This window comes from Nicotiana tabacum, chromosome 20, assembly GCF_000715075.1.
Source record: "Nicotiana tabacum cultivar K326 chromosome 20, ASM71507v2, whole genome shotgun sequence".
In the NCBI taxonomy this organism is placed as follows: Eukaryota; Viridiplantae; Streptophyta; class Magnoliopsida; order Solanales; family Solanaceae; genus Nicotiana; species Nicotiana tabacum.
In genome coordinates, this window is record NC_134099.1 from 102016705 (window position 1) to 102088793 (window position 72089).

Genomic DNA, 72089 nt, shown 5'->3' on the forward strand with positions numbered 1-72089 from the left:
CGAAAATCATATTCATCTGCCTCTTCAAAAACCCAAGTGGGATTTTTGGGTTGGTATTTAGGAGCTTTAGAGTCTCGTCCAATTATTACAAAAAGTGTATCCTCTGCTGTTATTTATGCTGCTGCTGACCTAACTTCCCAGGTATTTTTCCCATTTCTTTGTCTAATTTTTCATTTAAGCGTGTTTAGTATACATAAATTGTTTCCCGTGGAGAATATTTTACAGCGGAAAATAATACCAACGAAAGCAAAAAAAAAAGCACTAAGTGGTTTTTTCCCTTTACCCGATACTTGTGCTGGTGGGAAGTAGTGCGCACAAGCTAGCCCGAACACCTCCGCCATAAAAAAAATAATTCAGTGGAAAATATTTTACATTATGAAGTTATTTTCTGGACCATATTTGTTTGATTGGATATCTAAGCAGGTAATACATGATAATGGTACAAATTGGATGTTATGATATTAAGATAGTCTATTTGGTGATATTTTGTGTTGTATGTTGAGGATCATGTCTAAGCAACGATTGAAGCAAGTGAGACAGAGTAAGAGAGAGGTATATTTGTAAAGAAGGACTTGCATTTTCCTGTCTTTTGAGAGAAAATATTTTAAATAATTCAAAATAACCAAACTGGATAATCGTTTCATCTCGTGGCGGGGCCACATGCAAGTTGAATCCCCTTCATCGGAAAGTTGTATTGCGTAAATAGGGGTAAAGAAAATATTTTTATACTTCTATAGAATTTTGAATCCTCTTAAAATAAGAGAAATACATGTTCAAATTCCAGGTGTGCCATTTTTGGATTTTTTTGAATTCCCTTATCAGAATTATTGGCTCAAGCCACTGTTTCATTATGGAAAGCAGTTTCCCAAAAAACAGTTTTCACCATGCCAAACACACTATATAATGTGATTTTTGCTTTAATTAGGTAAAAGAACCGGCAAGTTTTAATTTTTGGTGCAATAAAATTGGTTAAACATGACTCATGAGTTATGTGGTTTGCATTTTGTCAGATGATTACGATGTCGCCTTCAGATTCTTTAGATATAATTAGGACTCTGCGTATGGCTGGCTTTGGACTATTAATTTTAGGAACTGCTCAACATCATTGGTTTAACTTTATGGGGAGGGTATTGCCAAATCGGGATATCGTTAGTACGTTGAAGAAACTGTTGATGGGACAGCTTGCTTTTGGGCCTGTGATTAACTCTGTTTTCTTCTCTTTCAATGCTGCCCTACAAGGTACACACTAGGTGCTTTTCTGTTTCATTCGCTTTCTGCCTAATTCTTGCTTTCTGGTAGTGAAGTAGCTAATTTGTTTCTCGATTATGCGATTTTGATGAATGACACTGATAGACATATAATTATACATCTTGAGTATGAATATGCACCTCAAATTGGGGAAGTGGAAGACTGCCAAAGCAATTGTAGTAGAAATGCCACACGAGTATGCGGCAATATCTGGGGTCATCAATGAGGAATCGGATAAGAGAATGTTGGTTGAAAAGGCTAAAAGAGGGAAATTTAAGGTACTGATAGTCAGGAAAACATGTGGGGAATTGTTCAGAATAGCAGTTCAGAATCCAGAAAGCAGCATTATGACGATTAGACGATTGATAAACACTACACCTATATTTGGGTGCTTCAAACTTGCTTCTTCCGGCAGTATGGTAACTATCTCTGTGTTTCTAAATGGAGTTTATTCTAGTACTTTTACTCCATAATATGTGGATGATATAGTATAAAAAAGTATCATAATTTGATATAACCCCTTTAAATATAAGGTAAAAGTACCAATTTAATTCTTATTAAAAATTGTATACGGGCAGTCATATAGTTTAGTAGCTAGTCTATTAAAGTTGTGGATGTGCATTAGGTGAGAGGACCAAAGCAAACACTTAGATTAATTCAAGATTAAATGTGCTTAGTTTTGACATCACAAGAACAAACTCGGAATTTGAGGGATCAAAAGTGCAATTATATATATTATAATTCTTTTTAATTATTGAAAGAAAAACCGTAATATTCTTCATCTAAACATAGTAAAGGCAATCTTTTGCCATCTTAACTGAAGTCTTGTGATCGCTAAAAAGGATACTGGGTGAGGGTGGAGGTGAAATGGGTGGTGGGGTCTTGGAGAAGATTGAGGGGGCTTAGAGACAAGTGTCATGGGTAAACACAGGCAGGAGGTTTGAAGCATGACTGCAAGAGAGTTCTGTGACCAGACGGGAGTTGCTAATGATCGGGGCTAGGGGAGTGGGTTCGTGAGTGGTTGAGGAGGAAAACATTCATTCTGTATCTTGTGGTTCTCAAACTTGATTCATGGAGGGTTGGTTGAAGTGTGAACAGCCAATTAAGTAAATTGTAAATGGACAAAAGCTATATCCGAATCACTCTAAAAGTCATTCATTGGAGAATAATTTTGAAGAGGGAAAAGATTAAAAAAAAATTCCTCAGAAAACCTTTTTATAAGAGCAATGGTTTTTTTAAACGAGTGATTTTTCTTGGGTGAAAATGTTTTACAAAATACTTTTTTTCCTGCTAAACTTTTTACAGGTCTAAATCGATTCAACAATTGAATTATTGGAGTAATGGTTTATTAGTTTAGGATTTACTCTTTTAACCATAGGAATCCTTTCATGAGTGGTATTTGCTAATGTAGCAAGAGATCATATTGGAATTGGGACACAAAAGAGACTTGGGCATTTATTACTTGGATCGTATTTGCAATTTACTTGCATACTTGAACAAAGTGGTCAATGTATTAAGGAATTAGGTTACATAGTTATGGTTCTTTTCCATCACCGTTTAGCTGAATTCAAGACTAGTTATTACAACTACAATGTAGGGGCAATTTTAAGTCAAACGAAAACGTGTAGGCTCTGATAAGCTAGTAGGTTAACGGAGGTTATCTATAAGACAAATTAGATATGATGGGGGTAACTTTGGCCCATTTCCCAATTAAAAATGGAAGGACCTTTGACTGGAGTATATTATTTCTTGCCATTGAGTTACTAATACTAAAGGGTTGGCTGGACATTCAGCTGTTATCCATTCAATATAAGTAGATACCGATTATCAATCGTCAGATTTGATCTCTTGAGAAACTTAAGAAGATACATTGCTCTGGCCTAAAACTTGATTGGCACAATAGGGATGTTATATTCTAGTTGTGATTTCTTTTTTGCTATTCTTGGTGTGTCTTTCCACCTGAACTAAGGAAACATATATTTGCCCGTTGATGCATGTAGCATAGTTGCAACAATCTTCTTAACTACATGCATATTATTCTATCAAGATGTTTAAGTTGTGGGACTAGTTGAATGGTATCATCTAAATTTACCACGTGCACGGCTGAGCCTCTGAATATTACACTGATGATCTGATTGTTCTTAAGGTATCATCTCTGCCAATATATATATGTAAATATGATTAAAGAGGATAAAATGGTTAGCTTCTGCTTTCTACCATCAAACAGAGCTTTGACATCATTCTTAGCTGTTGGCAGTGCCAGAGATGTGAAGCTAAGGATCCATCACTAATGAAACTTAATGAGAGTTTCATGTCCATTGAAAAAGGGCAGCCCAGTGCAGTAAGCTCCCTCTATGCATTGGGTCTGGGGAAGGGACGGACACATGAGTTTATTGTACGCAGCCTTGCCCTGCATTTCTGCAAGAGGCTATTTCCACGGCTCGAACCAGGAGAGTTTCATGACTATGCTATCAATTGTATAGGAATCTATTTTTTTTTTTTGCCTCATAGAGTTAGAAGTTCTTTGTAGGAAATCCGCATATGTGATCTAGGATTATTTGTCCGCTTCACCGAGTCTGATGGTTGCATATGCCTTTTCGCTTACTGTCTCATTGGCTCAACATGATTTACTCGATTTTTATTTGATGATTTACAACTTTGACTATTCTCATTTGTCACATTCAGGTGAGAATGGGGAGGAAATCGCTGCAAGGTTGAAGCGTGACCTGCTCCCAACAATGATGAATGGCCTAATGTACTGGCCGTTTTGTGATTTCTTGACATATAAAGTAATCCCTGTCCATTTGCAGGTACTATATTGTACTCGTTTTTTCTAGTGACAGCTAGTGCATTATCTTTAATGAGATGATCCACAGTTTCTGGGGTCTGACTACCTGTCCTTATGGGTAGCATATATTACTCTGCGTTTTTCATCAATTTCACATTCATCTAAATTGCTCAATTCACAGCTTCAACTATTCTGAACCTGGTATTTTAAACATTTATGAGGTTTAATGTTTTTGGTAATGCTCTTTGGCAGCCATTGGCCAATAGTGCATTCGCATATGCATGGTCGATATATTTGACGTATGTGGCAAGTTTAAAGAAAGCTGTTGCTGTTTAGTTTGTAAGCCCTGCTCTGCTCTGGAAGCTCGAAGCGCGCAAGGATAGAATTTAAGAGAAAATGATTGCCGATAACCGCTGCATATTGAGGAGATCAACAATGATAGCAGAAGGAAAAAAACAGGGTCTAGAGTAGATTTTGATTCATTCTTACATTTATTTCCGTTATTTTAAATTAAATTTGCACTGTATTGATGAAGGAGAGTCGTTGAGAATATTCCACGTCTGTTACTTGTACAAAGTTGCATTTCATAGTGTTTGCATTACACAATGTATCATTTTACATAACTTTTTCAATTTTTTTAGAACTTCTTTTCATTATTAAACATTTGGAATTTGACGTGGAGTTGCAATCATGCATATTGCTTTTTATATTTGAAAACAATTTGACTTTAAGTTTTTCAATTTTACTCATTTTACTATTAATGAGAAGCTTTTATAGCTACACAAATATTATGATCCCACGGAGTTTTTACCTTTTAAACTTTTAAGATCAAAATTATTCTTTTTCTTAGATTAGGTACCAAATCAAATTACCTCAAATAAATTGACAAATTGGAGTAATGCTGTACAGAAGCGTTATGCTTCTACTGTTCAGGTTGGGGTGCATTTATGGACAGCAGTTTGTAGTACTGTTGATCTCTATTAAAGTATTCATTTTCCTGTGGTGTAGTAGCCATGCTAATTTCAAATGTCAGGAGAAGCCTGTGACCAAAATGACTAGCAATATACTATTTTATCATGAATTCAATTTAAGTTGTTCCTCACTTTGATCACTAATAATATGATAAACTCTACTCATGAGATACATTTTACCTTTCACCAGCACCGATAAAGTATGACACTTTACTTTATTGTAAACTACAACAAAAATATAAAAGTATCATCTCTAACGGTTAAATCTTTTACATGATGCCTTTTACATTTAATAGGTATTAGGGTAAATATAAATTTGGATTGAGTCATATTATTGTTGTGATATCCGTTTGTTGTCGATATCTATAACTTGACTTTTTTCTGTTAATTATGTGGGCACGCTATCACACCATACCTAAATCCCCGCAATTTGTAACCACTACTTCCGGCTTGAATCGTACGTGTATATCCAAAAAAATAAGTATAGGTGAAGTATATGCCATATATTTTAGAATTGACACTCTCAACTTCCAATTTAGAATTCGTGAAGTTTAAATTTTGAATCCGCTATGGATGTCAATACAAAGAAGTTAAACTAATTCTTTTTTATCTTTACATTCCACATGTTACAACTTATATAAGAAGCCAAAAGATCTCTATTTTTTGATTGCGATGATAGGAAAAAGGTGGTGGTGTCCTGTCCCAAAACCAATGTTCTAAGATGAAAGGCTGCAAAGGCTCGTTTTCCATCATGTTTAGCATTCAATTCGCTGCATTCCCCACTGTATTTTGCAACTCAAAAACAAAAACTAATCAAAGTACATTAATAACTCTCTCTTTCATTTACTGTCCCCTATACACATTGCATTGTTACTACAATGACACCCCACATTATCATCTCCATGACTCATCCTTACTATATTATTTCTTTATTATGTTTTAATAATAATTCTCTTTATTATATACTCCAACATGGGCTAGAATGAGTGCTTGTTCTTCTTCTTTTTCATCTACCAAAGGCGGGTTCTTTCAAATGGGTTGAATTATTCAAAAACTTCACTTTTCTTGAAAAGGGTGTGAAGGAAAAATCAAATATCAATCTTTATATATATTTTGTCAGTTTTGTGAATATTTGTACTTGCAGTATGAAGGCTTTTGGGTTCTTTATTCTGTTCTTGGTGATGGGGACAGCCTTTTTGTCCTTTATTTGCTTCAGCACTGGAGGTACCTCTTCATTTCCTAGTAAAATAAATTTATTTTGGCCTTGGACTATGCTATTTTTTCTGTGACATTTACTTTTTTAATATTTGAACTTAAGTTCTTATAATATGCTTTAGTTTGTTACTTAAGTTTGTTCAATTCCTTTTGTATTGTGTGATTGTAAAAGATGGAAACATGAAAGGGCTAGTTTTACTTAAAGAACACCTTAAAGAGAAATTATTGAGTATTTGAAAGAATGGTTCCTTATACAGCTGAACTTATATAGAGGTTTCATATAACCGACTCTTCTAGTTTGAGACCGAAGAATAGTTGATTGATTGACTTGTCGGAGATTTTTATTAATATAATGAAGGGTTTTTTCTCAAATGGGTGGATTTCAAAGTATTTCACTGGTAGTTTATATTTTGACTTCATTTTCCCTACCTTTGGGATATAAGAGAACTCTCCGTAAAAGACTATTTCACTCGCCAACAATTTATTCTACTTCTTTTCCTTAGTGGTTTTATATTCCTTATACTTCTAGTTCACTCTAAACTTTGACAAATGGACTGGACCACAAATGGTTCTCTCTTTGTCACAAGTTAGATTTCCACGAACAAAAGTGATTGGTACTTGTATGTTATTTGGTCCTCACATGACATTTGACGTCTCGGGATTTGCTAAATGATTAGGTTGGGAGATATAATGCTAGAAATGACTTCTATACTCTATATATTGATTCACTCATGACATTGGTATTTATTTAAGTTCTGTGTATATTGCATCTTCTGAGCAGCTGAGAATCTACCAGAAATAGTTTCTCTACTTTCTTACAGGTAGAGGTAATGTTCGCGTACAAACTATCCTCTCCAGACCATGCTTGTGAGATTACACTGATTTTTTTGTTGTTGTTGCTAACTTCTTGTTGTATATTGCATCTATTTTTTAGAGCCCGTTTGGATTGATTTGAAAAAAGTGGTTTTTTAGCAGGAATAACTTTACGGTATTGCTTTTGGCTTGTTTTAAGTAATTTTTAACTTATTTTAAGCACTTTTTAACTTTGACAAACATTGAAAAAAGCCAATCCAAACACACTCTTAGAATGTGTGCCTAAGTTTGATGTACGATGAGAAGGAAAAGAAGGTATATGAGTGGTTAATCTGAATAATGAATGCTGTAGAAACTTAAACTTTGTGATATATCTCTCTTTCAAAAAGTTTCAGTTCATTGAGGTCCAGATTTGTTATCAATGGAAGCAGTAAACTAACAGTTACAGTTAGAAGAGAAGCCCGCCTACTTAACTCTTTCTGTGTTCATGCTTGCGTGTGATGAGGCATCTTACTGTTATTCAGCTACTTAAGTTACTCATCGAAGTTGTTTCTTGAGGGTTCTCAAATGTTATCCGAGTATTATGGACGAAGTCAATGGCAGTCCCTTTTGCGCTCAGCTTCTTTTTTGTGGTAAATTCATTTCAGTTTGTTAATATGCACTAGTCTGCTGCTTTTAGAGGAATCATATGAGATATGTACCTATCTCTGTTTGCCAGATACTGAGGCTAAAACAACAGAATTAAGCCGGATAGCTATATCCGCACAAGGGTATTGACTTAGCCTTCTCATAAATGAACCACAGGAATGTCCTTCAAATGGCAAAATAATGACATGGAGATGACCATAAGAAGCAGAAAGCTGCAGGTACTTTCACTTTATCGACCATCTTTGGCTTGTTAATCGTTTCATCGCAACCTAGTATAAGGTAAATGAAACAGCTGCAGAAATGGTGTTTCCTCGTCACTAAAACGATTTAACTTATGATCCACTAACAATGTAATGAAAATTTTGCGCTGCTATAGAAGGTTACTTGCCATATTGTTTAGGTTACTAATTCCATTTTTATCGGTAGTCACATGTATAAAAGTTAAATTCTTACTAAAATTTCTTCACTATTTCCCTCTCTCAGGGCAATGGCTTCGGTCCAAGCACTACTGAGGGCGATTCGAGCAACTTAGATATGGAAGATTATCGCCCGATAGATCCAGTTCCTAGCACAAAAGCTTCTATAAGACCAGGACCTGTTGAGCATGGTACTCCTCTTATGCCTTACATTCCCAGGCCTTCACCTCCTCCTATTAGCGCCAATGGTGGGCTCCCATAAGCTCATCATTATTCCACTTCCACTAATCCGCTACAAGTTGGGCAATGTAGTTCCTCCCTTTTTTTCTAAAAGAAGTTGGAATGTAGAAACTTCAAAGAAGCGTCGTCTCTACTATTTTCTGTTTTCCTTGTAAAATTTTTGTTGAAAGCTTGTATATTACTATGGCATGTTATCTGTAATACGTATGCCTCTAGGCGATACTTGCACAAGTTATTAGATATTTCAGTTTTTGAATTACATAACTGGTGTAATTCTTAGCTAGATATTGCAAGAGCAGTAGTGAATGTTATGCCACTCCTTCCTCCTATTTAGTGTGCAGTTATATGTTGTCGTCAAAGGAGAGGTCATGATTGTTATTTTTTTTTTGGGGGGGGGGGGGGGGGTTGGCGGGCGGGGGGCTACACGAAGGAATTACATTGAGTTGATCACCCCATCCATGAGTTTTTGGCATTAGGTAAATCATTAGGTAATGATTTACGACACATCTCCTGCAGGAACAGAAATGAAAATAGGGCAGGATAACTCTGTTTGGATCCTAATTATTATGTAGGAGTAGCAGCCCAGTGGTTTAAAAGGAGCATTGAAATTGCTAAGTATGCTTTTGTTTCCGAGGGCTCGAATGTGATTCCAGTTTTCCAACAAGTCTAAAACGTATTCCAACTAGTAGATAAAAAAAGAAAAAGACATAAATTGGATGGAAAATTATTTTGGAAACGAATGATTAATTAATGATTTAGTTGTAAAGTAATTACCTTTTCAACAATAAATATCTTATTGGTAAGCTAGTTGTGAAGTATTAAACAGCATTTGAAATAGAAAATATCTTTAAGGGAATACTACTTGAAGTAGAAAACGTATTCAAGTAGAAACTTGTCCATCATCTCCTACTTGAATATGGACTATCGCTATAACTTTAGAGGGGATATTCTTTTTCATAGTTGAATTAGGAATCAAAAAAAATTTGGAAACTAGTCAAGCTATATAATCCCTTCCAGGAATGCCTAAACTATTATCAAGAAAATAAAAAAGAAAGAAAGGTAGGCTACAAAAGAGCAAATTAAAGGTTTTTTCTCGAGTAAAAACTTAGTGTTTAAACAGATGAATAATACTATTAATTCATCGACGCCAGTGGAGATCCGATTCTACAGCAAAACCATACATCGATGGGTTGGAACTGACATCAATGGAACACAAAAGGTCGTCCCCTACCAAGAAGAGGAAAAATTAGAAGAAGCTTTTAGTCTATGGCTAAGCTACGAAGAGTTAATGATGTGCATGAAGTCTCGGGAAAAATATAAAGAAATAATTGTGGCGGATGTCATTAACAACTGGCCTACGATTAGTTCTCTTGACTTTCAAGAAAACGTTGAATATCGTTTTATAGAATGCAACAAAGAGATAATTCGCGCATCAGCTAATCTCCTTTTGTACCGATATCATGTCTGTGACAGGACAAGGTTCCGACCGGCTAGTTTGTCATTGATTGACTCGCTGAAAAAGACGAGGATAAAGAGTGATACTCATGAGAATTGTTGTGATTTGTTTAGGAGATTTACCAGTGGGTACTCAAGTTGTTCGCATTATTTTCATCTTCGCTGCCTATGGACTTGGCTTGAGAGAAGGGGCAGCTGTCCTATGAGATGCCAGCTCAATAAATTTGTGTTGAGTTGTGAGTTTTGATGATTAACAAACATAATGCATATAAGAAAATATGTGACGTATGAATATTATTCTTGACTTTTCTGTTATCTGGGAGTCTTTTATAATTTTAAGAATATTTAGTTTTGCAATATTATCTCTTAGTTTTCCAAGAAGTCTTTATAGGTACTTGTGATGTATGTATCTTGTTAGTTGTGCAAGACTCTTGAATAGTATTTTAAGCATAAATAGAGATATATTTGGCTTGAGCATTCTCTAAGAAAAATATTCTCTTCCTAATCTTTCCTACAAATTGATATCAGAGTAGTTTTCGATCTTAATCTGGGGTTACGTGAAGAAAAATAATCATGACATCAAACACAAAAGAAGGTGTTGGCTCTTCAGTTGGTTTTACTCATTTTTCTTTATGGAAATCATTTTGAATACTAGAAGATTAGAATGGAACTTATCTAAAAACTGAATGCTTGTGGACAATTGTTGCAAATGGTTATGAACAGCTAGAAAACGATGATGACCTTAGGGGTGTTAATGGTTCGGTTCGGGCGGTTATTTTATAAAATTTATACCATATCAATTTTTCGGTTATTCTATTATGTATAATCAAAATTAGAATTTTCGAAACCGTCCCAATCATGTCGGTTTCTCTTCGGTATCGGTACAGTTCGGTTAATTTTCGGTATTTTTTTAATATCATATAAAATTCACCAGTAGAAGTAGAATTGCAAGAACATATGTTATTGCTCTTTTATAGGACTTAGCAAAACTTTCTAGACATTTTTACTATTTAAAGGGTGATGAATTAAAAAAAAGATGGCTAGAGTGTAGATCCATCAACTATTCTACAACAGCGTAAAAGAAATCAAACAAAGGCAAAGAAAATATTAATCACACGAGTTAAAAGATATACACCAAGCTGGGACTCAAGAATAAAGTCAATCGAAGATTAAATATTCAAAAAGATAAATCTAAATTATATGAAAGGAAACATATTCAATAACACTACTAGAAATCAGGTGATTTCTGTCCAAGAATTTCCGACCGAAATCGGTTGGAATTAAGAGTATTTGGTCGCAAAACACAACAAAAGTGACTGACAGCAAAAAAAAAAAAAACTTTCCGATCGATTTCGGTCGGAAAATTTGTCAAATATTTGGTCAAACTTGTATATAATGTAAAAAATAATTATTTATTAAAATATTTCCAAATTTTTGACCGAACTCGGTCGGGAACTAATCAAATATTTGGTCAACCTTGTATATAATGTAAAAAATAATTATTTATTAAAAAATTTCCAAATTGCTTTTTGAATTTTTTGTTTCCCGCGCAAGACAAAAAACCGAAATAATTGTAACTCAATATTTCCGACCGAATTCGGTCGGAAAGTGGTCAAATATTTGGTTTGATTCGACCGTAAATTAATAATTTTATTACGTAGAAGTGTATTAGTGACAATTAGCTTATATAAATTGATAATTACAATAAGCATAAGTGGATTTGCCGATGATTTATTCTAAATTCGTAATCACACTATCTAAATGTATAGTGTATGTGTATATATATATCTTAAATTGATAATTAGTGTAAGTAGAACTGCATTAATGGTATCCTTAAGTAACGTTAATAATTAATGAACTAGTGGTATCTTTATATAAGTAACGTTAGTAATTGATTAGCCGATACATTGATAATTATACACTAAATGGAAGTGTATTAATGATGTTTGTGAGAAATGTTTGTGATTGTTTATCTTTAGTTTGATAATTAAAGTAAGTGAAAGTTTATTAGTGGTATCGTTAAGTAATATAAGTGTTATTCTGAAGTAACGCTAGTGATTCATTAGCCTATACATTGATAATTATATGCTATATTCTCTCTCTCTCTCTCTCTCTCTCTCTCTCTCTCTCTATATATATATATATATATATATATATATATATATATATATATATATATATATATATATTATATATATGCTATACTATCTTATATATACTATACACTTTACTAAAAAACAGTTGTTTACCGATGCAGCAGTACCGACAGACTTTTTTTCTGTCGCTTATATTATAATAAGTGTATTAGTTGTAATTAGCTTATAGATTGACATTACACTAAGTATAAGTCCTTTAGTAGTATCCTTAAGTAATGTTAGGTTTGATTCGACCGTAAATTGATAATTTTATTACGTAGAAGTGTATTAGTGACAACTAGCTTATATAAATTGATAATTACAATAAGCATAAGTGGATTTGCCGATGATTTATTCTAAATTCGTAATCACACTACCTAAATGTATAGTATAGTATAATATATATTACTACTATTATAGAAGGGAATAAGGAGAGGAGCTTGGGGTAGTAAGGGTATTTTGGGAATAATATTTTTTGGCTTTCTGGACACGTGCTATCTCTGATTTTCCAGTCTGTGCCTCTATGCGAAACCCAAACCAGCACATAATTCCGAAGAAGGTCCCCGCTACTACTCTTTCTCCGGATTTTGATCTATTTTCCTCAAATCTCTTCCGATCTTCTCTCTTGCGGCACAGTTTCTGCGCTTCGTCGAAACAGTTATCAGGTTAGTTATGTTTTGCCCGGAATTTTGCTTCCTTTGGCCCAACTTTTGTGTACTTCCCTGAGACTGAGAATATGTGTTTGAGAAAAATTCTTCAATGCATCAGACTTTCTATTCGATTTATGCGAAGAATAATCTGATGATTTTGATTTTGGATAAACGGTGCGCCGAGCAGTCACTACAAGAAATTAGGTTTTTAGCGACGATCTTTAGTGGCGACGGTTCTTGTTGCCGCAAAAATACTAGTTTTAGTGGCGACTTGAATAGGTTGCCACTAAATATTATAAATTTAGCAGCGACTTTAATCATCGCCTCATAAAGTCAGGTTTTAGTGGTGACTTCACCAAGGTCGCCTCTAGTAGTTACTACATTTTTATTTTGAAATTTTGATGAAAAATAATTTGTAGCGACCTTAAAATTCTCGCCACAAAATTTTATTTGCAGCGACAAAGTCGCTACTAATTATATACTAACCTTTTTTATTTTTTTTAATTATATTGCTAAAACCTAAGAAATAGAAATATGCTGCTAGTGTTTTCTTTGTTTCCCTCGTTTTTCCAAATCCCTTCCCCTTTTCCCCAAACCCTAGCCGATGCAAAAAATTTATTTTCCCAAATTCCTTCTTCTGCTCCCCCAAAACCCTCACTACTACTGTTAGATCTAATCATCTTTCAGCTCTCACCCCCCTCTTTCTGTCAAGTCGTGGTTGTTAAAGGACTCAGAGATGAAAGGTGTAACCGTATCATGAAATTTTGGAATAAGTCGGGGACTATTCTCTATGCCGTTGTATTTGGATGATCTTTATGAATGATGTGATTTCTTTCTCTATAAAGAAGAGAATTTGATGATCCTTCTTAGGATCTTGAGACTCCTATTACACAGATTTTACCTAAAAGGAATTCCATTGTCAGGCATTTGGAGCTAAATTCAAAGTAAGAGTGGATCTTTCATTGAATCGAATTATTATGATGTTTCAGCTTATGCATTTTTCATTTTTTCCCCTTAATTTTTGATTCAATTAAATGTGATTTTAGTTTATTTTCCTTTCTGATAATTACACATTATATTTATATTGTTCTCTTCTGAATTGTAGATACTTTAAAAGTTAGCTTCTTAATTTCTCTCCTTAGATCACTCTAATTTTGTTTTTGATTTTTTGTTTCTCTTTTTGTTTTTAATTGGTAACAAGTGTGGTCCTTTTTTTTTGTGGCATTTGTTGAGTAGATAATTTCTTATGTGGTTACAAGGACATATATAACGGGTTGAAAAGTTTGGGTAATTGGCTTGAGTGTATGAGTTAGTATTAACTTGAGTAGAGAAAGAATAATCATTTGAGAGAAGGAGGAACTGTAATTTGACTTACTAGGATGATATGTGGGATACTACTAAAGAATATGCTGAATAGAAAAAGAACCTCCTTAGCACTCAAGATCCCAATTTTTTCATCAGTTAACTTTAGCGCGCCTTAAAAAATATATAATATAATTCATATATTAGAATCTGGTTGTAATTGACATTCTTGAACCATGTGAACCGGAGATAATTTTTTTTATTACTTTGTTCCTTATAGTGGACTGTGAAGTGTTAAAGATATGCTCTTGATATCTCTACCTTTAAAACAAAAATTGGATTATTTAAGTTGCTTCTCTTGTTAGTCTTAAAAGTGCTTGAGCTGATTGTATCTATATTTGTGTTCATATTTTAGTATTGATGCCTCTATATTCATGCATGTGTATCTATCAGCTCTAAGTGAATTGGATCGACAAATACTTTAGATAACCTATTGTAACAAGTGTGGTCCTTTTTTGTGGCTTTTGTTGCATATATAATTTCTTGTGTGGTTACGAGAACATATATTACGGGTTGAAAAGTTTGGGTAATTGGCTAATTGCAATAAAGTCTTGATTCTTGAACGTATGACTTAGTATTGACTTGAGTAGAGAAAGAATAAACATTTGAGAGAAAGAGGAACGGTAATTTGAAATAAAATTTTGATCCATTGTTTATGTATGTTCCGTCTCACTGATCCGGATCGCATCCATCTAGATTTCAGACGGCCGGATCGCAGCAGTGGTCTGGATCGGAGCAGGGGTCTAGATCTGTGCAGGGATGTGGATCGCGGACGTCTTCAGGGACCCCGTATCCCTCTCCACAGAGTTCGTCTCCTAGCATTTCTAGACTTTGTCTTCGAGATAGTAGCACTGAGCCAAATGCACCCTCTTCTGCACATGCTTCAGATTCATCGGAGGATGATGATCCGGATGATGTGCGTTATGATCATTACCATAGGATAATCATCAGTCCTGAAGGCAACGAGTAAGATTTATTTATTACTTCTTTTTTTTGCTGAATTATAATAGCTACTCTTATTTATTTAATGTAATTGCAGTGTTGCAGGTTTATTCCTAATAATCATGTTACAAAGATAATTACTGATATACTTGCCTCGTTGTATTTAACACCCTATCCGACTTGGAGTGACTTTACTGATAGTCTCGTGCAACAGATGTTCAACCAATTTAAGATTTTAATACAATTCTTATCTATTTAAGTGTTATATTAACAATATTTTCATCTAACGTTACTTACTTTATTTGCAGACTAAGTGTTCCTGGGAGGACCAGTATAACCGTGAAATTTGTAAAAATTTGGAGTACAAATGCCGTAGGAGACTCTGATTCCTTCAGCACCGCTCGAAGGGTTAAAAAGAGGCCTTCATGGGTTCTACCGCATATATGGGTGGATCTGGAGAAGTATTGGACCACCGACAAATTCAAGAAGCAGAGTGAACAGAGAAAGAAAGCCCGAGCATCTGAGAAGGGTGGCTCCTTGCACTGTCTGGGTTCAAGGAGCATGGGGGATACGAGGAGACATCTGGTAATTTCTTAAAATATTTCAGTCTATTTTTATGGAACTATATTTATATATCTCCCAAAACTTTGGAATATCACGGCAAGTTGACATTTCAAAAATACACACATAACATACAATATTTATACTAAATGAGGTTGTTTTTATTAACTACATAATTATATATTAACTGCATAATTATGTGACTACCATATTTATATTAAATAAGGTTGTTTTTGTTCTGCTTCCTTGCTTAGAGAAATATATATATTGCCAAACAAATATAGTACAATAACATATAATTTTTATCTTCTACCAGCAAAGAAACTTAGGTTATAATAATATTTGTTGTTTGGGCTGGCACTATATAACACACTCCTCATTTGAATTGTTGCTTAACACAAACTGGTAAGTGTTGGTTTCTTGACAGTACACTAAAAAGCATGAAATTTGTTTTAATTAGGTTTAAGATGTTGTTTTATCTATTATTAGATTTCTATTTAATGTATTTTTCATGTTTATAAGCGCTGATGTTCATGAAAAATCTCTCTATCAATTTGAGAACCCCTGGTTCCAAATTTGTTGAAGAATCATATTTTAATATGTTTATTTTAAATGAGCAAATTCATATTGATAGGAATTTGTATTTAACAGCACAAAAATCTAAAATCTTGAAGAAAATTATGAAGACCACAATTTTAGAAGTGGAAAGAACATAGTACTGGTTAACATACAACACAAACTAATTAGAGAATATTGGAACTAGAACACAACCTTGGAGTTGTATGGCCAAACATTATATAGACTAACCAGCTCTAGGCTATCAAAAACCAAAGTTTTTTTCAGTGAAGCTCAAGTGGACTCCATATAATCCCAGCTTCATGTTGTATTTTTTATCCTATGTTTCTCTCAAGAATCTAGTTACTTAAAATTCCTATCTCTTAAATTGCACTCTGCTTTTACAACAAAATACGTGTATTGCTATAGTTTTCGTTAACATGTTTATTATATTTGTAGGAAAAAAAATTGGGGAGGAAGATGAGTCATGATGAGTTCTTCATGGAGACTCACATCCGGAAGAAGAAGGCACCGACAGATCCAACTAGATGAGTCGAGGACCGGGCAGAGACTACACATGTAAGTTTCATAACTACTATAAATGTTTCTAATATTATATAGTTAGTAATTTTCTATCTTCTAAATAAAGGGTCGCTACAAGATCAATTTGGAGGAGTACACTCAGAGCTTGCCACTAAATGAGCAAGGCGAGCGACCGCCCATTTCAGACGAAGAAGAGAAGAGGATATGGTTGAGTACTGTCGGTGGTCCTAAAAAAGGGATAGCATACGGCCTTTCAGATAAATCGTTTCGGCGCTACAGGGCTGTATTGCAAGGTATAGGGACTTTCGCCCAAGGCGAGGCGATTGATAGTTCGGCTATATCGTCCATGGAAGAGAAGATCGCAAAGCTGACAGCAGAGCTTGAAGAGACCAAGGCTAGAGAAAAGAAGAATTTTGATACCCTTCAAGGTCAGCTAGAAAGGAGGGACAAACAATTTGATCTCCTTCAAGGTCAGCTGGCAAATCTTCTTGCTTGTGGTGCTTTCCCCATTCCCCGGTCTCATCCTCCTTCCCCACCCGCCGACGATGAAGGTCCTAGGACATTACATGAAGATGGTGCTACATAAAAAATTCATTGAATGTTGTGTATTGTTAAACAAAGTTGTGAACTTGTCAATATTTTGTTGTTGGTTATTTGAATGATGATTATATTGTTATTGAACACTTTAGTAGTTGTTGTTGTGGTTATTAGTTGTTGTGGTTGTGGTTATTAGTTGTTGGTTAATTGTTGTTGTTGGTGGCTATTAGTTATTTTATTGAGTTTTCATGGTTGAATGGCAGCAATGTAAGCTGCCATTATAGGATGTATGTTGGTTTAAATTGGCAGAGAGTGTAGCTTAAAAAGAGCCTTTTTCTGCCCAGTTTTTACCTAGTTTTCTGATCGAATTCGGTCGGAATTTATTTTTTTTTTGCCCAGAAATTCGTAATTTTCGACCGAATTCGGTCGGAAATTATAAATTTATATTTATTTTTTAAATAAATTAACAATTTACAAATAATTATTTAATGAAATAATATTATTATTTTTTAAAAATTTCGACCGAATTCGGTCGGAAAACTAAAATTAAAAATAACTAAATAATAATATTTTCCGACTGATTTCGGTCGGAAAATAGAGTTTGGCTGCCAGTCAGCGCATTGGATTTTATCGACCGATTTTGGTCGGAAATTTTCGACCAATATTTTCCGACCGATTTCGATCGGAAATTTGCGACCAATTGCGGCCGGTCTGCATTTGCGACCATTATTTTTCCGTCCAATTAAAAACGATCGAAATTTGGTCGGAAATTATCAATTTCCGACCGATTTCGGTCAGAAATTTCAGTCGGAAATCACCTGATTTTTGGTAGTGTACATTGTAGTTTGCTACTCATAATCGCTAGAATACTTTGTGTCTTGCTAATAAAAATACTTGAAATAACTTAGTTTAAGTAGAAGTAGAATAATAGGTTTTAGGAATTAGTATTTTGAGTTTAATTACTTGTTAGCTTGTAATAGTTTTCATAATTCCAAGGCTCAAAGAAAATTAATGCATTATTATTTTTAAACTTATTAAATAAATATAATTTCTACATGTAAAATTTATTCGGTACGGTTCGGTATTTTTTCGGTTTATTTTTATAAAATAAAAAACCTACCCTAATTATCTGTGCGATTATATATTTTTATAAAAACCTACGATTTCTTAAAAAGAAACCTAAAAATCGGTTTGGTGTGGTTCGGTTCGATCAGTTTAGTCGGTTTTCGAATATTCATTGACACCCCTAGTAAATTACAATAGCAGAGATATAAAACCTTGAGGCTAAGTGTCGTCAAGATGCAAAAACCTTGAGAAAAATTCAAATGGGAGTCTTAAGAGCATTTTTTGTAAAAAATAGATAATTATTGCACAAGTCATGGATATTGTTAATAAAATGAGAAATTATGGTGATGAAATTTCTGAACAACAAGTTGTGATTTTTTTTTTAATTAGTATTACAGAAAAAATATGAGTACATTGTTGCTATCGGTGAAGAGACGAAAGATTTTTCTAAACTTTCCATCAAAGAGCTAGTTGGATCGTTTCGTGCACATGAGAAACAAAGAATTTTCCGTGGGAATCAACCTGAAGAGACAGCTTTCGAGTCCAGAACCAATTAGAACTTTTAAAAATTCTCAAAGAATCTAACAAAAGAAGAAGTATAATCGAAAAAAGAAGCATCATTGTGATTAGGGGTACAAGCCAAATCGGAAAACCGCACTAAATCGAAAAATCAAACCAAACCGATTAAAAAATCTAATTAGGTTTGGTTTAATATTGAGTAAAAAAATTCGAACCAAACCGACATATAAATATATAATTTTTACATATACTTTTAAGATTTTATATAAAATTTTCTTTAAAAAATGTCTAAAAATATTTGGGATTATCTTGCAGGATATAATATTTAATAGTATATGAAGTGATCCATATTTATTAACCTTAAATAATGGGTTGTATGATCACTTTCTCATCATGTGTTACTGAAATGCGTCAATCTCTTTATTCTTCCATATTCATATCATATGTTAAGATCTACTAAATTGTTATATCTTTTTCGAATGTGAAGTGATTATTATTATTAGGTATCATATTGAGTTTTATGTTTAATTACTAAATTCGGTTAACCTTGAAAGTGTACATCAATGCAACATTATTGTCAAACGACTATAAAATAACCATTACTATGTGTTACTAATAAAATTTTCTCATAAGTATATTTTAATAGATAATATGTTTGTCAATTTTTTATATTTTTACCAAACATATATTTACTTATAAAAAATTTAACAAAGTAAGATTGAAATAATATTTGAATAACAAAAAATCCGACAAAACCGAACCAATCCAAACCGATATAGTTGGTTTGGTTTGGTTTTGATAAAAACCGAACCAACTCGGTCCATATAAATCCCTAATTGTGATGACTTCACTAAGAAGGATACAGAAAAATGTGAGAAAAATACTAGTCTGTTATAAAATAAAAGCAATGCAGTAAAATATAAATAAGAAGAGATAGAAAGAAGGGAGACGTGTTTTCTCCTTGCACTTTGGTGTATCTTTCCATTGCAATTACATGACCTTTTATAGGCATAAAAAATAAAGATGATGGACATAAAGTAGGAGATTTAATATTTAAGTTATTCACAACATGGACATCCAATGTAACATCCAATGTACAAACTATTCATAACACTCCTCCTTGGATGTCCATGTAAGATAATGTGCCTCATTAAGAACTTACAAAAAGAAAATATTGGGATGTACAAGTTATTTATAATATGCATTGCTTGCTGCCTCATTAAAAACCGTACCAGGAAAACCCAGTGGGACAAAACCTTGGTTAAGGAAAAGAGTGCAGCGTGTAGTTACTCCCCCTGATGAAAAATCACTTAATGTCTCGAAGACGACGCATTCCAATCTTATATATCAACTTTTCAAATATTGAGGTTGGTAATGCCTTAGTGAACAGATCAGCAAAGTTATCACTTGAATGAACTTGTTGTACATCTATTTCACCATTCTTCTGAAGATCATGAGTGAAAAAGAATTTCGGTGAAATGTATTTTGTTCTATCTCCTTTGATATATCCTCCTTTCAATTGAGCTATGCATGCAGCATTGTCTTCATACAATATTGTTGGAATATTCTCTTTCAAAGAAAGACCACATGTTTGCTGAATGTGTTGAGTTATAGATCTCAATCAAACTCATTCTCGACTTGCTTCGTGAATGGCTATTATCTCTGCATGATTTGAAGAAGTAGCAACCATAGTTTGTTTTGTCGAACGCCATGATATGGCTGTACCTCCACTTGTAAATAAATAGCCTGTCTGAGATAGACCCTTGTGTGGATCAGACAAATATCCTGCATCTGCATAACCAATCAATGATGGCTTGGATTCATTTGAATAAAATAAACCCATATCAATGGTCCCTTGGAGGTATCTGAATATATTTTTAATACCATTTCAGTGTCTTTGTGTTGGCGAAGAACTAAATCTTGCCAATAAGCTTACTGAGAAAGCTATATCTGGTCGGGAATTATTGGCAAGATACATTAATGCCCCAATTGCACTAAGATATGCTACTTCGGTACCAAGAAGCTCTTCATCATTTTCATGAGGTCGGAATGGATCTTTCTTTATATCAAGTGATCTCACAACCATCGGGGTACTCAATGGATGTACTTTATCCATATATAATCGCTTTAAAATCTTTTCAGTGCATGTTGATTGATACACAAATATTCCATCTTTCATATACTCAATTTGTAGACCAAGACAAAATTTTGTCTTTCCAAGATCTTTCATTTCAAATTCTTTCTTCAAACAGTCTACTGTTTTTGGAAACTCCCCAGAAGTTCCAATGATATTTAAATCATCAACATACACGACGATTATAACAAATTTAGATCTAGACCTTTTTATAAAGACACAAGGACAAATTGGATCATTCTTGTACCCTTCTTTCAACAGGTATTCACTCAGGCGATTGTACCACATACGACCTGATTGTTTCAATCCGTATAAAGATTTCTGAAGCTTTATTGAACAAGTTTCTCGAAAACTTTTATATGCTTCTGGCACTTTAAATCCCTCAGGTACTTTCATAAAAATTTCGTTGTCTAATGATCCATACAAATAGGCTGTAACAACATCCATTAGATACATATCAAGTGTTTCTTGCACTGCCATATTTATGAGATACCTGAAGGTGATAGTATCCACTACAGGACAATATGTCTCCATATAATCAATTCCAGGCCTTTGGGAAAACCCTTGCGCCACAAGTCGCGCTTTATATCTAACGACTTCATTTTTATCATTTCGTTTTCCACAAAAACCCATTTATACCTTACTGGCTTTATGCCTTCAGGTGTTCGAACTATGGGTCCGAAGACTTCACGTTTTCCAAGTGAAGTTAACTCTGCCTGGATAGCGTCTTTCCATTTTGGCCAATCATTTCTCTGTCTACATTCATTGACAGATTTTGGTTCAAGATCCTCATCTTGTTGCATTATTTCAACAATAACATTATAAACAAAAATGTTATCGATAACAATATTATTTCGGTTCCATCTTTTCCCGGTTGAGACGTAACTTATTGATATCTCTTTATTCTCATTATTTTCAGGTACCTGAACCTCCCCTAAGGTCTTATCATTTGTTACGTCTTGGGGCTCTTCTTGAGACACTACCTCTGTGTTATGTTCACTTTGATCACTTGCTCCTTTTCTTCTTCGAGGATTTTTATCTTTAGAACCGATTGGTCTACCATGTTTCAAGCATGGCTTAGACTCATTTGCTTTAATTAATTATACTGTCGGGATATCAACGCGAAGTAGAGCATTAGCAGCTGGAATATGTGACTTAGTCACCCTTGGTAGGTCAGTGAATGCATCTGGCAATTGATTTGCAATATTTTGTAAATGAATAATCTTTTGAACCTCTTGTTCACATTGATTTATTCGAGGATCTAAATGAGACAATGATAATGCATTCCAATCTATCTTCTTTTTTCAGCCGCTTATTTTCTCCCCCTAATGTTGGATATACTGATTTATCAAAATGGCAATCAGAAAATCTTGCCGTAAATAAATCTCCAGTCATCGGCTCTAGTTATTTTATAATAGAAAGAGATTCAAATCCAATATATATCCCCAACCTTCTTTGAGGACCCATCTTTGTGCGTTGTGGTGGAGCAATTGGAACATATATCGCACAATCAAAGATCCTACGATGGGAAATATTTGGCTCCTGACCAAAAACCAATTGCAATGGGGAGACTTTATGATAACTTGTGGGCCTTATCCGCATAAGTGCTGCTGCGTGCAAAATAGCATGACCCCATACTGAAATGGAAAGTCTTGTTCTCATAAGCATTGGTCTAGCAATTAATTGGAGGCGTTTTATCAATGATTCTGCTAGATCATTTTGTGTATAAACATGAGCAACCGGATGCTCAATTGTTATCCCAGTTGAAATACAATAATCATTAAAGGCTTGAGATGTAAACTCACCAGCATTATCAAGACGAATTGTCTTAATTGCATAATCTGGAAATTATGCTCTTAGCTTTATTATTTGAGCTAACAATCTCGCAAATGCCATATTGCGAGTTGATAGTAAGCACACATGTGACCATCTTGTAGATGCATCTACCAAAACCATATAATATTTGAATGGTCCACATGGAGGGTGAATGGGCCCACATATATCACCCTGTATACGTTCCAGAAATGCAGGGGATTCCATCCTAACTTTAATAGTTGATGGTCTAATAATTAATTTTCCTTGAGAACATGCAGCACAAGAGAATTCCTTAAATTGAAGAATCTTCTGATTCTTCATTGCATGTCCATGTGAATTCTCAATTATTTTACGCATCATATTAGAACCAGGATAGCCCAACCGGTCATGCCAAATAATAAAATTATCTTGAATAGTAAACTTCTCGTTTACTACGGCATGTGTTTCAATCCTACTAATACTTGTGTAGTATAAGCCGGAGGAAAGAGCAAGTAACATTTTAAGCACATATTTTTTACCGGACATTATTGTAGTAATATAAAGATATTCAATCTTTTAATCATTTGTAGTCTCAATATGATAGCCATTTTGGCAAATATCTTTAAAACTTAATAAGTTTCTTTGAGATTTGCTACAATATAGTGCATCATCAATAGCCAAATTTGTTTCTCCTGGTAGTAATAAATTGGCTCTTCCAGAACCTTCAATTAATCTTGTACTATCGGATATTGTATTAACATACGTTTCTTTCATTACCAATTAAGAGAAATATCTCTTATCCTTTAAAATAGTGTGTGTTGTAGCACTATCCAGAAGACATATATCATCTTTATTAATCTTGAGTCCAATTGAAGATTGGGGAATTTTCATATTCTTCATAAAAAAAAGACAAATAATACATCATAAGAAATATGAAAGACAAGCAAAAAAAACATTAAGAAATACATTAGGAATGTAGAAACTAGCAACACGTGATGCATTAGGAAAATACACTCAAGAAAAATAAACTAGTTGCAAACATAAAATAACAACTTTTATAGTTTCATTCCGCAGTAAGATGATTGGTTCTTCAGTCAATATCCTCAAAGAAGTCTCCAGCTTCTAAATGAGTAATATTTGTTAGGCCTTCAAAATCATCATCTTTATATGCAAGATGTGCCTTAGAATCATATTTGTTTGAGGGACCTGCTTCATCATTACTATTTTGAAAGGTCAAATGTGCCTCCACATTATTTTCTCTTTTTTCCTGAGGGAGGCTTGATAAAGTTTGACAAAATGTTCTGGCGTACGACAAATGCGTGCCCAATGACCTCTCATACCACATCGGTGACACATACTAGTTTTACCTTTTGAATGATTAATTTGAGAACCCTTATTGTTCTCCAATTTATTTCCACCATAATGACGATAATTGTTTCGCCCCCTGCCACGTCCACGTTTACGACCATGTCCACGACCACGGTAATTATTTTGTTTTCTTTCAAACTTATCATATGCTGCTACATCATTCACTTCCGGAAATAGAGCTGACCCAGTGGGACAGACTTCATGATTTTTCATTAATAGAGTATTATTATGTTCTGCAACAAGTAGGCATGTGATTAACTCAGAATATTTCTTAAAACCTTTTTCACGGTATTGTTGTTGTAGCATCACATTTGAAGCGTGAAAAGTAGAAAATATTTTTTCCAATAAGTCCTCATCTGTGATAGTGTCTCCACATAATTTTAATAGAGAACTTACTTTAAAGATAGCAGAATTATACTCACTTACGGTTTTAAGGTCTTACAACCTTAAATGTATCCATTCATACCGAGCTTTCGGTAATACTGTAAGTTTTAGGTGGTCATACCGATCCTTCAAATTAATCCATAATTCAAGTGTATCTTTTACGGTTAAATATTCAGTTTTTAACCCTTCATGTAGATGATGATGAAGGAAAATCATGGCCTTCACTTTATCCTGATTTGATGCTTTATTTCCTTTTATAATAGTATTTCCAAGACCTTTAGCATCAAGGTGAATTTCAGCATCAAAGACCCATGATAAATAGTTCCTCCCGGTGATGTCAAGTGCCACAAATTCAAGTTTTGATAAATTTGACATAGTGAAAACTATCATAAAAAATGAATAAGTTAGAGAAAATTATAATAATAAACAATTAATGAAAACAAAATGATTAAGATAAAAGAAATGAAAATAGAGCTATATCATGTTAACAATCTACTATTTCATTTTATTCTTGCCATAAAGTAGAAATTACATACTTGTTTCATTTCACTTTATATTATATATATATATATATATATATATATATATATATATATATATATATATGTGTGTGTGTTGCATTTCACTTTATATTATTGATATATATGTGTTAATAGAATTGAACGTGACTAACATTATTTATATGTTCCAATAAATATAAAGTAATTAAACTATAAAATTATTGCTTGTCAATTCATTTCTCACAGTTCTTCAAAATGCCTTAAAGATATGTTTTGATCCAGGGAGTCCATGAATATTATAAGTATGACATTAGTGCATAGCTAGTTTGATGACTTTGAGGTCCTCTAAGAGTTGAGCACGGAAGGAAATAGTTATTTTATCACTGCAATGTACTTAAACTATTTAAGATGCCCAAGCGCACAAGTAATCTGCAAACAGTGAGCATATGATATGTACTGCCATAAATAAAAGGATTATAATGATACATACCTTAATAAAATATGGCTCAACTTAGCGGGAGTTAAGAATAAAATTAGAGCTTCCTGCTGATAACGTGTTATAAAATAAAAGCAATGCAGTAAAATATAAATAAGAAGAGATAGAAAGAACGGAGAAGTGTTTTCTTCTTTCACTTTGGTGTATCTTTCCATTGCAATTGCATGGCCTTTTATAGGCATAAAAAGTAAAGATGATGGACATAAAGTAAGAGATTTAATCTTTAAGTTATTCATAACATGGGCATCCAATGTAGCATTTTGTCTTCATTGTAAAATTTGCAAAAAGACTAACCATAATGCAGAAAAATGTTGGCACAAAGGGAAGCCCCAATGTAACTTTTGTAAAAAGTTTGGCCACATTGAGAAGGTTTGCAGGTACAAACAACAAGAGTAAGCCAACTTTTGTGAATAAAAAACGGAAGAAAAAAAAAGAGAACCTTTTCTACGCTTCTGAATCTGATATTTTAAAAAAAGTAATGAATGGTATGTTGATAGCGCTTGTACCAATCATATGTGTGGAGATAAAAAAAGCTTTGATCTCAATTAATCTCAACTTCACTTCTAAAGTGAATAGGAAATGAAGCATTATTTGACGCTAATAGCCCGTTTGGCAAAGCTACAAAAATCAGTTTATTTTGGGAAGTATTTTTTTTAAAAGTGCTTTTCTCAAAAGTACTTTTGGTGAGAAGTAGTTTGTGTTTGGCTAATTAGTTTAAAAAAAACACTTCTGAGCAGCAATTAGTATTTGGCCAAGCTTTAAAAAACTGCTTCTAAGTGTATTTTTCTCAAAAGTGCTTCTCAAAAAAGTGCTTTTGGAGAGAAACTACTTTTTTCTGCTTCTCCAAAACTCAAAAGCACTTTTTTTCCTTCCAAAAGCTTGGCCAAACACCTCAATTTTTGTCCAAAAGTGCTTTTAAAAAAAACAAACACTTTTGGCCAAAAAGAAGCTTGGCCAAACAGGCTATAAAGGTAAATGTATCATTTCAATCAACAAAAAATAAGCAGTAAGCAAATTTATATTGTTCTTTATGTTCCTGGAATGGAAAAATATTTTCTTAGTGTTGGCCAACTCATGGGAAATTGTTGTTCTCTTTTGGTTAGGAATGGTCTTTGTAAAATTTATGACAAAAATGAGCCAAATCAAGTCACTGGTGAAGTAAAGATGATAAACATGAACTTTCCTTACAACTTCATTATAATGCATTTAAAATTGAATTTGTTAATGATTCATGAATTTGGCACAAAAGGTTTTGTCACTTGAATTTTCATGGCTTGAAGCTCCTCAAACAAAAAGGCATGGTACAAGGTCTTCCTGAAATACATACTGAGGTAGATCCATGTGAAAGTTATATTATGGGAAAGCAATATAGAAAGTCTTTTCCAAAAAGGAAACTTTTGGAGAGCAAGTGCACCATTGGAACTAATCCATACAAACATCTGCGGGCCAATGAAGACTCCATCTTTGGGAAGCTAAATGCAAGGCGGCTCAAACACATATATGGCCTAAAGTCAAAGTTTAATGTGAGGTCTAATTTTTATTTTAAAAAAAGTTATGATATATATTTTTATTTGAAGTCTTTTTTTCTATTTTTTCGAGATGCAAAATTGTTAATATTTTTTTCATAATCGATTTTCTCTAATAATTCCTTTTCAATTGATAATATAGCCAACCCATATAATTTATCTTGAGACATTGTTAATCTCAGGTAAGATTTTATCAATTATAATCTTGAAAAACTTCTTTTCTTTGAGGCAATTATTATAAACAAACTCTACTTTTGTATAAAAAGTACTAAATATTTTTTTAAATACCTATAAACCTATTATTTTTTAAAAAATGGTCCCCCCAAAATTTAGGGGCCTAAGGCATAAGCTGTTAGGGGCCTGACTTTTTGACATCGGGCGTGGCGCAGCTGTGTCAAGGATTGGGCGTGATGGCCTTTCCATTAGCCTATGTGCGGGCAAAAGGATCGTGCGGGCAACGGACAAGACATTGTCATGAGGGCTGTTGTGGGCAAGTATTGGCCAAGGTCTTGGGGTAGGCAAGACATGCTTGGAAAAGTCTTGACAAGGCAGTGTGGGCAATGTTGGGGCAGCATGGCATGGCATGCGTGCCAAAGTCAGTGGCACGGGCACTTCGGGTTGTGGAAGCTCCAAGGGCGGGCTAAGATAAGGCATGGTAGTGCGGGATGATGACAAAGGCTTTCAATAGCTAAGGCAAGGCTATGTGAAGGAAAATACAAGCAATGGCACGGGTAAAACAAGGGTTGACATGGGCAAGGCAAAAACTCGGCCAAGGATGTGCGAGTGGTAGTGGCGTCGGGCATGTACGGCAAAATCATGGGTGGCAGGTTGCGATCAATACATTAGTGTGGAACAATGTCAAGATGAGCCAAGGCTGGGTGCAATGTCAGCCTTGGGCATGCAGCAGCTGACCAAGTCAAATGGCACATGCAATGCACATGCCAAAGCAGTTGGCAGCTACCTTTTCATAACCATTTGTACCCATGAATGATTTATGGTTATATCCACTATTATTTCGTGTTGAATGTCGCGCCCCCTTTTTCCCCTTCCGCGAAAATAGGGTTAATGACATTTTGGGTTTGGGCAACTCATTCCTTTTGGGAACGGAGTTTGTATTTTTGAAGAGTCTCCACTTAACGATTTTAAGGTGCGTCCCATAAATTTCATTTCTAACTATGTTTGATAACCAGAGACAGGGTAAGGGCTTGAAATTATCCCAAGGGGAAGGTGTTAGGCACCCCTCAGGATCCACTAGTGTGGTTCCCGGACAGACAGTTTTTGTGAATCTGTGCAATTAACAAATAAACAAATAGGGCTCAAATAATAGGGGATTTAAGTTTAAATACACAAGTGTTTGAAAACGATTAATGAAAGCAAGGTTTTGATAAGAGTTATAATCTAAGCATGCTTATGAATGTAAAGGGGTGTCCTAGGTTTGTTTGTAATATGGATTACATTAATGCAATACTCGGTATGGAACTCCTCAAAAGAGGGGATACACGTGGTATTAGCGCACCGGTCATCATATCCATATCTACCCTTCTCACCCCGTGAATGTAATTAAAGTGAGGGTTGGTCTCGACCTCTATTGCATGTTGTTACCCATCCCTTCCTATCAGTCCCGAAGGAATTTAGGACTTCTATCCTATTAGGGGGAGAGGTTCTAGGTAGAACTTCAGGTTTAAAGGCAAAATACTAAGGCGACATACAAAACAGGTAGGACTACATTTAAAAGAGAAAACACAGAAACAAGCAGAAAGCTCAGTTATACCTCCACAAATAATGCACATAGACAACATGACCTATACACAGTTAAGGTCTGAATTTAAAATCCTAAAACAGGGTGTTTAAATGATAACATCAGTACCAGATTTATTACATGACTCAGAAAAGAAGTCCGAATCAGGTTTACCTACTGATTTTGACAGTTGATAATTAAACAAAGGCAGTTCCAATTTTATTTAAGTTACTACCTAAGGCTTGCCTAGGCGTAAAATAATATGCAGCAGTTGTTCTAAGTCATTAAGACAATTTGGAGATTATTTACCCTAGGAGCATGCTGTTCTAGTTGAGACGAATGCAGAGGTTATTACTAGTTATATTAAATAGGATAATCGAGTGTGAAGCTGTTTTTACCTCTTTTATAATCAGTAATTTACACTAAGTGTGAATGCAAATAAGATCCTAAAACATGGTGTCTAAAGTGCATGTATAAAACTCATGATGCAGAATTCCTAAGAGCAGGATTTCTAAATGCATATGGCAGGGCTGCAGAATTTCCCTAAGAGCAGGATTTCTAAATGCATAGACATAGAGCATGGATCAATGAATGAGGTGCTGAAGCAAGAAACATATGTCCTAAGAACATGATTTCTAACGCATCGTATGGATACTGGTTTCTATTGCACAATTAGGAATATAAACGTAATAGCATATTTTCTACCCTTAACAAATTATGGCATGCATATTTACCCTATGCCTTTTCACTAGCCACCCCAATACTTGTTTACAAATTATTACATAAGAAATGAATTACATAAGAAATGTAAAATAAGAAGTTACAACTATAGGAAGCCTGATTCTGACTTCCTCTCTGAGTTATGTAATAAACCACCTCAAATGCCAATATTGTTCCATAGACTTTCTCAAATCTGGGTGTGTCAGAGTTCCCTAAGGATCTCAAGGGATCCCGGGCAGTGCTTACACCTAGATTGCATAACCAAGAATAAGTGCAGTGTGGAAGGGCCAGCTCTTATGTGTCCAGGTTCAGAGGGAGCTCAAGGGTCCCAAAGCAAGGCTCACACAAAAGGGGCAGAACCTAGTAGCCTAATAATATATGTGATAGTGCTTGACATAATTTGAAAAGAGTTTGTTTAAAAACTGGACTGACAAGTCCATTTTGAAAGCAATCAGTAACAGAGATGATTGGAGGCAGTTGTAGCAGCAAACATAACTCAAACACCTTAAGAGGGGAATCGGTAGTCACATAAGGGAGTCAGGGGATTTAGGATACACAGACATTTGACTGTAAACACATAAACCCATCAAGGGTTTTAGGACTGGTTTGGACATGCACAACAATAGCTGATACTGGCACAATCACAAACTAGTCAGAAAGAACATAAACACATTGAAGGGATAGGGACTTGGGATTCATCAGATGGTAAGTACACAATAAGTAATTGACAAAGCATGCTTTGAAACACACATAGGGGAGTGCATTAATCTAAAGGGGAAGGGGAGACATTATAGCATGCTGGTAATGTAACTTAACTACAGGTTTCACAACAGAAAGTAGACCAAGAATGAGAGAAACTGAAGCAATAAGAGAAGCATGTTGTTATTGAAGGTTTAAAATTAAACTAGGACATACCAGTCAAAGGAGAAAAGTGCATAAAAGTAAAGAAAGTAGAATTCCACAGTCTAGCCTTAGTTTTCAGCTGACTAGACAAGCAGTAGCACAAGTAGCAGAGAAAGAAGAGAGAGTTTGAGTGTGTATGTGTGTGTTGTGAACTATCTGTTCGTGTCTTTAGAGAAGAGAGGGTAGGGTATTTATAGCTTTGAAAAAGAGTAGAAAATAAAGTAACAAGTAAAGGTTTTGCACAATTATAGAAGTAATCACCATTAGAATCCAATCAATACAAGTAATTTCCTTTAATCAAGGAATTACTACTCAAACAGATACTAACAGGGGTAATTAAGGAACGCAAATCAATTTGAGAAAGATTGATTTTGACCATATAAGGGATAGTAAAAGTATAGAGTATACAATTGAGTCTAGGTACAAAATATACTTAATTTGGGGAAAGAATTCAGCAGGGGTGAAACATTACAGCAAAATAAAGAAGGGAATCAATCAACTTAAACAAATGAGTAAAATTAGGGGTTTATAAGAAAAACCTTGCAATCAAACCGTAACTTAAGGAAATCAAGATCAATCAAGAAAGAGTCATGATTCTACACTTTGACATATAAATAGAAAAGAATGAACATGCATATCAGACATGCAGGGTCAAACATATTGACAAAGAGAAGCTTAGATGAACACAAACATACAAAAGTGACATGAGTAGGCTAAGGACTACTCGAAGCATGGTAATCAACAAATTCAAGTAGTCACATAGAACCAAAAATGAAGAAACCAGTCTAACACATAGCAACAAGCAAAGAAGATCAGACCGACACACAAAAACAAGTAAAGGAAGTCTTTAAAACTCACAGTAACGAATGAGGAAAATCTTTAAGAAATTAGGGTTTTGACAGAGTTGAGTTAAAAGCGGTGAGAACTCAGAATCAGTTAAGATAGACAAAGAAAGGATCTAAACACAAAGAACTCAATCGAAACAAGTATACATACAAAATAAACAAAGACAGTTCCAAATCCTCGGATAAAACCAAAATACTTAGGGTTTTTAACACGACGAATCAGGTAGAAGGAAAACATATACAAACTGTTTGAACATAGTAAAATCTTAAGACAACATTTAAAATCGAAGAAGAAGTCTTTTAAAAGAGGTTAAGAAAACCCTAATCTTTAAGACAAAGAGTCACTTTGAAAGAAATCGGAAAAACCTTTGAGAAAACACCAAGAGATTCATAACATACACAGATCTAAGACAGATCTGAAAGAAAATTGGAAAGTTTTTTAAATCTAGGGTTTCAGAGAAACTAGGAAAGTGAGAAAACTTCGAAAAGTTACCGATCTCGCCGGAAAAGTCACAGATTCTCCTCGAACGGCCATGGATGACCGAAAAATGGCATGAGAAACCATGGGAGGTGAGTGAACCACCTTTGGTTCACTTGATGGCCTCAAAATGATGGCACATGCTCAAGAGGGAGCCATAAGGCTGGTAGGAGGTGAGACCACCATGGATTCAGGCAAGGAGATGGCTGGAGAAAGTGGGTGAAGTTCATCGGAGAGGAGGGGAGGGGGAAGGTTCTAGAGAGAACCAGAGAGAGAGAAAGAGAGAGAGAGAGAGAGAGATGAGAGTTGGTTGAGTGAACAAATGAGAGGGTTTGGGGGGGGGGGGGTTCGTTTGGTTTAGTTTAGGAAGGGGAGTTGGGGACTGTCGATCTGAATGATCAACGATTCAGATTGAATGGGGTAGGTGGGGATCCGATTTGGGCTTGGGTTAAAACTGGGTTAGGGTCGGTTTTTAATTAGAATTGCGCTGGGGAATTGGGATTCGATTTGGGCTAGATTTGAAAGCCAATTTTGGCTACAAGTTGAATAGCCACCTTTTCCCTTTTAATTTATAAAAAATAGTAAATAGTTTCTGAAAATTAACTTAAAAGGCTAAAATGATTTATAATACATAATTAACAATTTAAAAATACAGGATCTAATTTTATAAATATAAAACCTAATTAAACCTTAAAAGGGCTAATATTGCAATAATGTGCAATTTAGCTTTAAAAATACTAAATGAAAATGTAAAAAATATGTAAAAATTATATTAGCTATATTTTGGCATAAATATAAAAGTCCAATAGCTGAATTATCAAAAATAATAATTTTGAAAATAATTATTGGGATTTTATGGATAAAAAGGGGGAAATAAATCAATTAAAAAACCTTTAAAATTATGGAAAAATAATAAAACCCTTGGACATGCTTATATATGCATACATATGCTATTTTGAAGGTATTTTATATATTGAAAATATATAGGGAAAAATTGGGTAGCAACAGTTGCCCCTCTTTACCCGGGAAGAATGAAAAAGTTTTCGGATAAAGAAATTATGGCCAATTTTGACCGAATGAAATGGTTTGAAGAAGTTAGGCCGCACCCTGGCTTTTGAGATGACTACATACCCCTAGTTTTACAGGAATCAGGCCGTATGTATTTTAGGATCCATCGACGGAGTATACCGATGAAGACCTTCCAAAAACGGACGTAGTATCTAGGGCTGGGTGAGTGAACGATTTACAGGAATGGTTAGGTTTGATATGGCTGTGGGAACTGAAGCGGGATCGCTCCTGCTAGGGGTAGCCGTTGCTTGCCGGTTTACCTGCAATTAGAAACAATACAAGCGTATATTGTGCATAAATTTAAATATTATGCAAATTCCCGTTGGACCATGAATGTTGTCTTTGGACGGTTAGGATGATGTCCTTAGACCATGATGTCCTGGGCTATGAAGCGTATGATAAGGGATTCACAGGCCATGAAATGATGTTCTCGGGCTATGAGGATGGTGCCTCCGAACCATGACGCCTTTGACTAATGATATGTAAAAGATTGAAAGAGATCCCCAGGCCATGGTATGGTGTTCTCGGGCTATGAAGATGGTGCCTCCGAACGATGATGCCTTTGGATGAGTTGGCTATATTTCAGCCCATGAAAGATGTAGTAGCATGATGTGGACAAGATAGAGCTTAGTCTTGCGAATTGAAGGGCAGAGCTTAGCCCGTAAGAAAAGCGAAATAAACAGTGTTTGAGATGGCGCTTAGTTTCGAAGAAAATTGGAGGACGAGCTTAGCCTCGGAAGGTAGAATGATAGCCTTATGCAAAGATGCGAATGCAGACTGAGGTAGAGCTTAACCTCGAAAGATGGAATGGTAGCATTATGCAAGAATACAGATTGAGACAACGTTTAATCTCGGAAGGCATAATGGTAGCCTTATGAAATGTAGATGCGAATGGAGACAGCGTTTAGTCTCAGAAGGCAGAATGGTAGCCTTATGCAAATTAGAAGGCAGAATAGTAGCCTTATGCAAATTGGAAGGCAGAATAGTAGCCTTATGCAATGCAGATGCAGATGGAGAAAACGTTTAGTCTCGCAAATACATATGGAGACAATGTTTAGTCTCGGAAGGCAGAATGGTAGCCTTATGCAAATTGGAAGGCAAAATAGTAGCCTTATGCAATGCAAATGCAGATGGAGACATCGTTTAGTCTCGGAAGGCAGAATGGTAGCCTTATGCAAGAAATAAGATAACAAATGACAGTAGAGTTTTCTTAGCTGATAGCAGATTGCGGCATTGTGATTACTGGGAGCATTGTGACATACGGAACATCACTGCAGATGGAGACAACGTTTAGTCTCGAAGGTAGAATAGTAGCCTTATGTAATGCAGATGCAGATGGAGACATCATTTAGTCTCGGAAGGCAGAATAGTAGCCTTGTGCAATGTAGACGAAGACAATGTTTAGTCTCGGAAGGCAGAATGGTAGCCTTATGCAATGCAGATGCAGATGGAGACACCATTTAGTCTTAGAACGCAGAATAGTAGCCTTATGCAATGCATATGCAGATGGAGACAACGTTTAGTCTCGAAAGGCAGAATGATAGCCTTATAAAATGTAGATGCAGATGGAGACAGCGTTTAGTCTCGGAAGGCAGAATAGTAGCCTTATGCAATGCAGATGTAGATGGAGACAACGTTTAGTCTCGGAAGGCAGAATAGTAGCCTTATGCAAGAAATAAAATAACAAATGACAGTAGAGTTTTCTTAGCTGATAGCAGATTGCGGCGCTGTGATTACTGGGAGCATTGTGACATACAGAACATCACTATTGTGTGCTGATAGAAAATGTTGGCAAGTGCAATGGTTCTGAGAGTCGTATTCTTGGACAATGTTTGTTTCATGGGCGTATAGTATGTTTAATTATTTCACAATCCTAGTGCCTGCACCTAAAGAAAAATTGTGAATTTTGTAAGGGGGGGAGTTTAGTTCGTATCCCCGCTGGCCTTGCCTAGCTCGTTCGGCTTTGATCTGGTGATACTGTCTGTATCATTGGGGTAGCGTTGCTAAACAAAGCAGTTTCAATAATAAACATGCATGATTTTGTAAAAATATGACATAAATGTATAATTAAAAATAGCTTTTAGATTAACCGACGACTGTGACGTGGTTTAGGACATTGTAACCTCTCCTGCTACGGAATTTTGAGGGTCCTCCTCAAAATTCTGCCCCAGTTTGATGGGTTGGCGTTTCTGACTACTGCTCGTGCGGTGATTGGCTGAAATTACTTCGTAATTTTGAGGGTCCTCCTCAAAATTCTGCCCCAATTTCCAATTGCGGGGGGAATGAAAATTTTATTGAATTGTGACCGAACCCATAAGGCTGCCTACATATCCCCTCTTAAATGGGAATCAGGTCAGGCGTAGTTCAATTTATATCATATAAGAAAAGCATAAGAATTACACATAGTAGCGCTTGACTGCGTTTGAATTGATCGACTTTGGCCAGACTTTTCCATCCATTTATGCAAGTATGAGGGCTCCTCCTGTCAAAACCCGGTGAACCATGTATGGACCCTGTCAGTTGGGAGAGAACTTCCCTTTGGCTTCATTTTGATGCGAGAAAATTTTCTTCAACATCAGCTGCCCTGGTGTGAACTGTCTTAGCTTGACTCTTTTGTTGAAGGCTCTGGACATTCTGTTCTGATAGAGTTGACCATGGCAAAATGCATTCATTCTCTTTCTGTTTATAAGGGCTAGTTGCTCATAACGACTTTTCACCCACTCCGCGTCGTCGAGCTCAACTTCTTGTATGATCCTTAGGGAAGGAATTTCTACCTCAGCGGGAATGATAGCCTCTGTACCGTAAACCGACATATAGGGGGTTGCCTCAGTTGATGTGCGGACTGTGGTACGATACCCCAATAGAGCAAATGATAACTTCTCGTGCCACTATCTGTGATTCTCTATCATTTTCCTCATCCATCCAGCTCTGATGATAACCAATGAAGCAATCTACGAATGACTGTAGCTCATGCTTGGTGCAATTGTCAATCAGGATGTGTATATTTGGCAAAGGGAAGTTGTCTTTCGGACTGGCCCGGTTGAGATCCTGGTAGTCGACATAGACTCTGACCTTCCCATCCTTCTTTGGCACTAGCATAATGTTGGCCAACTATGTCGGGTATTCTACTACCCTGAGAACCTTATCTTTGACCTACTTGGTGATTTTTTCCTTGATTTTCAGACTTATATCAGGCTTGAACTTTCTAAGATTTTGCTTTACCAGTGGACACATTGGATCGGTTGGCAGTTTGTGAGCCATAATAGACGTACTTAGACCAGTCATGTCATCATACGACTAGGTGAATGTCCTCATACTCCTTTAGAAATTTTGTGTATTCTTTCTTCTCTGATGGCAATAGGTGAATGCTGATTTGTGTTTCCTTGACGTTTTCTGCATCTCCCAGGTTGACAATTTCGGTCTCGTCCAGGTTGGACTTAGGTCTATTCTCAAAGTTCTCAACTTGTTTGACAATCTCGTCAGGTATGTCATATTCCTTTGAATCTTAGGTCTATTCTCAAAGTTCTCAACTTGTTTGACAATCTCGTCAGGTATGTCATATTCCTTTGAATCAATGTTCATTTGTTGCATTGTCTCATTGCATGTCACAGTCATTGGTTCATCAAGATAAGTAATAGTAATGCTGTATTGGTAAAACAAGGAGAGAAAACGATAGCAATAAATATTAATTCATAAGAAAAATCAGAAATGCTTTTGATGAATTGAATAACTATTTTGAACATTGAAGATCTTATTGCGGGAATTGAAAAATGCAAAAAGAAAATCATTTAGTAAGTAAAACAGTGTATAATGCTTGTTTTAGCCTTGCTACCCCGAGGCTCGTCGAGCTTTGGTTGTCCTGATAGTCCAATTCTTGAGATGTGCCCCTCTGCTCACAGCCTATATGGAAGGGCCTTACTCCCCCCTCGAGAATAACACAACAGTCCATATTACTGTCCTCTTTAAATAAGTTCTTCACTACTGCAAGTTGTCACACCTCCTTTTTCACCCGCGCCCGCAGGGGCACAGGAGGGAGTTTTTCCAATTAAAGGACAATCGAAATGAGATTTATTATTTAATTCAGAGTCACCACTTAGGAGATTTATGGTGTTCCAAGTCACCGGTTGAATCCCGAATCGAGGAAAATATTGACTCTGTATTACAGTCCGCGAACCAGAAATCCGAGTAAGGAATTCTGTTAACCCGGGAGAAGGTGTTAGGCATTCCCGAGTTCCGTGGTTCTAGCACGGTCGCTCAACTGTCATATTCGGCTTAATTATCTGATTTTATACAATTATGAACCTATATTCAAATTTTAACTTTTAACCGCTTTTATTATTATCATTATTATTTTAACAGAGAATTGCAACATTGTGAAAACGTATCTCGAAAAACGTCACATCAATGTACCCGTGGTTATCGACACATTTCGACTCCGTTGAGATTTGGATCTGGGTCACATAAATGTGCACCCGAGTTTAAGAAAGTAAATTATTAAAGGCGCACCTAAAACGACTAGCGTATCATTATTTTGGATAAGGCTGTGAAATTTTGCTAAACGGCCCATCCCGAAGTCTAAGTAATTTTACCAACACATATGAAGGGCCCCACAGCTTGTATTTTTGGTTTGTCGAGGCTCGTCTCATTCATTATTTTTTAAGGAATTTGCAACGTCGTGGTAATGCATCTCGAATCACGTCACAATCAATGTACCCGTGATTAGCGACACGTTTCGACTTTCGTTGAGATTTGGATTTGGGTCACATAAATATGCACCCGAGTTTAGGGAGGTAATGTTATTAAAATACATGCCTAAAGAGACTAACACGTTGTTATTTTGGGGAAGGCCGTGAAATTCGCTAAATAGCCCATCCCGAATTCTAAATGTTTTATTTTAACCATTCATTGAGGGCCCCACAACTTGCATTTTTTACTCGGCGAGGCTCGTCTCTTCATTTTTATTTAAAGGCCTAATCCTAAAGCAATCTATAATTTTCTATTTTATTTGCCTCTAAAACAAAGAAGAAGATCCTAATTAGTTTTGCATTATTTAAGAATTAGAAGACCTGGGTCTATTGAACTCATGCGAAATCAAATTTTATTTACTTTAGGTTCTGAATGCAGTCCGTATAAATAGACCATTATCTAAGTGTGTACAAAGAGCAAATCAACTATAGATCGGGGCCCAGGTCCAAATGAACATGCAGTCAGAGCTGGACTTGGGCCGTTTGTGACAGTACCGAAGCCCAAAATGTCCAAAGTGGACCATTGACCTCAACTTCAATTCTATTTGAACGCAGAATCACTGGAACAACTTCAAGTTATTTAACGTGCACTCAACAAATCATGAGAAGGGAGAATCACGTTTATCTACTCAAACTAAGGAACAATTGATCATTTGAATCTCATATTAAAATTCAGCTTACTCCACCTGTTTAACCAATGGTGATTCCTAATGAGGGATCAAGTTTTGGACTAAACAGCTCAATTATTTGATTTTACTAACATCCATGAGCGGATTCAAAGCAGTCTTATTAATAAGGCATGTTCAATTCGATTAACTACTGCTATGAACTATTAATCCAGAACTACCAATACTTATACTATAACAATGAATTCCAGGCCATCAAACTTAAAGTGGCCGTCATACTGATTTCAAAATCAACTATGTCCTAGAAAAATAATTTAGTGGAATATATATGAAAGCAAACTGAGATTCCATTAATCAACACAAGTTAAATCAGATTGTTAGCTATAGAACTCTTATGCTTCTAGGAATACACATCTAATTGGTTTAACTAAATCACATTGATGTTCTAAATTCTAGAATCTATTATAACAGTCCATCACAGTCCACAGGTTAAAACAAACAGTCCATCACAGTCCATTGAGTTCAACATACTTAACTACAGTGGACATTTACACGCATCATAAGCAAATTTCCATATATGTAATAGAAGTTTTTCACTATAACTCTACAACAGGGAACTTTCTTCATTTCTATTTCACATCCGATAAGAGATGCTACATCAAAGTCTCGAAGTGTACTCTTAAGACTCTTCTAGTTTTTCAGAATGTTCAATACCCTCAAGATTTTCAGAATGTTCTCCTCTTAAGGTCTGCCCAAAAGAAACAGCCAGACTAGACTCAAAAAGCCTAAAGAGAACTGATTTTCTGCTCCCAAAACCAGCTCCCTATACTCTGTCCAGAAAAAAACCCTCCATAATCTATCCTCAATGCTTTTATTTATATCACCAAAAACTGACCCCCTTCACGGCCCTCTTGAAACACTTAAACTAATACCACCACTATCTTTTGCCCATGATATTCTCTTACAACCCATTATCAAGTGTCTTGTGTCCAAAGGCATGTGCAGCTTATAATATTCAATTAATCCCCCATGCTATTATATTTTCCAAGCCACTACTACTAGACAAAGTATTAGTTTAATGGTCAATTAAGTACCCTTACGGTCAGACCACTAACACTAAACATTTCAAGCCTTTTAAAACCCCAAAATACCCCTGAAAACTCCTGTGATTTACTGCCATGCCCTAAGCTTCATCGATCTGTTTTCTAAGTTACAAACCTAATAACTGATTTTTAACTGATCACTAAAGTACTCCAGCTATAACCAATTCACAATCAAATTCAAACAATGATTCAATCAGAATTGAAGCAGTACGAATCAAATTATTATCAGGTTATTCAATCAGAATTGAAGCATGTAAAACTAATCGACGACACTTATTCAATCGACTACACGAATTACAACACATACAATCAATAGCAAATAAGAATCGAACAGGCACACAGGTGATTCGAATCGTATTGATAGAAACAAGGATTCATAATAAAACTTAACTAATCGACGACACTCATTCAAATCGATTATATAGTTTTATCATATTCATTGACCATGACCAGAAAAAGTTCGACCAAATAAAGGGTCATTAAAGATGGACAGAATCAATAGACAAAAGAAATAAAAAGTCAATAAAACTAAACTACACAAATAAATAGAAATAAACAAACACAAAAAATGGAACAGACAGGAAAAGGAAAATACCTCAGGAACTCGGAGACTAGACGATCCTGACTTGGACTCTGACTCGAACCTTTTTGAGGTCGAACGGACCTTAATCGAGTGTTCTCAACTGAGAACACTTCGACTAAGGTCCACTGGACACCCAAATTCCTTTTCTTTGGACAAACTTCAACCTTTGGTTTTCTAGGGTTCTTGGGGGTTCGATTTGCGGTTCGAACGGTTCTGGTCTGATTCGAACCAAACCAACGGTGGTTTGATGACGAGGGAGGTCAGGGAGATGTCTGGTATGAGCTTGGGACTTGTTGGGGTAGGTTTAGGTTCTTCTCAAATCTTCGATTGAAGATTCGAGAAGCTGGAGGTTGATTCGAGGCAAACAGTTAACAGATCCATAACGAGGGTGGTCAGGTGCTCTACGGGTGTTGGTTTCATGGCCATCAGCGTTGTTGCCGCCAGCTTTCAGGCGAAAAGGTTTCAGGGTGGCTAGGGTTTCGAGGGTCGTTTGGTTTGTCTCTGAAGGAGACGATGAACAGGGGTATGGCTTAGGGGGGTGTGAGGTGAGAGGTTGGGCTTATATACGAATGGGGTGGTTTAACCCTGACCATTGGATCAAGCACGATCAATGGCCTGGATCAATTCATTTAAAGGAAACGATGTCGTTTGGAGTAGTACTGGGGCGGGGTCGATCCGGGTTGAAATGGACCGGGTTATGGGGGAAGCCTGGGACCGTTAGATCAAAACAAATCAATGGCTTGGATTTATTGGCCAGATACGACGCCGTTTGGATATATCTGGAGACGGACTGGACCGTTTGATCGTATGAGATTGACGGTCCAAATTCACAATGCCCAAACGATGTCGTTTTGGACTGGTCGCAGGTGGACTGGATTTGGGACGAGTATGGGCTGACTTGGGGGTGACATTTGGGCCTGAACGTTTCCCTTTTATACTGGCCCAATCCGAATTTTTACCCTTTCTTCTCTTGTTTCTTCTTTTCCCTTTTACTTTCTTTAATTCTTAAAAACCCAAAATTCCTAAATTAAATTGTAAAACCAAGATTATTTTAAAAAGATATTAATTAACCCTTAACAACAATTAACACACAAGATCAAATATAGATTAAAATAAAAATCACACAATTAAACAATAAAAATGACAAAGCTACCAAAAATTCATATTTTTGTGATTTTTACATTTTGTAAAACAAACTTGATTGTTTAATTAATTCCTAAATTGTATAAATCCTAGATGCACATGCAACACATATTTTTGTATTTTTCTTAATTAGAGTAGAAATAAACATGCATAGACAAAATACAAATAAATCACAAACAACACAAAACCATTTTATTTTGAATTTTTGGGAGTAGTTCTCATAGGGCAAAAATCACGTGCTCACAACTGCCCCTCTTTGTCCGAAAACACAAAGAGTTTTCGTGCAAAGATAAAGTGAGCGAATATGAGCGATTTTTTGCCCGTTGGAATACTCCGTGTGAAGCATTTTTTGAAAAGATTTAATCGAACCTTTGCTTCAAAGGTTTCCTACATATCCCTGGCTAAAAGGGAATCAGGTTAACGTAGTTCGGGAAGTTTTGGTAGCTGGGACTACCATGGGACTGCATATTTGCTGTTACTGCTGCTGCACGCTGTTACTACTGCTTTCCGACCTCCTTATTACACCATTGCTAGAAAGAAAACAAAAAGCTAGACTAGACTAATGATTACAGAATCTTATCTATCTTCGACTTGCTCTTGTAGTCTTCTTTCAGATTTTTGAAATGGGATTCATGCTGGGGGTATTTTTGTTGTAACCCTCCGCATTACTGACTTCTGGCTTGATCTTGAAATGTATTCCTCTGTTCTGCAGGGGGGCTCCTGACTTCAACTTGAATGTGTACTCCTTTGTTCTATAGGCGGGCTCCTGACTCCAACTTGACTTTAAAAGATAATGCGGCCTCCATTCTCCAGGCGGGCTTCTGACTTCAACAACAATTTTTAAAATAAACACCTCCATTCTACAGGCGGGCTCCTGACTCCTTCAACTTATAGATATAACACCTCCATTTTTCATGTGAGTTCCTGGCCTCAACAATTTCTTAAAATATAACACCTCCATTCTCCAGGCGGGCCCCTGACCTCAATAATTTCTTAAAAATATAACACTCCATTCTCTAGGCGGGCCCCTGACTGCATTAACTTCTTAAAAATATAACACCTCCATTCTCCAGGAGGGCTCCTGACTTCTTTGATTTAAAACTATAATAACATCCGTTTTACAGGCGGGCTCCTGACTCCAACAATAACTTTGAAAGTAAATCAGCCTCCATTCTCCAGGCGGGCTCCTGACTCCAACAACAACTTAAAAATAATTCAGCCTTCATTCTCCAGGCGGGCTCCTAACTTCATTAGCAACTTTGAAAATAAATCAGCCTCCATTCTCCAGGCGGGCTCCTGATTCCAACAACAATTTTGAAAGTAAATCAGCCTCCATTCTCCAGGCGGGCTCCTGACTCCAACAACAATTTTGAAAGTAAATCAACCTCCATTCTCCAGGCGGGCTCCTGATTCCAACAATAATTTTGAAAGTAAATCAGCCTCCATTCTCTAGGCGGGCTCCTGACTTCTTCAATTTAAAATATAACAACCTCTGTTCTACAGGCAGGCTCCTGACTTCGACTTAAATTGTAACAACCTCCGTTTTACAGGCGGGCTCTTGACTTCAGCTACTTCTTAAAAATATAATACCTCCATTCTCCAGGCGGGCTCCTGATTTCAACAGTAACTCAAAATGTAATACCTCCATTTTTCAGGCGGGCTCCTGACTTCGACTATTTCTTAAAGATATAACACCTCCATTCTCCAGGCGGGCTCCTGACTTCAACAAATTCTTAAAAATATAATACCTCCATTCTCCAGGCGGGATCCTGACTTCAATAAACAATTTAGAGATAATACCTCCATTTTCCAGGCAGGGTTCCTGACTTCAACTACTTCTTAAAAATGCGTTTTATTGTCGTTGCTCCTTCCTGCCTTCTGAACCATTTTCCTTCTAACTTGAAGCTATATTTTTTAGAAATGCTTCACTCTAAACTGGTGTTTCATTTCTCTGAAAACTGTTGGAGATAAGACCGGTGATTTATTCAAAAATATGTTATTTTCCTTCTTCAAAGACTACTTCCTTTGAAGCTGGCGCTTTCCTTCCGCTGGAACTACTTCCCTCAAACTGGTGTTTTCACTTCTCTGCAATTTGCCGGGGATAACACTGCTGGGGAATTATCTTCCTTCTTTAAGACTAGTTACTTTCCTCCTTTTAACAATGGTGGGGATGACACTGATTCAGAGACCACTACCCTTAACACTCGGGTTACCTTGCTTTCTTTAAAACTTGTATTGCCTTCTCCTGTATACTGCTGAGGATTCCACTTCCTTCAAAACTTGTGTTATCTTACATCTTCCCCAAGTGGGTATCTGATTTCAAGAAAATTTTTGCAATGAGAGAAAATTTTCTGCCCCAGTTTGATAATCTTTTTTGTGGCCATGTCTTCCCGCTGTCAATAACATTTCCTTTCCCTGCTTCAAATCAAAGAAAAATTTGTTAGTTTAAAACGTGGTGAGTGGTCGTGCCACTCCTGCTGGGGATGGTTTTTCCCTTCTTCCTTTCCCTGCTTCGCGCTTTATTACAAAACTTGCTGGGGATAATATTATTTGCTGGGGACAATATTCCTGCCGGGGATGGTTTTTCTTTTCTCTTCCTTCCCCGCTCTGTGTTATCCAACCATCGTGGAACTTGGTCGATAATCTGTCGGAGTTGTTCCTGCATCTCGCAAATCTGCTGGGGATCCTCTTGGAATTTGATCCATAACTTTTCAACTATTGTTTTTTCTGTTTTTCTCCAACTTCCCCTGGAAATTTGGTCCTCTTGGAATCTAGACCCATTCATCATTTGGTCTTGCGACAAACTTCTTTTCGCTTTGTCGCCTTATCTTTGGCCTGTCCTATCCACATTGTGTTTTTGCACCATCTTGGCAACTGGTAATAAGTTCTGAAAATCCTTTTCAAAAACGAATTGCTGGGTAGATAAAGTCTTTAGACCAAGAAATGAAAAAGTGATGATTTCCAAAGATAGAAAAAGAAGAAATCTTTCTGAACAAATGCTGGGGAAAAGGAAAGAAAAGAACTTATCTGAATGATATAACAGATCCCAACGATCATGTCGTGTATTTCGGATTAATCAACCCAGTCTATTTGTATCAATCAATCTTTCGGACGGCCTCATCTTGCTGGGGATAAACAGGCACTCAACTCTTTGCCAAATGCGGATCATTTCCGCCAATCTTGTCTTGTCGCCTCACAGCGCCCTTCGAGGGGTTTTCATTGATAAGACTCTCTCATTTCTCTCAACTCCCGTCGCCTTATGGTGCCTATGAAGGTTTTCACCGATAAGACTCTCTCGTTTTATTTCTCTCAACTTATGTCGCCTTATGGTGCTTGGGGAGGTTTTCACCGATAAGACTCTCTAATTTAATTTTATTTTTTTCCAGCTGGGGATTGGAGTGTTACCAATATGACTCTCTCTGCTGGGGATTCTTTCGGCTACCAATTCATTTCCAGCTTATGATCCTCTTCTCTGCTAGGGATCATAGTGTTATTCCCGACTTCCATTGCATGACTTGGCACTTTTCAGATACTGAACGGGAGGTTTTTTTGGACATCAATATGGGTTTTTGTGTATGGCTAAAAGAAAAAGGGTAAAAGGTTCAAAATAATCTTGATGGGTAAAACATTACAACTCTTGGAATCAACTTTCTTTCCCAAAATTATAAATACAACTTCTGCCCCAATTTTTCTTGCTTGGGGATTTTTTTGTTTTTTTGTTACACTATGACCGAGCCGTGAGGCGCCTACGTATACTTCTTTGAGGAATCAGGTCAAATGTAGTTCCCAACTCCTTTCTTTTTCTTGTGACTTTTCTTTTGTCTTTATTATCATTATTTTTCTCTTCTCTTTTTCTTTCATTTTCATTACTGATTCCAAAAGAGGGGTATGAAAGAATAAATAAGGCTCAAAGGGGGAAGCAAAGGTTAAAGTGTTTTGATAGAAGAAAGAATTGTCTCCATCATTTCATTCTCCGATAAATGCCAAGTACAAACAAACCACAATTACAATCAAAAGAAATCATACATAATATCTCTTAACTGCGTCCGAATTGATAGCCATGTCGACACATTTCCCTTCGATATTTGTTAAACATAAAGCGCCATTGGACAACACTCTGGTTACAATGAATGACCCTTGCCAATTCGGGGTGAACTTGCCCTTTGCCTCAGCCTGATGTGGGAGGATGCGTTTCAGCACCTACTGTCCTACTTCAAATTTCCTGGGACGCACCTTCTTATTATATGCTCTTGCCATCCTCTTTTGATACAACTGGCCATGACATACTGCTGCCAATATCTTTTCATCAATCAAGCTCAACTGCTCCAATCAGGCTTTGACCCATTCATCATCATCAACCCCAGCCTTAGCGATAATCCGGAGGGACGGAATTTCTACTTCTGCTGGTATCACTGCTTCAGTTCCGTATACCAACAAATAAGGAGTTGCACCTACTGAAGTGCGGACAGTAGTGCGATATCCCAACAATGCAAATGGCAACTTTTCGTGCCATTGCCTGGACCCTTCTACCATCTTCCTCAATATCTTCTTTTTGTTCTTGTTGGCCGCCTCAACCGCTCTATTCGCCTTGGGATGATATGGGATGGAATTGCGGTGTGTAATCTTGAACTGTTGACATACTTCTTTCATCAAACCGCTGTTAAGATTAGCACCATTGTCCGTGATGATCACTTTTGGGATCCCAAATCTATAGATGATATGGGAATGAACAAAATCTACCACTGCCTTCTTGGTTACCGACTTGAAAGTTTTAGCTTCAACCCACTTAGTAAAATAATCGATGGTCACCAGAATGAACCTATGACCGTTGGTAGCTGCCGGCTCAATTGGCCCAATGACATCCATGCCCCAGGCAACAAATGGCCATGGTGCTGACATTGTATGCAATTCTGTCGACGGAGAATGAATCAGATCTCCGTGTATCTGACACTGATGGCACTTTCGCACGAAACTGATACAATCACGCTCCATAGTGAGACAATAGTACCCTGCTCGAAGAATCTTCTTTGCCAATACATATCCGCTCATATGTGGCCCACAAACTCCAGCATGTACCTCTGTCATAACTGTCGTGGCTTGACTAGCATCTATACATCTCAGCAATCCCAAATCTGGTGTTCTTTTGTACAACACTCCCCCACTGAGGAAAAATCCATTTGCCAATCACCGAATGGCTCTCTTTTGATCTCCGGTGGCCTGTTCCGGGTATATCTCCATCCTGAGGTATTCCTTGACATCATAAAACCATGGCTCGCCATCCATTTCTTCCTCTATCATGTTGCAATAAACATGCTGATCACGAACCTGGATATGCAACGGGTCAACATGAATTTTGTCTGGGTGGTGCAACATTGATGCTAAGGTGGCCAAAGCATCGACAATCTCATTATGAACTCTCGGGATGTGTTTGAACTCCACTGATCGAAATTGCTTGCTTAGGTCGTGCAAACATTGTCGATATGGTATGAGCTTCAAATCCCTTGTTTCCCATTCACCCTAAATCTGATGCACCAAGAGGTCCGAGTCTCCCAAGACCAAGATGTCCTAGACATCCATGTCTGCAGCTAACTGTAAGCCCAAAATGCATGCCTCATATTCAGACATGTTATTGTTACAATAGAAACGTAGCTGTGCCGTAACAGGATAATGATGTCCTGTTTCAGAAATAAGTACCGCTCCTATTCCAACTCCCTTCGCATTTACGGCTCCATCGAAGAAGAGCTTTCAACCTGGTTCCTCAGATAATTCCAATTCATCTACATGCATCACTTCTTCATCAGGAAAATACGTCCTCAAGGGTTCGTATTCTTCATCAACAGGATTCTCGGCCAAGTGATCAGCCAATGCTTGGGCCTTTATGGCCGTCCTCATCACATAGACGATATCGAATTCTGTGAGTAATATCTGCCATTTTGCCAATCTCCCTGTGGGCATAGGCTTCTGAAAAATATACTTCAGTGGATCCAAGTGTGAAATGAGATAAGTAGTATACAATGACAGATAATGCTTCAATTTCTGGGCCACCCAAGTTAGGGCGCAACATGTCTTCTCGAGTTGAGTGTACTTAACCTCATAGCCTGTAAACTTCTTGCTGAGATAATAAATGGCTTGCTCCTTCCTTCCTGTAATGTCGTGTTGCCCCAGTACGCAGCCAAACGAATTCTCCAGGACCGTTAGATAAAGAATTAACGGTCTTCCCGGCTCAGGTGGAACCAACACAGGTGGATTTGATAAGTATCCCTTGATTTGGTCAAATGCTTCCTGACATTCTGACGTCCATTCTATCGCAGCATCTTTCTTCAGTAGCCGAAAAATGGGTTCACAAGTTGCCGTGAGTTGAGCAATAAACCTGCTGATATAATTCAACCTTCCCAACAGACTCATTACTTTTGTCTTGTTCTTCGGCGGTGGAAAATCTTGGATGGATTTGATCTTTGATGGGTCCAACCAATGCCTCGCCGACTGATGATAATTCCCAACAGCTTTCTAGATGGAACAACAAATGCACATTTGGCTGGGTTGAGCTTAATATCATACCTTCGAAGTCTTTGGAAAAACTTTCTTAGGTCTGCTACGTGGTCTTCCTGATGCTTGGATTTTATGATCACATCGTCCACGTATACCTCAATCTCTTTGTGTATCATGCCATGAAACACAGTAGTCATTGCTCTCATGTATGTTGCCCCAGCATTCTTCAAACCAAATGGCATTACCCGGTAGCAATAAGTCCCCCACGGCGTAATGAGGGCCATCTTTTCTGCATCTTCTTTATCCATCAGAATCTGATGATACCCAGCATAACAATCCACAAAAGACCCGATCTCACGTCCGGCACAATTATCGATCAAGATATGGATGTTGGGTAATGGAAAGTTGTCCTTGGGTCTTGCCCTGTTCAAATTGCGGTACTCGACACACACTTTGATCTTCCCATCTTTCTTCGGCACTGGCACATCATTAGCCAACCAATCAGGATATCAACTGACCCGAATAACCTTTTCTTGCAACTGCTTGGTTACTTCCTCTTTAATCTTCACACTCATGTCTGTTTTGAACTTCCTCAATTTTTGCTTGACGGGAGGGCATGCCGGGTTAATGGGTAATTTGTGAACCACTAAATCCGTGCTTAACCCCGGCATGTCATCATACGACCATGCAAAAACGTCTTTGAACTCAATAAGTGCTTTGATTAGTTCTTCCCTGATATTCGGTGCAATGTGGATGCTTATTTTAGTTTCCCTAATATCAACTGCATCCCCTAAGTTGATGGCTTCTGTGTCATTTAAGTTGGGCTTGGATTTCTCTTCAAACTGGCTTAACTCTCTGTTTATCTCTTCGAAAGCTTCATCCTCATCGTATTCTGATTCATCATCATAATCGACCTCTTGTACAATTAGTTCGAAATCAGATTGATTTCTTAGACTGGGTTGAAGATCTGTTGTGCATGCCATGTCATTAGAACCAATATAAAGAGAACTGTTCAGAAAGAGAAAAGAAGAAAACAAAGTTAAAACAAAATAAGAAGAACAAAAGCTTTCACTTTATTAAAATACGGGATAACAGATTTTCACACTTTGCCGAATACAAAACAAAACTGGATTACAACCCTGGAATAATCCAAAAGGACAAGAAAGAAAAATCAGAGCCCACTACCAAGACTCTCTCCGGGTAGGAAGGGGAGTAGCCATCCAATTGTTGATATTTGCCCTAGGCCCCACAAACTGTACATCTAACCTACTGGACCCTTCACCAGCTTCTATCATGTTGACATCGGCGAACAACCTTTCAAAGCCCTCATTCAAATCTCCATCTGGCCCAATCAGTGGTCCGAGAACTTTCGGGACCGACAACTTTCTGATACCTGCTCTGACAAATGATCTGGATAGGCGCGGGATTGGCTTGGGAATGACCCATACTCTTTTTCAACTTGCGGGCCCGTCTCACATCCGCCACTGTATGCTTGAACCCCAACCCAAAGGTATCCAGATTTTTGGGCAAAGAAACCGGCTGAACAATACCCTGAAGATCAGCCCCTAAACCTTTGCCTGACACAAACCCGTTCTTCAACATCTCCGAGGCTACCATGACAGTTGCAACTGCTATTTTGAGAAGTGGGATGCTTTCACCTTCAGGAACTTTGTCCACTGAAACCGTATCGAAAATCTGGTAAACCCACGGCCCCTTGTCATCGTCAGTCTCTATGAAGGGTACGATGGTATCACTTACGACGCTTGTATTGTCTTCCCCATGTACTACAATCTCTTGCCTATCCCACTCGAATTTGACCATCTGATGTAATGTAGAAGGCACTGCTTTGGCGGCGTGGATCCAGGTTTGCCCCAACAGAAGATTATATGACACAGCCACGCAACACTTGAAACTCCATGGTGAACTCGACTGGACCAATTGTTAATTCAAGTATGATGTCACCCACTGTGTCTGTACCACCACCATCAAACCCTCGAACATAGATGTTGTTCTTGTTTATCCTGTCACCATCGTCCTTCAGTTTGTTCAATGTGGCCAAATGACAGATATTGGCACTAGACCCATTATCAATCAGTACGCGAGTGACTACCGAGTATTCACACTTCACAGTCAAATAAAGTGCTCTATTATATTCTGTACCCACCACGAGCAACTCATTGTCTGAAAAAGTGACCTTGTTGACCTCGAAAATCTTGTTTGCTATTTTCTCCAGATGATTCACAGAAATCTTATCTGGGACATGGGCTTCATTCAGAATTTTCATCAATACCCGGCGGTGCTCGTCTGAATGGATCAACAATGATAACAATGAGATCTGTGCCGGGGTCTTCCTCAACTGCTCCGCAATGGAGTAATCTTGCGCCTTCATTTTCTTTAAAAATTCTTCCGCCTCTTCCTCGGTAACTGGATTCTTTGTCGCTATCGGATTGGCCCTTCTTAACTCTGCGGGAGCAAAACACCTTCCCAAACGAGTTAACCCCTGTGCCTCACATATTTCTTCCACAACTTCCTTCCCCTTGTGCATTACCATTACTTGATTGTAGCTCCATGGCACAGCTTTCTCGCTGATTATCGGCAACTGCATTACTGGCCTGATAACAACTGGTCCTATGCATGCCCCCTTCGCGGCTACTGGCTTGCTTGATATCCCTTGCACTGTTACTTTGACCGGCTCTGGATCCTTGGCAACATCAGATGAACTCTTCCCTATCACCACCACTGGCTTGCCTTCTACCCTTTCCGGTTGTGCTACCGCTTTTCCACTGATCAACTTTTCTTTCGGACTGGCACGAATCATCATTACCATTTATGAGGGCTTCTTGAACTTCCCTCCTTCGTGCATTAGTTCGATCATGTGGGCTTCATGGTGTGCCGGCAACGGGTTCGGATTGATGTTAGGTGCCTCTAGCTCCTGGACCTCGATCCTATTTATGTCAATGAGATCTTGTACGGCAGTCTTCAACTTCCAACACTTCTCAGTATCATGCCCGGGATCCCCCGAATAATATTCACAGCTTACCGAGTGGTCCAAATTTTTGGGAAGGGGATTTGGAAATTTGGGCTCCACAGGACTCAATAGGCCTAACTGCCTCAATTTGTGGAACAGAGTAGTATAGGTTTCTCCAAGCGGAGTGAATGTTCTCGGCCTCTGCACCCTTTCGTTCCTGAAAGTCTGATTCCCACGGAAACCTGGTCCCGAAGGATTCCTGTAGGCCCTTGGTGGTGGATATGTGTTTTGTGGAGGTGGATATGTATTTTGTGGAGGTGGATATGTACTTTGGGGAGCCAACGCACGCCATTGCGGGCGAGCCGGAGGCTGGGTATAAGTTTGGGCATGATGGATAGAGAAATGTGGCTCTTGTGGTGGGTAGTAGGGCTGTGGAGGGCCGTATGGAATGTGTGGGTAATTTGAGTGATGGGGTCTAGGTTGGTAGTGAGGGGGGGGGGGGGACCTCTGGATCTGGACCAAGTACCTGCCTCGACTGTTGCGACATCTTCCCTTTTCTTCTTTCCGAGCGCACCTCCCGTGCCGCTCTGGATGGCCTGAGTGGTTGCTTTAATCGCTGAATAGCTCAGGATTTTGTTGGTCTTAAGTCCTTCTTCAATCATACCGCCCATTTTTACTACTTCGTTGAAAGATTTGCAAACTGACGTCACCAAGTGACCAAAGTAAGTTGGCTCTAGAGTCTGCAGAAAGTAGTCCACCATTTCCCCCTCTCTCATCGGTGGATCAACTCTTGCTGCCTGTTCTCTCCACCGGAACCCAAATTCTCTAAAGCTCTCTCCCGGCTTCTTCTCAAGTTTCAGCAATGTGAGACGGTCAGGGACGATCTCAAGGTTGTACTGGAAGTGACATGCGAATGCTTGTGCTAGATCATCCCAGGTGTACCACCTGCTCGGATCCTGTCTTGTGTACCATTCGAGTGTAGACCCACTTAGACTTTGACCAAAGTAAGCTATTAGCAGCTCATCTTTACCACCTGCTCCTCTCATCTTGCTGCAAAAACCTCGCAGATGTGCCATTGGATCACCGTGCCCCTCGTATAGATTAAACTTTGGCATCTTGAACCCTGTCGGCAATTGAATGTCGGGGAATGGGCACAGATCTTTGTAGGCCACACTGACTTGGTTGCCTAACCCATGGATATTCCTAAAGGACTACTCCGAGCTTTTAAACTTTCGAAGCACTTCGTCTTGCTCTGGGCTCTTAGCCGGCTTTTCAGTCTCTATCGGGATCTCGAAGTGAGTATTATAAGTATGAGGCTCGGGTGCTTTGAAGGTTGGTTCGGGGGGTAATATTGGTTATCGTGAGCCTGAAACAACGGCTCACTGGACGATCTTTGCAGCGTGGCTGGTGGGGGTGCCACAAAAACAGGAACATTTGGTGGAGGAGGGTTCTGATTGGGTTATGAAGCTTGGGGATCATAGGCATTTCTTCCCTGATAGTATTGGTGACTAGGGAAGCTTGTCAAAGGGCCGGGGGGAGGGTATTATGGCGTGTGTCCTGGTGGGAGAGTGGGAATAACAGGAGGGTTAGGCACTTTTTGTACCCTAGCTAAAGCCAGCTGCATTTCTTTCATCTCCTGTCTCATCTTATCCATTTCCTCCTTCAGCACTTGATTCTCCATCCTTTCATCCTCGACACTTTGGTCTGAACTAGTCATGCTTTTTAGTACGGGCCCTTTGGATCTTGTTTGGTAATGGTAATCTGCCAGAACGTTCTAACAAACTAACTGGTTCGAAATCTCTGGATAAACAACAAACTTGTTAGCGTTAGAGTTTAACACATATTGCAATTTCACATTGGAGGATGCAATGTTCCTAGGCAGTTTAACCATTTCTAACATGTCTTTGCTTCGACCGCATGCGTCATTCCGGCTTACTTTGTTTGTTCCTCGTTTAAGTGTTTCTGAAGCTTTCTTTATCTCTCTTTTTATTTCTTTCTTTTCCTTTCTTTTATTCACTTTGCCTTTTCCTCTTTTTCTTTTTAGTGGTGGTCGAATCTTATGTGGATTGCCTACGTATCATATCCCCGCATGAATCAGATCGGGCGTAGTTCTGCCCTATAAGTGCGGAAAATAAAAAGATAATTTTGGAAATTTTCGATTTTTCACTAATAAACATTCTATTACAAACCAGACGCTTTTTTGGAAAGGAAAATAATAGACTCGAAACCAAACCAAGTACGAACTCAATAACTACTAACATACTCTGATGCGAAATAAAGACAGACTCCAAGAAAAAGAAAATGCAGATTCAAACTATGAACACATTAATACTTTAAATTTGGGTGCCCGCGGGGCGTCATTCGGCCTCGCCGTGGGTTTAGGTGTAAGGTTCCTTTCCAGCTGTTCCAATTCATACATGATGTGCTTCATAAATATCATCACCGCCGAGAAGAAGGTAGTACGGGTCATGTTTTCACACTCCCGACATTTCCTGGTAATAGCATGAGCAATAGTCAGAATCTTGTTCCTGGTTTGGTCTTTTCCTAGGAGTAGGCGTTCTATCTGATCCCCTCTACCCTTCAAAACCTGAGAATCATGCAGATGTTGTTTCCGTAACTGCTATATTTCATCTTCCATTGAGGCCATCAGATTATAGCAGTGTTTACTCTCTGTCTCAAAAGCCTTGGCTTGTTTAGCCATCTTGCTCTCTAGGGTGGTCACCTTCCTTTTTAGATTGGCAATGGTCTTTCCATAATCTTTCCTCGCATGCTGTAAGTACTGTGTACGCTCTTTCGTTCTTTTTTCCCATTGTGCCTGGAGTTGTGCTATGGTATCCTCAGATTTCTTTAAATCATCCCGGCACTCACCGATTTCCTTTTCCAATCCTTTTATTAACCGCTCATCCGACTGACTCCTTTGTTGTTTGTCAGCATCTCTCCGCATTTGTCGGATTTGGGCTTTCAGCGCCTCATTTTCTTGGGCCAGTTTGCTCTTTTCTCCACGGTCGGCATCAACTTGCAGACTATTTTCAAATTCTAGGTCTCTAATCTGTTGCCTTAGCTTGCCTATTTCTGCCCTGTAACTCTCTTCTTTAGCCAACCAATCCCACTGTTCTTGCGATGCCTGGACGAACTCCTGGAGATGGGGTCTTTTGTCCAGTCTCCCAAACTCGATTTCTTTCCTACACCAAGCATGGTATCCCGGCGAAACTTCACCCTTGGACCGATCGCGTACACATATATTGGCTGTTAAGTATTGACACCCGCTCCAAATTTGTCGGACCACTGCTTCAGGAAACTGTCCGTTGGGCCCGATCTCGACTACTTTGCCACTAACATCTTCATCTTTCAGAACTATTTGGCATCTCCCCAACTGTCTCAAAACTCGATACGGGGCATAGGGCTGAATACTCCGGAGTCCCATCAAAAGAAAATGGGGTCCAGTGGCTGGCATATATATGATTTCATCCATAGGCAACCATCCTAGTGTCCACTGTATTTGGCTGGCGGTGAGGGTCCGAAAGAATGATGTCCACGCCGTAACTCCCTCGGTTAAACTGACCCCCTTGATTCTTGTGTAGAACTCTTCTATGCAAGTTTTCTTCGAGGAACCATAACTCAAGAGCTGGGAACGGTGACAGAGATGGTCAGTCATCCATATTTGTAGCAACAAGTTACACCCCTCGAAAAAGTTCCCTCTGGCTTTGCAGGCTGTGAGAGCTCGGAAGATATCTGATACTATCATAGGCGCAAGAGTGCTTTTATCTTGAGTGAGCAAGGTACTGATGACCCCGACTATTTTCAGATCAATGTTTCCGTCTTTCCTTAGAAATACCAAAAGGCCCAAAAAGGTTATCATAAAAGCCACTCGTCTATGCTCGTCCCATTTCTGATGGTTACTTTTGCTGCATAACTTGTTACCCGGGTTGTTGAATCCTCCGACATGACCGTATCTGTCGTATATGAAGCGCGGATTACAAAAACCTGCGGCCAAATCTGGGTTATGGACCGTCCTGGGTATCTTTAACGAATCTAAAAACCGATGCACAGTGACAGCTCTTGGAGCAACCAGGTATTTTTGCCTCAACGGAACTTCAGCATTTCCGATGTACCCGACTATTTCCTCCAAAGTCGAAGTGAGTTCGAAATCGGAGAAGTGGAAGACATTGTGTGCCGGGTCCCAGCAGGTGACCAAAGCTCTTATGATATCCCCCCAAGGCTAAATTTCCAATAAACATGTAAGACCTTTTAGATATTTCTTGACCTCATCTTGCCCTTCACCACCTAAATCATCCCACCATAGTCGCAACTTGAAAGGGATTTTAGTCATTATTGAAAAAGGTTCATTTTGCATCGTGCTCATCCTACACATTTATTAAGGTGATTTGAGCAAAAAATAAAATTTATTTGACTCAAACCAACTGGCTATTTTTTAATTTTTCACAGATTAAAAGAGAGATCCGGCTCCATACATGGTTTTTCAGAACTTCGAGAACGAAGATTTTAAAGCTGGGTGAGTCAACCGGTCAAAAATCCCAAAAATGACTATGAGTGGCCGTTTATGCAAAGTCAGCCTTCCGGCGTCCCTTTTGGGAACATTCGGCTATTTTGACAAAAACGGCGTCACCCGACTTATTTATGACGAAAATTAAAATTTTGACATTTTTGTAAAGGGGAGGTTGGACCCGATGAGGGTTGCCTACGTATCCCGCCCCTGTGAGAATCAAACCGGCGTAGTTCGGGTAGATAAAACAAGCTTGTTTTGAAAACAAGACTCTTTTCATTGGCAAATAAAACTTATATTTTTTCTTTTTTCTTTTTTTTTTCCATTTTCTCAAAAAACATTCGGCAGAGTTTCGACACTATTTGGACATTGGTTTTTTTCAAAAAACAGGCGATTAACTCTCCTTAACCCTCATACTGATATTTCGCTTTCCTCAGAAAGTCGGTCAGCATGCAAGTCCGAAGCAAATAAATGCACAGGTAGCAAGTAAGATGCATCAGGATGGTCATTTCCATTTTTTGGTACACCTGTCCTAGACAGACCCAACCCCTGTGTTGAGCCTCCAAAGTCAAATGCACGTGATGCAAACAAACGTTCCTACTAGGGATCCGACATGAAGCTGAGTTATTCTAGGTTCATAACCTGGGGATTTGTTCTAGACTGTGTACCCGAGCGGACAACTCGAGTCGAGGAGGAGGCTACGTACCGGGAACCAAAAGGCCATCCGGCTTAGTAACTTGTCCGACCTCTTTCTTATTTCAGGTATGACACTAACAGAATAGGGAGTCTCAACCAGCAAGCACATCCCCGGAGGTAAGAATAGAAGGGTTTCGGCACAGTTTATATACAGTTCAGATAATATCAAAGCGGTAAAAGCAGTATTTAGCACATTAGGCCCAAACATGTAACAAAATCAGATAAAGCCAAATATAACAATTTATCTAAGCTCGAATTCTGAACCCTGAACCAAAGATTCTAGGTTCGTTCCCCAACAGAGTCGCCAGAGCTGTCACACCTCCTTTTTCACCCGCGCCCGTAGGGGCGCAGGAGGGAGTTTTTCCAATTAAAGGACAATCGAAACGGGATTTATTATTTAATTCAGAGTCGCCACTTAGGAGATTTATGGTGTCCCAAGTCACCGGTTGAATCCCGAATCGAGGAAAAGATTGACTCTGTATTACAGTCCGCGAACCAGAAATCCAAGTAAGGAATTCTGTTAACCCGGGAGAAGGTGTTAGGCATTCCCGAGTTCCGTGGTTCTAGCACGATCGCTCAACTGTCATATTCGGCTTAATTATCTGATTTTATACAATTATGAACCTATGTTCAAATTTTAACTTTTAACCGCTTTTATTATTATCATTATTATTTTAACAGAGAATTGCAACGTTGTGAAAACGTATATCGAACCACGTCACATCAATGTACCCGTGGTTATTGACACATTTTGACTCCGTTGGGATTTGGATCTGGGTCACATAAATGTGCACCCGAGTTTAAGAAAGTAAATTATTAAAGGCGCACCTAAAACGACTAGTGTATCATTATTTTGGATAAGGCCGTGAAATTTTGCTAAACGGTCCATCCCGAAGTCTAAGTAATTTTACCAATACGTATGGAGGGCCCCGCAGCTTGTATTTTTGGTTTGTCGAGACTCGTCTCATTCATTATTTTTTAAGGAATTTGCAACGTCGTGGTAATGCATCTCGAATCACGTCACAATCAATGTACCCGTGATTAGCGACACGTTTCGACTTTCATTGAGATTTGGATTTGGGTCACATAAATGTGCACCCGAGTTTAGGGAGGTAATGTTATTAAAATATGCGCCTAAATAGACTAACGCGTTGTTATTTTGGGGAAGGCCGTGAAATTCGCTAAATAGCCCGTCCCGAATTCTAAATGTTTTATTTTAACCATTCATTGAGGGCCCCGCAACTTGCATTTTTTACTCGGCGAGGCTCGTCTCATCATTTTTATTTAAAGGCCCAATCCTAAAGCAATCTATAATTTTCTATTTTATTTGCCTCTAAAACAAAGAAGAAGATCCTAATTAGTTTTGCAGTATTTAAGAATTAGAAGACCTGAGTCTATTGAACTCATGCGAAATCAAATTTTATTCACTTTAGGTTCTGAATGCAGTCCGTATAAATAGACCCTTATCTAAGTGTGTACAAAGAGCAAATCAACTATAGATCGGGGCCCAGGTCCAAATGAACATGCAGTCAGAGCTGGACCTGGGCCGTTTGTGATAGTACCGAAGCCCAAAATGTCCAAAGTGGACCACTGGCCTCAGCTTCAATTCTAGTTGAACGCAGAATCACTAGAACAACTTCAAGTTATTTAACGTGCACTCAACAAATCATGAGAAGGGAGAATCACGTTTATCTACTCAAAGGAACAATTGATCATTTGAATCTCATATTAAAATTCAGCTTACTCCACCTGTTTAACCAATGGTGATTCCTAATGAGGGATCAAGTTTTGGACTAAACAGCTCAATTATTTGATTTTACTAACATCCACGAGCGGATTCAAAGCAGTCTCATTAATAAGGCATGTTCAATTCGATTAACTACTGCTATGAACTATTAATCCAGAATTACCAACACTTATACTATAACAATGAATTCCGGGCCATCAAACTTAAAGTGGCCGTCATACTGATTTCAAAATCAACTATGTCCTAGAAAAACAATTTAGTGGAATATATATGAAAGCAAACTGAGATTCCATTAATCAACACAAATTAAATCAGATTGTTAGCTATAGAACTCTTTGCTTCCAGGAATACACATCTAATTGGTTTAACTAAATCACATTGATGTTCTAAATTCTAGAATCTATTATAACAGTCCAACACAGTCCACAGGTTAGAACAAACAGTCCATCACAGCCCATTGGAGTTTAGCATACTTAACTACAATGGACATTTACACGCATCATAAGCAAATTATCCATATATGTAACAGAAGTTTTTCACTATAATTCCGCAGCAGGGAACTTGCTTCATTTCTATTTCACATCCGATAAGAGATGCTACATCAAAGTCTCGAAGTGTACTCTTAAGACTCTTCTAGTTTTTCAGAATGTTCAATACCCTCAAGATTTTCAGAATGTTCTCCTCTTAAGGCCTGCCCAAAAGAAACAGCCAGACTAGACTCAAAAAGCCTAAAGAGAACTGATTTTCTGCTCCCAAAACCAGCCCCCTATACTCTGTCCAGAAAAAAACCTCCATAATCTGTCCTCAATGCTTTTATTTATATCACCAAAAATTGACCCCCTTCACGGCCCTCTTGAAACACTTAAACTAATACCACAACCATCTTTTGCCCATGATATCCTCTTACAGCCCATTATCAAGTGTCTTATGCCCAAAGGCATGGGCAGCTTATAATATTCAATTAATCCCCCATGCTATTATGTTTCCCAAGCCACTACTACTAGACAAAGTATTAGTTTAATGGTCAATTAAGTACCCTTACGGTCAGACCACTAACACTAAACATTTCAAGCCTTTTAAAACCCCAAAATACCCCTGAAAACTCCTGTGATTTACTGCCATGCCCTAAGCTTCATCGATCTGTTTTCTAAGTTACAAACCTAATAACTGATTTTTAACTGATCACTAAAGTACTCCAGCTATAACCAATTCACAATCAAATTCAAACAATGATTCAATCAGAATTGAAGTAGTACGAATCAAATTATTATCAGGTTATTCAATCAGAATTGAAGCATGTAAAACTAATCGACGACACTTATTCAATCGACTACACGAATTACAACACATACAATCAATAGCAAATAAGAATCGAACAGGCACACAGGTGATTCGAATCGTATTGATAGAAACAAGGATTCATAATAAAACTTAACTAATCGACGACACTCATTCAAATCGATTATATAGTTTTATCATATTCATTGACCATGACCATAAATTCGACCAAATAAAGGGTCATTGAAGAAGGACAAAATCAATCGACAAAAGAAATGAAAAGTCAATAAAACTAAACTACACAAATAAATAGATATAAACACATACAAAATGGAACCAACAGAATAGGAAAAATACCTCAAGAACTCGAACACTAGACGATCCTGACTTGGACTCTGACTCGGACCTTTTTTGAGGTCGAACGGACCTTAATTGAGTGTTATCAACTGAGAATACTTCGACTAAGGTCCACTGGACACCCAAATTCCTTTTCTTCGGACAAACTTCGACCTTTGGTTTTCTAGGGTTCTTGGGGGGTTCTATTTGGGGTTCGAACGGTTCTGGTCTGATTCGAACCAAACAAACGGTGGTTTGGTGACGAGGGAGGTCAAGGAGATGTCTGGTATGAGCTTGGGACTGGTTGTGGTAGGTTTAGGTTCTGCTCGAATCTTCGATTGAAGATTCGAGAAGCTGGAGGTTGATTCGAGGCAAACGGTTAATAGATCCATAACGAGGGTGGTCAGGTGCTCTAGGGGTGTTGGTTTCATGGTCATCGGCGTTGTTGTCGCCAGCTTTCAAGCGAAAGGGTTTCAAGGCAGCTAGGGTTTCGAGGGTCGTTTGGTTTGTCTCTGAAGGAGACGATGAACAGGGGTATGGCTTAGGGGGGTGTGAGGTGAGAGGTTGGGCTTATATACGAATGGGGTGGTTTAACCCTGACCATTGGATCAAGCACGATCAATGGCCTGGATCAATTCATTTAAAGGAAACGATGTCGTTTGGAGTAGTACTGGGGCGGGGTCGATCCGGGTTGAAATGGACCGGGTTATGGGGGAAGCCTGGGACCGTTAGATCAAAAAAAATCAATGGCTTGGATTTATTGGCCAGATACGATGCCGTTTCGATATATCTGGAAACGGACTGGACCGTTTGATCGTATGAGATTGACTGTTCAGATTCACAATGCCCAAGCAATATCGTTTTGGACTGGTCGCAGGTGGACTAGATTTGGGGCGGGTATGGGCTGACTTGGGGGTGACAATTGGGCCTAAACTTTTCCCTTTTAAACTGGCCCAGTCCGAATTTTTACCCTTTCTTCTCTTGTTTCTTCTTTTCCCTTTTACTTTCTTTAATTCCTAAAAACCCAAAATTCCTAAATTAAATTGTAAAACCAAGATTATTTTAAAAAGATTTTAATTAACCCTTAACAACAATTAACACACAAGATCAAATATTGATTAAAATAAAAATCACACAATTAAACAATAAAAATGACAAAGCTACCAAAAATTCATATTTTTGTGATTTTTCCATTTTGTAAAACAAACTTGATTGTTTAATTAATTCCTAAATTGTAAAATTAAATCCTAAATGCACATGCAACACATATTTTTGTATTTTTCTTAATTAGAGTATAAATAAACATGCACAGACAAAATACAAATAAATCACAAACAACACAAAACCATTTTATTTTGAATTTTTGGGAGTAGTTCTCATAGGACAAAAATCACGTGCTCACACAAGTGCATCTTCTTCATCTGTCCTATAAATAGTATCGGCCTGTTGGAAGGTCTGCTATAGTTGGGGTATTGGCTACTCTAGTAGATATTAAGGACTGCGCCATGGTGGCGACCAGTTATTGAATTCTTCCCAGGTGTATTCATATCCCAAACCAAAGGTAGTGCCATGTTTTTGAGTTTTATGGGTTTAGAGATTCCTTGGAGATTCTTTCTGAGCCTTTTTCCAGGTTCGTACCCATTCCAATTGAGTATACTCTCGATTTTGCTATCCCACCATTTGTCTTTGTCGACAGCATTGACCCCTTCAATGTGGTGGTAAGTTTCTCCAACCAGCTTCCTTCTTCCCTCAATCGCCGGAATGGTTTGGCGACTGTATATATGGTTGCTACCGTCGTCATGAATGATCACTTCCTGGTGATTCCATTCGAACTTTACTGCCTGATGCAACATTGATTCTACGGCCCCAGCATCATGAATCCATGGCCGTCCCAGTAGCAAGTTGTAAGACGCTTGTATATATATCACCTGGAAATCGACCTCGGACCAGGTTGGTCCCATCTGCAGGCATAGACTAATCTCACCAATGGTGGACCTCTAAGAACCATCGAAGGCTTTCACATTGATTGCTCCATCATTTATCTCGTACAGTCCTTTACCTAGCTTCTTTAGTGTTACCAGCGGACAAATATTGAGACTGTAACCTCCATCAGTTAGGATTCTGGTGATGAAATAATCTTTGCATTGCACAGTGATGTGCAATGCCTTGTTGTGCCCCAACCCTTCAGGTGGCAGCTCGTCCTCATGAAAGGTGATCTTATGGCTTTCCAGCACTTGTCCTACCATGTTAGCCATTTCCCCACCAGTGATGTTACTTGGTATGTATGCCTCACTTAGCACCTTCAACAGAGCATTCTTGTGTGCCTCAGAATTTTGCAGCAAAGAGAGAATGGAGATTTGTGCTGGCATCTTATTTAACTGGTCAATGACCGAATATTCCTTGGCCTGTATCTTCCTCCAAAGGTCGCCTAGACCTGTCTCAATGAGGGGTGGCCGATTGGAGGCCTGCTTGCTTGATTCAGCTAGATGTTCAGGGGTATAGACTCTACCAGTTCTTGTCATACCATGTGCTGCGATTGTTTCTTCAACCCTGACCTTGTTTTTCCTTCTTGCCTCGGCTGTATAGTCCCAAGGTACAACATTTGTATAGAACGGTTTCATGGTTGACATCGCCATTGGGATCGGTGCGGCTGTCCTTACTCCGAACAGAATATGTGCCTTGGGTGGCAAAACTACAACCTCAAATGGTGTGGGTGCATTTGCTAGAGACACGAATTCAACCTCAACTGGTGTCGGTGTCTTTGCGGATGGTGCTGCTTCAAACTCAAGTGGTACAAACATATTCACCTCAGCCTCCTCAGATGGTTGGATCTGGACTACGATTGGATTGAGAGTAATTGTTGGTTTCTTTGGGTCATCACCTTCTGCGATCAACCTAATTGATCCCTCGGGATCCATGTCATTTTCTATTTCAATCATGTGGACACCTCCACCCTTATGGTCTGGTAGAGGGTTGTTGCGGACATTTGGAATGGGTTCTTTTGCCACAATGATCTTGTTATCAATCAAGGACTGTATCTTGTCTTTCAAGGAGCGGCATTTATCGATGGTATGCCATTTCATGCCGGAGTGGTATATACATGATTTGTTTGGGTTAACCCACTGAGAAGGATTGTCAGGGGTTGCAGTAGGGATGGGGATGACATAACCAGCGGCTTTGAGTTTCTCATACAGCTGGTCGATGGGTTCACCGATGGTTGTATATTATTTTGGAGGTCTGCGATCAAAATTAGGTCGAGGTCTAGGGAAGTTTTGGCGTGCAGGGGGTGATTGATAGTGGGGTGGTTGAGCATTATAGGTTTGGTAAACATGAGCGGATTGGGAGTGTCTAGGTGAGGTAGGTTGATATGTAGGAGGTGGAGATGATTGATAAGTTGGTGGTGGAGCTTGGTATGAAGGTGAGGGTGCTTGGTAATTAGGAGTTGGCTGGTATGTGAGTGGAGGTGTTGGGTAAGTTTGGTATTTGAGGGGAGACTTGGTCCTTTGAACAACCATCACGGCCCCTACGTCCCTTTTCTTGGACACACCACCGGACTGTAAGGCCTTATTTGTAGCTTGAAAGGCCTCGAAGTTTGTAACCATACCGCTTTTGATACCTTCTTCAATCCTCTCACCCAATTTGATAATGTCGGAGAACTTGTGGTTCTCAATCATCATCAGTCGCTCATAGTACTATGGGTCCTGAGCCTGTACGAAGAACTTGTTCATTTGCTCCTCTTCTAAGGTAGGTCGGACTTAGCAGCTTCGGACCTCCAGCGAGTAGCATACTCGTGAAATGTCTCCGTGGGCTTCTTATTCAAATTCTGTATATAGAACACGTTTGGTGCGTTCTCTGTATTAAACCTGAATCTATCTATAAAGTCAGATGTCATGCCTACCCAGCTTGACCACTTCTTGGGATCTTATCTAATGTACCAAGATAATGCATCTCCTTTCAAAGTCCTCATGAACAACTTCATGCAGATTTTATCATTCCCTACTCCAACCAACTTGTCGCAATATGTCCATAGATGGACCCTTGGATCACCCGTACCATCAAACATTTCGAACTTAGGAGGTTTGTACCCCTCGGGTAGTTCGACATTAGGCTGTATGCAAAGATCCTCATAGTTTAGCCCCTCGATTCCTTTACTTCCTTCAACACCCTGAATCGGGCTGGTCAATTTCTTAAGTTCCTCGGTCAAGTTCCTGATAAGCAGATACTTTTCATTAGACTCAGGTGTGCATGAGATAGGTTGGGTGGAGTGTGGCATGGTCTCCACGTAGATAGGAGTGTTATGGTGGCCTGGTGTATGGGTGTGGAAATGGTCATTAGTGGAGTTTTGAAGTTCTGGGATGAGTAGTGGAGTATTGTTTAGGGTATGACGGGTGTTACATTGGTTCTTTGGTGGAGCAATGTGATGGTGAGGAGCGGGATGATTGTGTTGTTTTGGGATATTTTGAGGAGGTGTAAAGTTTTGAGTGTGGGGGAAGTTGACATTTGGGGTGTTGAGGGAAAATGACAAGTTTTCCAGATTCCGAACCTGATCGAGCTCTTCTTGGAATTTTAGCAGTTTCTGCTCAAGTTGTGACACATTCTCGTTTGGAACCCAAATACCCTGGCCATTAGTGTCCTCTACCCATTCAACTGTGTTCTCCTTTCTGATGTTGTTCAAATCTTCCATCTTGCCTTTGTTCTTGCCTTTAATAGGACTAAGAGGAGGAGTGGGTGGAGGGCCCTTGGATCTTGGATCTTGTGAAATAAGATGATGATGCCAGAGTGCACGAACTAACTTTTGGGGAGGGGAATAGTAAAAGCAAAAATAAAAACAAAAGGTAATCAAGTTAGTGAGGATTATGAAAGGTATTGCAATATTTAAACACATAGTGCGGGAATGTAAATCGTGTCCTAATTTGGGAGCTTCTTTGTGCCCAGGTAGGCCTAGCGGCAAATTAATTTGGAGAACTTAGAATGCTAAATTCCTCATTTTATTGATAAAGGTAGGCGAATCTCAAAACGACACTAAATAAACAAGAAATAAAAGTCACTAATGGTCGTTGGCCTTATTACATTGATAAAGCGAAAAAGATAAACTCCTATCTACTTGGTCCTAGAAGGACCTTCCCCAGACTCGACATCCCTAGCTCCGTCGAACAGCTTCCCCAACTCGCGAAGTCCCAGCAACAGGTACGCTCTCGCTAGATGTCCACCTTCGGTCCCTTCAGCCTTTTGACAATCTTCAACCCTTTTGAGAAATTTTCTCTCCAGTTCTACTATGCCCTGCTCCAAGTATCCTAGCCTTTTGTTGGCACTGATAGCCATGTCTTTCCATTCCTCAATCAGCTTTTGGTCGGACTCTTGTATCTCTCGGTGTTCGCTCTGGCATTCACGAATCCTTTTGCGCAGCTAGTTGTACTTGACTTGCTCTTCGACCTTTTCATCAATAATTTTGTGACCTCGAGCGAACCCTGGCTGGCCCAGACCATCATGATTGTCTTCCAACCAACCATAATAGAAAGGAGTACAACTAGCATGATATCTGTCTGCTCGATGGTGTCTTTCCCCATTACGATCTTGCAGTGCCACATATGCCGGGCTTGGCACTTGTAGGGACTATCATTATTTTGGAAGTCAGCTCTGAAATGGCTCATCTTGTTGACCCTGGGTATAATTTCTTCCTACCACCTTACCTAATAACTCGAAGAAGGATGTAAGGGTAGGTTCCTCTTAGACCAATCAGGATCAGGAAAGGTGCATCTCTGGATCGGGCGATGAACTCTTCTGTCGAAAACCACTCGAACATCCACTGAACCTATTCTTCAGTCAAATTATCAAAGAGCTCAACCCATTCTTTGGCATTCTCAGGCTGAGCGAACATGTCGGGGATGTAATTCATTCGCTTTGGATAGTGGAAAGCGATGTGGTCATCGCAGTCCCGCCGCTGAATTTCTTGTGGAGATGTTTCATGAGCCAAAGTTGCAATAGTAGATTGCATCCTTCGAAATGTTTTGCTCCTCATTGATACTTCTCCAAGGCTCGGTGTATGTCTGCGATGATCATGGGTACAATGTTGAACGTCTTCCCACAAATTCCTTCCATTAGGGTCTTGGTTACCATAACCCAGCCTAGTATGGATTCTACCTTTCTTCATTGGAAACACGATTAGACCCAGGAAGAAAAACATGAAGACGAACACCCTACGATAAATATGCCCCAAGGACGTGATGGCAAATTCGTCAGGGTAGGTACGGTAGGATTTACTGTGACCATACGTTTCATACAAGTAGTCAAAAGGGATGTATGATTCCTTCAGGCATGTCAATTCTGCATTCTTCTTCAAACCCATCATTTTAAAGAAACCCCTGCCTGTGCGGTTCTCTGGAATTAGTAGACCTAGATTTTCCCACACCAGGCTGACCAATCCCCCTATCTCCTCTAGCAAAGGTGTCATTTCAATGTCCCTAAAGTGGAACACGGCCCTTTCATAATTCCAAAACAACGTAGCAGCTTCTATGATCATGTTGTTAGGATGGACCTCCAGGAGGGATGGTAGATTGCCCAGATATTTTCTGACGAGGGTTTGGTCACTAGAGTGCAAATCTCTCCACTAGCTTAGCAATCTTGGGTGGATGTTGGTGACCATGCCGAATCTAGGGATTCGTACCTCATATTTCTGTAAGACAAATATGGTTAGGACCTTACCCCCACCAGACTCAACTATTTAATACCAACAATTAGCATAAAGCATTTAGTTTTCCAAATAAATGCATAGAACGTGATAATGTCCTTTTGGGCTTAGGGAAACCTAGTGGACTTTTGGACAAGGCTATCTTAAAGTATCATTATGTGGACAACATAACTGACCCAACTAGGTTTGACCGTGATGCATGCACAATATAAACAGAGTAAGGTTTTTATGGGGTTTTAGACTGGTACCCTTGAGCAGACAACTCAAGGGGGAAGGTACGAAACTGTCGACTGCACCACTGATCGACTAGTTTTACCGCAAATATTCCTTTTCGAATTTAGGGGGTAATGATATAAGAAGAGCGCAACCACTCATCAAGTGTTGCTATGGTATTTGTTTGGCACGAGTGGAGTATGATGTTGAGCATGGTTATGCAATAATTAAAAGCATGTTGACATGTATTTGCATGTTAAGAAAGCGATAAATACAACAATTTTATAATTTAAAGAAGTTATAAAGGAAGGAAACAAGAAAGATATGTCAGTTTTGCTTTTGAAAAAGAAATTAAATGCTTAAAGAAATTAAATAAGTAATTGCACATAGGGAGGTACAAATTCACAAGAACAATCTGAAATGGTAAAAGCCTAAAAATCCCCAGTGGAGTCGACATGCTGTCGCGCACCTTTTTTCCCTTCCGCGAAAATAGGGATCATGACATTTTTGGGTATGGGACAACTCATTCCTTTTGGGAACGGAGTTTGCATTTTTGAAGAGTCGCCACCTAACGATTTTAAGGTGCGTTAGGGCACCCATAAAGTTCATTTCTAACTATGTTTGATAACCAGAGACAGGGTAAGGGCTTGAAATTATCCCAAGGGTTCGTGGTAGTGGCAAGACAACCTGAGCAGATTTTGTGTTGTTGTTTGAAAACATGGCTGGTGGCACAAATGCCGAACTATGCCAAAGGGTGGAACAGTTGAAAGCACTCGTTGGGCAGGCTCTTGAAATAGGTGCTGATTATTCTGTTCTTGCGAGAATGACACGTTTAGAGGCAGGTTATGCGGCGAGACATGAAACTACACTAGCAGAAATTGCCTTGGTACGCCAAGAAAAGAAAGAACTACATGGGGATGTGGTTCAACTTCGAAGGGCATTGAAAAATACTGCCTTTAGAAGTGATGAACGCACTAAAGTGAGGATTCCGGAGCCGAAGGCTTATGGTGGTGCAAGAAGTGCCAAAGAACTGGAAATTTCTTGTGGGATATGGAGCAATATTTTCAAGCTGCTCGTGTACCGGATTATGAAAAGGTAACCATCACACCTATGTATTTGACTGATGATGCGAAAGTATGGTGGTGTACACGAGTTGTGGAAGTGGAAAGTGCTGGGCTGCCAAGGATTCAAACTTGGGAGATGCTGAAGAAGGAATTAAAATCTAAATTCCTTCCAACTAACTCATCATGGGTTGCAAGAGATGGACTCCGTTGCTTGAAACAAAGTGGTACAATGAGGGAATATGTCAAGAAATTCTCGTCCTTGATGCTGAATGTAAGTAATACGGCAAAAGAAGACAAGCTGCATTGCTTCATGAGCGGATTGAAGGGACGGGCGCAATTAGAGTTGAGAAGGCAGAATGTTCAAAGCCTCTCTACTGCTATTACGGTAGTGGATGCGTTAGCTGATTTCAACTTAGGTGATGACCCTGCTGAATCTTCAAAGTCCGACGGAAGGAAAGACAGGGCAAGGGAATGAAAGAAAAATAGGAACGGCCAAGCTGCCGAAAATGAAGGATTTTCCAAGAATAGGAGACAAGCTGAGACTTCCAATGGAAAGGAAAGAAGCGGCAAGTTCAAAGGCTGCTTTACTTGTGGTGGACCGCACTTGAAGAAGGACTATTCGGTGCAGGCTAGGATGAATGTTATGCTGGCGGCGAAAAAACAGCAATAAGTGGCGGAGGCAAATGCTATTGTGGCAGATGTTAATGAAGCAAATTGGCGTTGTATGTCAACAACCCCTTGGGGTTGATTAATTGAGTTGGCTTGACGAGGACGTTGATTTCAAAGGGTGCGGGTGGTTTGTTAGGGGCATGACTCTTTGACATTGGACGTGGCACAACTATGGCAAGGATTGGGCATGATGGCCTTTCCATTGGCCTATGTGCGGGCAAAATGATCATATGGGCAACAGACAAGACTTTGTCATAATGGCTGTTGTGGGTAAGTATTGGCCAAGGTCTTGGGGCTGGCAAGACATGCTTGGAAAAGGATTGACAAGGTAGTGTGGGCAATGTTGGGGCAGCATGGCATGGCAAGGAAGTTCTGTTGCCACATAATTCCATGTGTGGTCCACAAATTTCTTCAGTTGGCAGGAACTGGGATTCTGCAGCAGCACATTTCTGGATTGCGGCTGAATAGTACCTTTTGCGGCCACACAATTCTTGTGTGGTTCGCACTTCACAAGGTGTTAAGAATTGGTCTTTCACACACTCTCTGAACTGTGAATTTCAATTAAAATCTTATTGTGCGGTCCTCACATTGGCCATAGTTCTACTGGGCGCTTTTTCTTGGTTTGTGGCCACAGATGGAATTCTGTGGTCCGCAATTTCTTCTGCCGCCGCAGAAATTCTTTTTCTGACCACACTTCTTTACTTTTGTGCCCTTTATTGCCTTATGATTTAGAACACTCCTTTTTGAGTCGGATTTCATCATGGGAAATCAAACTTCCAACACTCCTGTAATTTACACAAATTCATTAGTTTCTGGAACATAAATTAATACTTTCCGACTAAAACAAAAGCAAAAAGTGCTAGTAAGTAGTCAAAATCCCTACTTATCAACAACTCATAATAAAATCAAGTGCTCAAGAGAGGTAAAAGGTTCAAGCAGATAGATGATTCAAACAAAGGGGTCAAGCTTTTAGTGTGGTTGCCAAAGAAATAGGATTACAGCCTCAACAGGGCTAACTAAGATACACATTCATTAAGTGGGTAAAAACACATATCTGGCTCAACAAATAAATGCTTATATCACTTCCTAAACTGAACAAGACTACTATTTCACTTGCAAATACACAGAGCAAGTTTTAGAAATCTACTTACATGCATAGAATATCAAACCTTGGCACATAACTCACTTAGGATCGGATCTATCTCGATTGTCTAGTCAAAACAGTTAAGAAATGTTACAATCACATACTTTAAGGTGCTTATTTAAGAGTCAAGAACTGATCCTACGCGTCAATAATCAGGCACTCATTACTCTCAAGGAAAAACAAAGTCAAGGAAAATCGTCTCCATTTAATACGTAGTACAAGACTTCACTACTCCTACTAAAAGAAAAACTAACTATACCCGGTTTAAGCAAAACTCTTAGAAAAGAACCGCGGCACAAAGAAAAACCAAGGGGGAATTATTATACTACCTAAGAAAATAAAATATTTTTTTTCTTTGACTTTAATCCCTTAAGAAGACAAGCGAGGAAATCTATCATCCGGAAAAGTAAAAAAAAAAACTCAATCAAAAGAAATGACTGCAAACACACATATACATTCCCCACTCCACACTTTAAATTGTGGCATATCCTCATGATACAAAAATAAAAAGCAAGAGGTAAAGGAAACTTTCCTGATTCATCTAGCTGGGGTCCCAGTCGAAGTCGAGATCTCTTTTGCACGCCCGAACCAGGGAACACATCCATGTTGAGAGCTTCTTTTCCGCCTTCTTTGGTGCACCCCAAACTTATCAGCTTTATTCTTTTCAAGTTTCTCTTTCAAGGCCCCCTATCTCCTTCTATTTTGAAGATCAGCCTTTCTTTCCCCACTCTGAGCATGAGCTGCCTTCCTGAATATCTAGAATTGCTCTGCTGGTAGCCAAGAAGGGACTTCCAAGAATTGCTCTGCGGAGGCAAATGCTATTGTGGCAGATGTTAATGAAGCAACATGGGCGTTGTATGTCAACAACCCCTTGGGGTTGATTAATTGAATTGTCTCGACGAGGACATTGATTTCAAAGGCTGCGGGTGGTTTGTTAGGGGCATGACTCTTTGAAATTGGACGTGGCGCAACTATGGCAAGGATTGGGCATGATGGCCTTTCCATTGGCCTATGTGCGGGCAAAATGATCATGTGGGCAATAGACAAGACTTTGTCATAAGGGCTGTTGTGGGCAAGTATTGGCCAAGGTCTTGGGGCTGGCAAGACATGCTTGGAAAAGGATTGACAAGGTAGTGTGGGCAATGTTGGGGCAGCATGGCATGGCAAGGAAGTTCTGTTGCCACATAATTCCATGTGTGGTCCACAAATTTCTTCAGTTGGCAGGAACTGGGATTCTGCAATAGCATATTTCTGGATTGCGGCTGAATAGTACCTTTTGCGGCCACACAATTCTTGTGTGGTCCGCACTTCAACAAGGTGTTAAGAATTGGTCTTTCACACACTCTCTGAACTGTGAATCATTTTTCAATTAAAATCTTATTGTGCGGTCCTCACATTGGCCATAGTTCTACTGGGCGCTTTTTCTTGGTTTGTGGCCACAGATGGAATTCTGTGGTCCGCAATTTCTTCTGCCAATGCAGAAATTCTTTTGCTGACCACACTTCTTTACTTTTGTGCCCTTTATTGCCTTATGATTTAGAACACTCCTTTTTGAGTCGGATTTCATCATGGGAAATCAAACTTCCAACACTCCTGCAATTTGCACAAATTCATTAGTTTCTGGAACATAAATTAATACTTTCCGACTAAAACAAAAGCAAAAAGTGCTAATAAGTAGTCAAAATCCCTACTTATCAACAACTCATAATAAAATCAAGTGCTCAAGAGAGGTAAAAGGTTCAAGCAGATAGATGATTCAAACAAAGGGGTCAAGCTTTTAGTGTGGTTGCCAAAGAAATAGGATTACAGCCTTAACAGGGCTAACTAAGATACACATTCATTAAGTGGGTAAAAACACATATCTGGCTCAACAAATAAATGCTTATATCACTTCCTAAACTGAACAAGACTACTATTTCTCTTGCAAATACACAGAGCAAGTTTTAGAAATCTACTTACATGCATAGAATATCAAACCTTGGCACATAACTCACTTAGGATCGGATCTATCTAGATTGTCTAGTCAAAACAGTTAAGAAATGTTACAATCACATACTTTAAGGTACTTATTTAAGAGTCAAGAACTGAGCCTACGTGTCAATAATCAGGCACTCGTTACTCTCAAGGAAAAACAAAGTCAAGGAAAATCGTCTCCATTTAATATGTAGTACAAGATTTCACTACTCCTACTAAAAGAAAAACTAACTATACCCGGTTTAAGCAAAACTCTTAGAAAAGAACCGCGGCACAAAGAAAAACCAAGGGGGAATTATTATACTACCTAAGAAAATAAAATATTTTTTTTCTTTGACTTTAATCCCTCAAGAAGACAAGCGAGGAAATCTATCATCCGGAAAAGTAAAAAAAACTCAATCAAAAGAAATGACTACAAACACACATATACATATATACATTCCCCACTCCACACTTTAAATTGTGGCATATCCTCATGATACAAAAATAAAAAGCAAGAGGTAAAGGAAACTTTCCTGATTCATCTAGCTAGGGTCCCAATCGAAGTCGGGATCTCTTTTGCACGCCCGAACCAGTGAACACATCCATGCTGAGAGCTTCTTTTCCGCCTTCTTTGGTGCACCCCAAACTTATCAGCTTTATTCTTTTCAAGTTTCTCTTTTAAGGCCCCCTATCTCCTTCTATTTTGAAGATCATCCTTTCTTTCCCCACTCTGAGCATGAGCTGCCTTCCTGAATATCTAGAATTGCTCTGCTGGTAGCCAAGAAGGGACTTCCTAAAATCATAGGGACCCCCTATTCTCCTCCATGTTGGCCACAATGAATTCCACATGGAACATAAATTTGTCCAATTCGAACTAGCACATCTTCCACTATTCCTTCAAGTATGATTGTGGTATGATCCGCCAGCTACAAGGACATAGGTATCGGCCTAATTTCTCCAATCTCACCCTCCAATTTCCTGTAAATAGACAAAGGAATAAAATTAATTGAAGCACCTGAATTACACAAAGATTTTTGAAATTTAGTACTTCCTGAAGAGCAAGGTATAGTAAAACTCTCTGGATCTCCACATTTTTTACGGAGCTTATTTTGAAAGATAGCACTACAATGCCTTGTCAGCTTGACAAACGATATCTCTTACACTCTCCTCTTTTTTGACAATATATCCTTCATGAATTTAGCATAAGCTGACATTTGAGAAAGCACCTCTGTGAAATGTATATTCACATGTCGTTGCTTGAATACTTCTAGAAAGCGCTCGAATTGTTTGTCTAACTTCTCTCTTCTTTGCTTCTGGGAAAAGATAGATATGGCATGTATTTGCTCTCTTCAATCTCATTATTTGTTGAATTATCATTTTGCTTCTTCTTTTGAGCTCTAATCTTCCCCTTATTCTTGAGATCATCCTCTACCATCCCTGCACCTTTTTGAATGTCATCATTTTTCTGCTCTTCCACAACCTCTACCTGTCTTTCAATCGGCTCATCCTTCTACTTTGCT

At 38.4% G+C, this 72089-nt stretch overlaps 3 protein-coding genes across 4 annotated transcripts in view; all 3 read left to right on the plus strand.

Annotated features, from left to right (window-relative positions):
* LOC107821138 (protein SYM1) overlaps window positions 1–4668 on the plus strand; it is a 4877-nt gene extending 209 nt beyond the window's left edge. The window contains exons 1-4 of the mRNA XM_016647546.2: window positions 1–141; window positions 1011–1239; window positions 3934–4058; window positions 4289–4668. The exon at window positions 1–141 is cut by the window's left edge and continues 209 nt beyond it. Of these exons, the coding sequence (XP_016503032.1) occupies window positions 1–141; window positions 1011–1239; window positions 3934–4058; window positions 4289–4372 (579 nt within the window). The 3' untranslated portion in view covers window positions 4373–4668. The remainder of the gene's footprint in view (window positions 142–1010; window positions 1240–3933; window positions 4059–4288) is intronic.
* Window positions 4669–5981: 1313 nt separating this feature from the next.
* On the plus strand, window positions 5982–8603 carry LOC107821139 (uncharacterized). Of its 2 annotated transcripts, none has more exons than XM_016647548.2 (3): window positions 5982–6231; window positions 7840–7901; window positions 8167–8603. In XM_016647548.2, exons 1-3 carry the CDS (start codon window positions 6153–6155, stop codon window positions 8359–8361), a joined length of 336 nt encoding a protein of 111 aa, XP_016503034.1. In that variant the 5' UTR covers window positions 5982–6152; the 3' UTR covers window positions 8362–8603. The 2 variants fall into 2 exon arrangements, 1 of the variants encoding a protein (XP_016503034.1); XR_001656073.2 differs by lacking the exon at window positions 5982–6231 and adding an exon at window positions 7056–7667 and having other exon boundaries at window positions 7754–7901.
* Window positions 8604–9459: 856 nt separating this feature from the next.
* On the plus strand, window positions 9460–17271 carry LOC107821137 (uncharacterized). The gene is made up of 5 exons (XM_016647545.2): window positions 9460–9923; window positions 14638–14907; window positions 15192–15468; window positions 16459–16578; window positions 16649–17271. Exons 1-4 carry the CDS (start codon window positions 9460–9462, stop codon window positions 16549–16551), a joined length of 1104 nt encoding a protein of 367 aa, XP_016503031.1. The 3' UTR covers window positions 16552–16578; window positions 16649–17271.
* The last annotated feature ends 54818 nt before the right edge of the window (window positions 17272–72089 follow it).

Bases quoted from the DNA above. Each gene is read 5' to 3' on its own strand.
- LOC107821139 (XM_016647548.2), top strand. From the start codon at position 6,153: ATGAAGGCTTTTGGGTTCTTTATTCTGTTCTTGGTGATGGGGACAGCC. The intron at 6,232-7,839 runs GTACCTCTTCAT...AATGAACCACAG, and splicing joins TATTTGCTTCAGCACTGGAG to GAATGTCCTTCAAATGGCAA. The intron at 7,902-8,166 runs GTACTTTCACTT...TCCCTCTCTCAG, and splicing joins TAAGAAGCAGAAAGCTGCAG to GGCAATGGCTTCGGTCCAAG.
- LOC107821137 (XM_016647545.2), top strand. From the start codon at position 9,460: ATGAATAATACTATTAATTCATCGACGCCAGTGGAGATCCGATTCTAC. The intron at 14,908-15,191 runs GTAAGATTTATT...CTTTATTTGCAG, and splicing joins ATCAGTCCTGAAGGCAACGA to ACTAAGTGTTCCTGGGAGGA. The intron at 15,469-16,458 runs GTAATTTCTTAA...TTATATTTGTAG, and splicing joins GGGATACGAGGAGACATCTG to GAAAAAAAATTGGGGAGGAA.